This window comes from Chanos chanos, chromosome 8 (genome assembly GCF_902362185.1).
Source record: "Chanos chanos chromosome 8, fChaCha1.1, whole genome shotgun sequence".
In the NCBI taxonomy this organism is placed as follows: Eukaryota; Metazoa; Chordata; class Actinopteri; order Gonorynchiformes; family Chanidae; genus Chanos; species Chanos chanos.
Window position 1 is genome coordinate 12,608,132 of NC_044502.1, and position 72,089 is coordinate 12,680,220.

Consider the following 72,089-nt stretch of genomic DNA (forward strand, 5'->3'; position numbering starts at 1 on the left):
AATTTTTTTTTTCAGGAGAATAATAATGTTGTAATGTCCTTTGTTTCATTTAGTCTCCTTATTTGACCTCCTTTGATTATTGCCAAACCTGAGCAGTATGTGAAACTGCCAGATTACGTCTGAAGACAGAGACATATTCCATTTCAGGTCTCTTGTATCTGGATTTAAGAGGCTACTCAGTCTTTGTCAGGCCTGTCTAGACAAGTAATATGTGGATGTTCACAAACCCTCGTGGCAGTAGGTGAAGGTGAGGGTCTCCTTTCGAATACATTAACGATGTTTCGTCCCACAATGCCTTGCTGATAACCGCGTCCTTCTCAGCCTTGACTCAGCTTTGGAAGGAAAATCGGGCCACAAGTTCAGATACACACTACATGCGTATCAGAATAGGCTTAAAATAGGCTTATGGAATGGATTTGCATGGAAATTTATGATCCGTGGATGACTCTCTTGTCTGTGCTCCAGAAGAAGACACGGACAGATTACGAGGACTCGGCCCGGCTGCAAGTCTTGCGGCCTGGAAGGGGTTAACTGTCAAGGAAAATGTGAAATCTCTGATAATTACAGGTGATCAGTTGAGGGGAAGCAGCTATGGGCAGAATCCACCCTTGTAAGAAAGCAAAAGGTGGCTATATTTCAACCCCAGAGTAACCACAAGGACTGCCTCACAGCAGTAATCTTAATATGGAAATATTAAGCAAATTACCTGTGAAAGAAGGACAGTCATTTGAACGTCAGGGGTTGGGTCCTTTTTTCCCCCAGCAGACTGACTACCACCAGAGTCAGCCATGTGAATACACAATGCACTTAATTCCTTTCCAGTCGAACGCGTAGATTGAGGTTTTCTCAGGTCAGATAGTAAAGGGTTTTATTCAAACCTCCAAATTGTTGAAAGCAGGTTTATGTGCGTGGGGCTGACTTTTGTCATTCATAGGTTGTTTTTTTATATAAATATATATATATATATATATATATATATATATATATAAACTGCCTCTCTCTTTCTCTGTCTCTCTCTCTCTCTCTCTCATACAAAGTCAAAAATATTGTGCCCAGTAATGCACTCTGCTGCTAGTGTGTTAGGTGTCTGTACCATAACAGAATGCAATCATTACCATACAGACTTGTCCTGCACTGTGCTTGGTCCTGACAAATGATTTAATGGGAAGTGAGCTGGTCTTTCACCCACCCACTCATGCCTCTCGTTCACTGCCTGGCCGGCCTGTTTCATGACTGCAGCACATTACGTTTAGCGCACAGGAGGGAAACCGGCTCCTTTGGGAGGAGGGTGCCACCGCAAGCTGGACCCTCTTTTTATATATGCTCTGTATCTATAAAGCTCTTTTAGAATTATTCCCCTCCCAATTTCAGAAATACCTTGTTCAAAGTGTGCCACCTATAGGACAAAAAGTGTACTGCAATGCTCTTATCTGATTTTTTTTGTTTTGTTTTGTTTTTTTGTTTTTTTTAAGTTGATTTCCTGCATAGGATTACAATGTCACATTTAGCATTTTTTTTAAGAGCAAGACTGATTGGACTGTAGAGTGAGAGTATAGTGTAAATATCTAATATATAATATACCAAATTAATCTCCTACAACATCATATCAGAATTTATGTAGGGTTTTTTCTTTTTTTTAAGATTAAAAAAAAAAGATTCAAATTCATCTGGAACCGGGTTAGTTTCTGAATCTCTAAATGTTGAGTGTGACTGTGCTGGCAGTATTTTAAAACAAAACACCGTCCACAAACTGAATATAAACAGACTCCTTTTCCAGACTCATAAAAGCTGAATTAAAAAAAAAAAAATAACAGTCAGTCTGTCTCTACTTTGATATTAAAAAGAGTGAATAGACTGACATAAATATTGACACCCATTTTTCAAAACTTAGGCAATCTGTTCTTTCTTAGCCAATATATGGCGGTCTTATTCCACACTTTATAATTGCAGCACTGTTCAGCAGCAGTGCCAAACTCTTATGAGCCTAGACTCTACACTTTTGTGAAGTACTTGTGTGTGTGTGTGTGTGTGTGTGTGTGTGTGTGTGTGTGTGTGTGTGTGTGTGAGAAAAAATGCCACGAGAGTAAGTTCTCGGTAATCCCTGGAGTAATTGCTCCTACCTCGTCTTGATCCGACTGTCAGACTGTGCTGCATATTTACATCTCTACCTGATGCTGTCAGAAAAAATAAAAAAAATAAAGAAAAAAACAGTGCCATCCTTTAACATTTCAATACCACAGAGCAAAAGAAAAAAAAAAACTCTACACAATTTCACCCAGACTCTCTGCATATTTAAGAATGTGGTGCAGCTCGTTTTTGAACAGATATACCAATATATTGTCACTGTCAACAGTTCTGCTTGCCTTTCTTACTGTTGTGCCGGCAAAAATATTGTAGCATATTGAGATGTTTTCCATAGTTATCGTGTTGTTTATGACTTATTGTTTTGCCCAGTGCAGATGTATGTTGATGTTCTGAACGTTCTGAAAAGTTCGTGACCCCCAGAGCCTTGTGGGAAACCGTATGTTGACAGGTACGTGAGATTAAGTTTCACACTCTGACAGAGAGCAACATCGTCACTCTTTCCTGATTGATTCAAACTAGTGTACACATGTAAGCTTTCGCTCGATGGAAGTTAAACAGTGATTTCTCTGTCATGAGTTGATGTTTGATGTGAGTGTGTGAAACTCCCACATGGCCCTGGGAGATTGCACAGAAGGAGATCGGAACAATCCCATAATGCATCTTTGAAATACATTTTTTTTTTTTGGTTTTGTTTTTGTTTTTCACTCAACTGTCACTCACTTTTTTTTTGGTTTTCACATGGTTGTTTAAAGTTTCGGGAAACTGAAAATTTCTGTTTCAAATTTGTCTTGTTCAGATAAAGATATGAAGTTAGTAATATGGTCGTACGATACTTCTCATAACACTCAAATACACACACAGACACACACACACACACACAGATACACACATACACATACACACACACACACACACACACACACACACACACACAGACAGACGGTTCAGATAGATTTGCAGCTTCAACACACCCAACCAGTCTTACTGCAATCGAATTTATTCCGCAATCAAGCTAATTTGCACCAAAAACGCCTTGTTCTTGAGCAAACGTTTCGAAACAAAGAGTTCCAGAATGAAGGGAGTGGGTAGAAGCTAGTTAATCTTCTCTTCCCTTCAAATACCCCGGCTAACTCATTAAGATCAGAGCAGAGCCATTTGCACAATGACCAACCCCTAGATAAAGTCAAGACTTCATCACCGCCGGGTTCCTCAGAGAAGACAATGAGTCCGCCGAGCTGAGATATTTTCAGAAGAATAGAAACATACGGCACACGCAGTAATAACTGCACAGGCTTATTGAATGGGGAATACCCCAATTGCTATATCAAATGAAGTCCTTGAATGCCCTCTCCTATTGCCAAGTGCTTTAAACTACATTAACACCAACCTCCTGGTAGGCTCAAGCAAGCATTTTTTATTGAGAAATGGAGGACAATATGCTCGAGTGAGAGAGTGTGAGTGAGCTAGCAAATCGTTTTTTTTTTTTTTTGAAAGAAATTCACTCAGGACTTGACTGGCTTTCCTGTGTTGGAGAGTGAGAGAGAGAGAAAAAGATAGGTAGAGAGACGGGGAGAAAGAGAGAAAGAAAGAGAGAGAGAGAGAGTTAGTTCTTTCAGTGTGTTATCAGGATTCTTCCTAATTATTTCCAGTGGAGGAAAAAACCATGGTTAAAATTTTTGAACGTATAAACAATCGCGCCGACAGGCCTTTAGCTAATCCTGTTTCCAAACGTAAACCACCAGCCAAGGTCAAAAGGAAGAATAAAAAAAAAAAATCAGTTATGAATTTGTCCCATCACAATAACTTCCAAGGGTATTCCCGGACATAGCTCATCAAAAAGGAAACCAATCACCCGGCACAGTTATTTGCAGAAATAGACTGTTACAGTGCCCCGCCAACTACCAATTGAATTCCTTTAACCCCACTCCGTACTCCCCTGCATCCATTCGAAATGAACAGGCATTATCACCACTGAGACTCACATTAGATCAGGAAACATTCGACTTGGGTGCCATAACTATGGAAGATGCAGAGCCGACGTGATTTCATTGTGCTGGTACGCTCATTATGTTTGTGCGATCCATTATGGAATTCAATTTAATTCATAGCGATAAGGAAATTAACGTTAATGTCCCTCTGCTTAATAGGAATTTAAATGATAAATGCACTTTTTACATTTTTTTTTTTTTTCCTTTGCACATGAGCAGAACCCGCTCACAGTCGTGAAGCTCGGGCTCTGTCGCGGTTGAATTTTAATTGCTTCCATACCCGGGCCGCAGCTGCCGCGATCGGGCCGGTCGCAGGAGCGCGCGACCACACCGGCGCTGTGTTTCCGGTATGCACCTCTGCCCATAATCGTCCCACTTTGTCCGGGCTTTTGAGCGCCTGCTAGCAGCCACGGTTATCCGCCCCGTGGGCTGTCAGAACCGATACTGCCACCTCACACATTAAACGGGCCTGACAGGCTGGTGAACCGCACCATCAAAAAGCTGCAGTCCAGCCCGGGAATGCTGGACGCTGGCCAGAGGGCAAAAGAGAGGGAGTGAGAGAGAGAGAGAGAGAGAGAGAGAGAGAGAAACACACCCAGTCTGTCAGCTTTGCGCGTTTTTAATTCACCACAGCCTTTTAGATCCCAAGACCTTTTCGGGGAGAGAGAGAGAGAGAGAGAGAGAGAGAGGGAAAAAGAGACAGAGAGAGAAAGAGAGAGACAGACAGAGAGAGAGGGAGAGGGAGATAGAAAGAGAGGGAGGGGGGGGCAGAGGGAGAGGGAGAGAGAGAGAGGGAGAGGCAGAGGGAGAGAGAAAGGGAGAGAGAGAGGCAGAGGGGGAGAGAGAGACACACAGAGAGAGAGAGGGAATGAATGAGGAATGAGGTGGAGAGTCTATGAGACTCTGAGTGCAGATTCGAGCACTCTTAAAGGCAATGGGCGTCTGTCAACAGACAACACTCAAAAACCCTGACAGTGGTGGCAGCTCTGCTATGTATTTTAAACAGCGCTCAGATCCCAACATATGGGCAGTATGCATGTACAACAAAGCCTCTAAAACCAAAGGCACTGAACACACGGATATGTTTAATAACATGCATCTGTTCTATGCTATCCTGGCCTAATTTTGACAACGTGGTACGCCATGACCGAAGAAAATGGTTAGTGAAAAGTGACACAGTATTGAATGCTTAGCTTCATCCACCAAAACCAAGAAGAATAGAAACTGAGCTGTTTTTTGTTGTTGTTCTTCTTCTTATTGTTGTTTTTGCTAATAATCTTTCTATCTAAACCAGCAATGTTGATGAAAACACTGCCTGCTCTGACACTATGGCTTTGAGATGAAAATCAGTCGGGAGGAGAGAGAGAGAGAGAGAGAGAGAGAGGGAGAGATTCCAGCACTCCTTGCCTTTTGTGACACTCTCAGTGAAAATATCCAGAGTTGGACCTCAGTTATCCACCGAGCTCTCCCTTCTGCAGGGACATCTATACTGAGTCCTGACAAGGAACATGAACTGTTTTTTAATACATTTATGAAGCAGCTCTCAGCCTAGCGCAGGCTGCAGGCCACTGGCCACGGTTTTTACCTCTCTCCCATCATCTTTTACCTCTCCCAAGATCTTCATCTTCACAAAATGATGTTTTTAAAATTGCAAGGAAGGCATTAGGCAAGCCAGGGTGTTTTATCTAGACACGAGAAGCTCGTTTAAAAAGTGAAGAAAATAGGATTTGAAACACTCGAACAAACATGAGAGCTTAAATGGAGATACAGCCATCTATACCGAATTATATCTGCAGCTAAACAAATGCTGTTTAATGGAGTCTATATGACGAGAAACAATCCAAGGTCATTTTTGTATACTGATAGGACATACTTCAATACAACCATCATACATATGACATAAGTCTTCAAAGATTACACATGCTAGCTTTAAATAAAGTGGAACCAGATGGACTCAGTAGTTTAACATTAAAGGCACACATCATGTCACTTGAGGAAAAATTGTAACTGTTGATTGAGTTCATTGCTTCTCTACCTTGGTTTAATTCTGGAGAATTATAGCCGTAATGTTTCATCTCTTCTAAGACAAGGCAAGCCCCGACGGCAACTCATCTTTCTGTTTATGCCTGATCAAAACTCGTTAGTCATTCGCATACAAATTTGCTCGTCAACACACAGAAGCACATGCACGCGCACGTGCAGACACACACATACACACACACACACACACACACACACACTCTCTCTCACACGCACACACACACACATACACACAAACACACTAAATAATAAGCGCATATCAACACACACAATACATTTGTGCATTAAACGAAGACGTGCCTTCATTTTCTCCAGAATACTGAAGTCTACTTTGTCGTCAACAGGGTGAGGAGCAGGGACAGGGAACCCTCCTGCTGAGAATGTACCCTCCCGACACATTCGGTTTTAATCCTAATCCGACACACCTGACGCCTAATTATCTGCATCAGGCGTGTTAGATTACAGCTACACAGATGATCCATAGGATGGTAGGTCTCCAGAAACAGGGCTGGCTATCACTGTGCACCAACGCTAATACTGAGGACCGAACTAATCCGTCAAATGTGGTGGTAACCTGAAAGAAACCACAGACAACAGGGGTGTACGTGAACCCAGGCCCCTTCATTTCTCTTCTTTCTCCGAGGGGTGCTTTTGATTCTTTTCTCTTTTTTTATGATTGTTTTAGCATGGCTTGCTGCCAACAAATGGCTATACAAACACAAAGCCTTGTTAAACAAACAGTTGAACTTTGGAAATATCCACTACAGCTAATTATTGCAACCACTGCAATATAACACAATTACAGAAAACCTCTCTTAATTCTGAGAATCTGGAGGATGCACATGGTTTGAGCATGCAGGGTCATTCCAGAACTGTGGGGGAATCAACACACAGAGGCTACAGTGCAGTCCAGCCCCAACTCTGTGACACTGATAAAAAAGCAACAGGAGAGAGTACAAACACAAACCAGAAGAGCTTGTGACTTCAGTTCCAATATCAGACGACAATAATAATTCATTATATCTATACAAATATATAGGTATATCAAACGGGGAAACTTGCGGCCTACGACGGTAAAATGCTCAACCAGACGCAAAAAGATGCCCGAACAAACAAATGAAATTTTAGGAACACGTAGGGTAACAAGAAAAAAAAGGCGTAATTACACAAGGGTTAAAAATGTAATTGCGATGCATGACATCTCTCTCCACTCCAAATGAAATAACCCGCAGTGTTTTACACGGACTCTGATAATTAGATTTTTACCAGGTGGTGCTAGATTCCCGCAGAACACTCCCACAGTGAGACCCAATAATGTTTTACCCAATGCAAGGATAACCAAATAACAATTTGCCTAGAATGAATGTATATATACATATATAACCGAGTCAGTGTTTCACTGGTGCACTACTGAAGAAATAAGCAGATTGATCAGAGCTATTTGACTAGTATGTTTGTTCACTGATTTACTGCTCAACCGGCCAGCTCTTACCCATCTGATCCGAGGCTGTGGCTTTATTTATCTCTGCACCTGCTCCTCTCTTTTACTCATAAATAAAAAAAAAAAAAAAACAGGAGATGCAATTGCATCAAAGTCCAGAGAGAAAAAGAGTGAGAGAGGGAGGGAGGGAGAGAGAGAGAGAGAGAGAGAGAGAGAGAGAGAGAGAGAGGGAAAAGCAGAGAGGGAGAGGAACAGAGACAGAGACACGCAGACAGAGAGACGAGAGACAGACAGATGGAGATCGAGAAGAACTTCTGAAGCAGCGAACGCCGGAGCGAGGCTTGTGTCCTTATTCTGACAGGTGCTATGTCTCTTTGAGGTTGCGTGTCACCGGACGAAATCCCGGCGCCTCTGTGGCAACTTTGGGCATAAAACCTTTTATCACCGGATGCAAATTAGAACGCTTTGCTCTCAGGGACATTTTAATGGAAAAGACAATTAGCAATGAATCCAAACCTCCATTTAACAAACCGAGTTAAAAAAAAAAAAAAAAGCGAGTGAAAGAGTGAATAATTTGATCTAAGTGAATCAACTGATACATGAATTTTTTAAAATTGTGATATCAGTGACAAAAAAGAAAGTCTTAACCATAATCTGAGCATTCTTGGGAACTACCGGCAGTTCACAGTTATGTTGGTGAGGCTGCATAACCGATTGGTCGTGTTATAATAAGAATCCCTAGAAGCCTGTAATTAATCACATTAGACAAGATGGACAGTACGCAATAAATGTAATTTAGCTCAGAGCCAAGTAAACCACAGCTGATAGGAGCAATGAGCACATCCTTGCCTTCTTTAGACTGCGCGTCAGTCACACTGTCTGCGTTTAATGTTTCTGTGTAGGAGTGACCACCTCTTAACTGTCAGTCTACCAGTAAGCGTATAGTGGGTGCGTATCATTTTCCAACAGGTCACTGACTGCAGATGGTTGGACGATGAACTGTTTTAAACAGCTGTTAAACCTTTAGAGTACAGGACTGCGGCAGCTTTTGAACAAAATGATGTCTTTATGAAGTCCTTTCAAATGTCTTTTTTTGCTTTAATAATTTGGTAGCTGTTGTAACTTGTGGAGACTTAAACTGTGGAGATCAGTTCAGTAGGAAGCAGTGTATTTATATGTGTTTGCTTCCAGCAGTGAGAACGAGGGGCCATGTACACCCAAATTAAACTTAATCATATATAGAGAGATTAAGATCCCTGGGGCAGGTAAGAGACAACTATACGCTCTCTTTGTAGCACAATATTACCGTATGTGTTAAAGAATCTCTGAGCTGACAAAGGGAAAATACAACAACTGACACCAACACACAGACACAGACACACACACGCACACACACACACACACACACACACACTAAACGTAGAGAAAGAGAGAGTGAATTCTCTCAGAGTCACTGAGGACTGTGTAATTGTTTCTTGGCTGTCAAGATGTGGGTTTGCACTTACAAGGAGTCAAACGACAAACCACAACCTTCCTGTCATAACAACTATCCCCAAGACTGTGTCCTCACGGCAGCTTACTCCCTCCTCACTAAATATTCATGATGAATATCAGATTACGTTTATTCACGCTAAATTATTCACTCACAATGAATTGTTTCCACGAAAGGGAGTCAACTCCTCTACTCTCAAACACACTCCATAACGCTCTTTTCCGCCGGTTCTTTTAATTCGAGGGTATCAGGCGCTTTTTTTGTCACGAGCTCCGTTTTAAAGCCCCATCCACGGTTGGACCCCCGCAGCTTTATAGAGCACATCAGAGCTTCATCTGTGTGTCAAATTTTGCCGCTAGTGAAATCTATCCCAGGAGAGTGGAGAAACCTACTAGTTAATGAGATAATTCTCTGCAAATGGCCTCTCCTTTATTCCAAGGTGATGGCTGAGGTGACATAGCTTAAGAAGCCGCGGAGTTTCGGGTCTTGACTGAGCATAAGAACTGGAGGCCACGTTTGCCCTTTAGCTGGCCGGTCCTAAGAGAACGAAAACAACAAAGAAGACAGTGAAGTCATAGAGGAAGCCCTCGAAACCCCTTATAAGGGAACCAAAAGAATGTTCAGGCTGATTGACATCAGTTTGAACTTTCACTTCTAGTGCAATGATTACTGCTTTGAGAATTTTAGTACCGTCTCTGTCATTTCTTATTCTTCTAGACAGTGTTCTTTTTCCAAACCTTTATGATGTTAGAACTTCTATAAATGAATCAGCGGGAGAGCCGGCTGTCTCCCGGAGAGCTGATCGTCTCAAGCTTAATTTTAGACAGCACTTTGGGTCCAGGTTTGATTTTAACACAGGAAAAGGATAAAACCAGATAAATCTCCGTGTGATGTAAATTGAAGCACTCAAGCATAATAAAGAATTCATGCAAAAGCCTAAGTGCCATTAATCTGTTGCCATGACACCCTTCACATATAAAACGGGGAAATGAACATCAGTTCAATAGACAGAGTGAATAGTTACATCGGCAAAAACAAATGTGATTAATTAGCATATCTCCTTAAGTGTTCAGAAAGTGCCGCTTAAGAGAGTCTGTTTAATTTCAGTATTGTTCCAGAACAGAACATTCCAGCGAAGGCTATTTTTTTTTTTTTTTTGCTGTTGTTTTTTTTTTTTGTGCTGTTGTTTTTGTTTTTTCCAGAGAGCCATCCGCAGCGCTCTGCCACTTTCTTTAAGACTTACTGCTGTTTTCTATGGTTCTCTGCTCTTGTGGGTACAATTTCATTTCAACCAGTTGGAAACTCTTGTTTACTGTGGTGGACTGATGTTTGTGTACCCTTTTTTTTTTTTTTTTTTTTTTTTTGCTGTCGTAACCTCTTTAACATAACCTCTCTTGCTTTACCCATCAGTTTAACAAACATCTACAACATGGCCATTCTGTTCTGGCCTGTTGCGCTGTCTAGTTAGTGACACGGAGGTTGCGGTGACTGCTACAGGAGTCATAGAACATTCTGCTGGGGTCTGGTGCAGCCCACAGTTTTGCTTATCCGCAGACTCATTCAGGTGGCAGGAGGCCGCAACAGCCAATGAACTTGCATAACTCACCCGGTGAAGCAGTAATGGTGAGTGTCCCTCGGGACCAGGCAGGTAAAAAGAGTAACTCTGTGAATTACAACAGCAGTGCTGATGGCCTAGCCTCACCTCTTCTTTTCCTCAAACTGCGAGATAGCTGAGAAAAGTATTCCATCCTCATTATTTTTTCAACCTGACAACGATTGTCAATTTAGCTCCATAGAGTCAAAAATAAAATACCTGGTTGTTTCTTTTCTTTTTTTTTTTTTTTTCTACTTCTGCCTTTTTCTGTCTCTGCAGTTTTCTGCCCAGACGTCTTCATTATTCACAGATGAATTTCTTTGCGGTTTCAGTGTGAAGTAACTGTTCGTGTCAGCCCATGAACTGATGCATATAAATACTTAAAAGCAACCAGGATGCAAAAAGGAGCAAAGTTAAATATCAAATCTTCAGGGGGCATCTTTAATGCTCAATATAAAGTGGATAAATAGCAGGAGGAAAAGTGCCGTAGCATTTACCAAGGTCAACGAGTCTTTCTACCGAAGCACTTATAAGAATGCAAACCAAAGTCTCACTTTTCGGCAAATTTGGTTAGAATATCGTTTAATTATCACGCTACTGGAGCAGCTTGGCTGGTTCTCAACTGTTTCTGTAGCGGAATCAATGCTGTCACAGGTGGAACAAGTCTCTTTAAGGGGACGTAGTGTACAGGAATGTGCCTGCCTCCCTTGGTAGAGCTGAAATTTTAATTAGCATTGGTTTCAGTTTGGGTCACTAACATAGACATTCATTAGAGAGTACTCAATATTTAATTAAATGGCTCTTGCTTTACATCGTCCTCCTCCCAACACACCATTCCCCAGCAACACCTTTTAACCACGCGGCATCTTCATTAATCAGAGCATAGCCCTTAATGAGAAACTGTGCCGTCAAAGCCACAGTCCACGGCACGGAATGGTGGTCAGACAGGTTTTTTATACTCTGTGGAATAAAGGGAAATGCACTTTGGAGCTTTCGCTTTTGAGCGGAATCGTGGCAAAGCGCCGCACAGAATATTAACTACGTGTTTAATAGTATTCGACGTTAAACTTACGACTTTCTCTTCATTGTGGGTTCGTATTCAAATTGCTTGGAGTGTGAGCAGTTATGAATTATTTGGCTACTCAGCATTCTAAGGCAAACCGACTCCAACCCCATCTTTTCCTCTGTTTTTCGTCAATTTTTTTTTTTTTCAAATAAATATGAAATCACTAGATCTGTAAAATACAGTTTTCGCAATCGAGACGTAGAAAAATGAAATAAATAACTTCAAATAACTGAATAAGGAAATCAGCCCCTGTAGACATCTTTCAGTGCAGGATGCAAACACCATGAACAACTGCCCCAGTTCTCAGTATGAATTTTGATGGTTTCATTTCACAGATGACAAAGTTTTGTGACTGCATTCCGTGCTCCACCGTTTTGTTTGCTTGTTGCACTTTTTAGCATTTAAATGACTTCTGTAATTACCAAAGTGAGACTCAAAATAACAAGGTGAATTGCCCTTTCCCCCATTTCTATTGTTACATTTTGTTGTCTTTCTTTGTTCCTTTCAGCGAAAAGGCCAAATAAAATGTTTCATAACACTATGTGGGGATTATGTTCTCTTCAAGTGTTTCAGGTCACACTTGACAACCCAGTTTTAATTCATTCATGTGTGCCATGGAGTCGTCATCTACTCCTGACACCTATAAAATATTGACCAGTTGTTCAGAGGACAGTTGGGAAAATAGCTGATGCAGGATTAATGCTTGAACTGTAGAATGTGAAATACTATATGGAGGAGGAGAGGGAGAAGACAGGAAAGATGCCACATACAGCCTAGCAGCTTTGCAAGGCTGTTTCCTGTGCTTTTCCAAAACGTGAGTATGAATTCTTGACGTCTTTCAAGCTGTTTCACTTTGCAGTTTTGTTTTTTTAAACTAAGGACATGTTGTGCAACAATATATAGTCATAATTTTAGAAACCAGAAACTACTTGGAACACTTTCTTTTGAAATTAGATTAGATTTGATTGTTATCAAATGTGTGGCAAATGTGAGTTCCCAAGTAAATTGAAATGTTTTTAATTCTTACGTTTTTCAAAGCGATAATGCATTTAAAGAAAATTGCAAAACATGCTCTAAAACTTAGCAAACTATATGACTCCAGGTATCTGAAATGTCATTAAAAGTCACGTAATAAACTCTCTGAGACAGTGATAACATTTTGAACTTCAAAAGTGGTAAGACCTATAAAATGAAAGATTGATTCACTCTTTTACAGTCTTTTCTGAATGTGGCATTAACTTGTATGAGTATCTGACAGTTTGACATATTACTTTTCACATTTAAACGTGTTGAATGCAGCAGATTCAATACATGAAGCAATGATTAAAAGTCTTTAAATAGACACGTGGGTGTACTTCACCTTTAATCATTGCTTTGAAGGCATCAGAAAATTCTTTTTTATATACAGATATGTTGAACTCCAAATTAGCTTATGAATACATATGGCAAAAAGCATTCATGATTTTTTTTTTCTGTGTTAATTTGATGAGGGTTGTATAAGGAAAGTTAGGGTATCTCAGTCTTTTGGCTAGATGCAGATGAGGGTAACTGGCTAAGGATGAGTAAATCACAAAGCACAGATTCACTCGTGTCTGCATGTGAAATGTGAATGTCACTCAAAATTGTGTTAGTGTGAGCACATTTAATTTTGTTCATATATGACTTGACTTTGTCTGATTAAGTTAGAAAGTAGGCACAAGAACTCAAAAAGTTCTATTTTTGTACATTTCCAAAAATTCCATGTAGCCTGTTTCTTACAGATTGAACAAAAACATCGAAAATACAAACAAGGCAGAGGTAGATTTAATCAAACCTAGCATTCTGTACACTGAACACTGAACTACAAATTATTGGGCCCACAGAAAAAAAGGATACACACGACACACAAGCAATCAGCTATTGAATAAAGTATATACTGGATTCCATGATTATGTTGATGGTCTTGAATCTTACCAGCATCAAAACTGCAAAAAAAAAAATTCTCAGCAGTTCAATCCATTCTATCTATTTCAATGCACAATTCCCCCAGTGTTATGAAATCTGGCAGAATGGTAATAGCAGGTATAGATGCGTATTTGATTTACTCCTTTATTTTTCGATAATAAAACAAGTGAGGGTTCCTAATTGAACCACCTGGGTGGGTTCTGGGTGGAAGCCTTAGAACATAGAGAGGTTCCTGATAGAACCCCACCTTTCCAAAGTGTAACCATTCATGCATGGATCCATTTATTCTTGGAAGAACCCCTTGAAAGGGTTCTAGATGTAACCTTTACAAAGGGTTCTACAAGGAACCATTCAGAAGAACTTTTGTTGGGTTCCAGACAGAAACCTTTTGTTCTAAAATGACAAATCTGATCTGCCATGACTAAGATATCAAAGTCTTATGAGGGGGACACATTATTCCTTAATACACTCAACATCAAGTGCAAGCAATGGAGCCATGAGTCTATCATCAGCTCAAAATGGGTCCTTATATTTCAGCACCTACTCCAGGACACAGGTGATAGGAGCTCTATATTCCACAGGTTACTCTACAACAAGCACCTTTGCTTCAAGTTCTCCCATTTCGTCCACTGGCCTTGTTTTGACTGGCTTGCAGCCATTGCTATCTTCTTTTCCTCCTCCAGTTCATGCATCTCCTAAACAAGTTGGTGCTATCCCATTGGGTTCTGCTTTAAATAGCCATTGCACCTTCTTTAGAGCCCAGTCCAGCATGTTGAACAGCTCCATCTATTTTCTTAATATGTAAATTGGTCTCCAGTCAGAACCCTTTTTTCTCAGAGCATAAATCTGATAATGACCTGCCATAACGAAGACATGAAGGTTTTGAGAGGGGGACGCATACACTGCTCAAGCTGCCTGTGCAAGACAGACATATGTGCGATGGGGGTAGTAACTCCTGAGAATAAGCAAAAGTGTTTTAGCAAAAGTGAAGTAGATGAGTCAGCCATAACTTATCACTGTCCTCTCATTTACCTCAGCACAGAAACCTTAACCATTTGTTTAATCTGTTATTATAATATGGAGTGGTTCGGTTAGAGAAGGGTGTGTATGCATATCTCATTTTAGGTATAATACATGAATTTGCTTTTCAGGACTTATGAAGAGGTTATAAGCCTTTACAAAACTAATTTACAGAGCCACAGATTACAACACCGAAGAGTTGCTAAACACACAACGTGTTGTTGTCACTTCATCCATTCCATGCTGCTATCTAATGTATGCCAGATATGACTGTCTATGCACAAAGAAGATCAGTGTTGGTCTGAGCAGAGGAGGCTCATGTTCCCATGGTTTCCAGGATGGGGGGGGGGGGTGGTTATGTAACAGGGATGGAAGGCTGAATAGAGTTGGGTGAGGCAATAAGGAGTGACAGCAGAGGCAGGAGAGGAGCTGTCGCCTTATCCTCAATTACTCTGAATTCTTCTGAAAGAGAGGGTAAAGCAAGGGAGAGAGAGAGAGAGAGAGAGAGAGAGAGAGAGGAAGTAACTCCCGCCGATTGCCTTCTATTCGCAGCTACAACATCTGCTCCAGCTAGCAGGGAAGCAAGACACTTTTTGTGCCTCTGCACTTGTTTCTCTAACACTCGAGGAAATAAAAAAAAAAGAAAACACACACTCCACCATCTTCCCTCTCCTCTGTCAAAACAGTATGTAATTATGCTGAAAAGAGCTTCATAAGACGGAAAAGGAACCGATGTTTGTTGCTATCTTTAAAGACCCAGCTGCACAGCTAATGTTTATGTAAAAATGTCTGAATTTCTCTCATTTCCAGTGACAAGTACACTGTAATGAAAAAGTCAAAGTGAGCAAAACTGACGGGGTCTTGATTGGTTTCAACAGCTCTCCTCATCTCTGAAGTAGTGCAAAAGATAGAGGTGTCTATTTTCAACCCTGTATCCACACTTAAAGGGAACATTAAAAGGTATATTTTTAATCAGTTTCCACTGTGCAAATGATGCTGAAGACAACGTCTGTTTGCCTTGGCTTTGAGGAGCAATCAGACTACAGGGAATGCTTTAGGAGCTATCAAAGCTGGGAAAGATAATTACAACGAAAACAAACAGCTGCTTTCTCAGAAACACGAATCTTAGTTGATTTATCCGAGTGTTACTCAAAAATTTTCTATTCAACACGGACGTTCTGTAACTTGATGGGAATTCTTCCTCCTAAGAGACAAGGCTACGATTCACTCTAGTTTGTGGTCTGCTTTCAATCTCAATCATGCAAAAATATATGCAACCAAAGTGAGATCTTTCATTTTAAAATAGAAATAGTACGTTACTGTTTTGATAGGGGAAAAAAAACTCAAATTTACCAAGGACAGTCTCCCTAAATGTACATTCATAAAGTACCACATTCATAAATATTTGCAGTTGAACCATGTGGACCCACATCGATATCCCATTTCACATTAAAGTTAACTTTTAGGTTAGTGTCTGTGTTTCTTCTCCTAATCTGAAGTGCCTCTATACTATTGGGGATTTGATGGATATAGGGAAGAACCTTGCTGTGTGTGGCTTTGAGAATTACCCTGGCCAGGCAAGTGGTTTTCTTCCAGAATACCAGGGCAATCATGTTGCTCGAGCCCTTGCCATTTTTCACAGAGATAGTGTTTTGATTGCCTGGGTAGAAAATAGGACTATTTACTCCCTGAATCCCCAGACTTGATCCCTATTGGGTGAGCTGGCGACCTCAGACTAAACATTGGCTGTCTCTCTGGCTCCTCACTTCCTCCCTTCCACTTCCAGGTGAGGCTCCATTTCCACTCCAAACTGCAGCCCCCTCTGGCCAAACTGCAGTCCTTACAGCTACAGAACTCCCAGACAGATGGTTATGTTTCACAGTGCTGTGTGAATGTTCTGAACCAGCAGGTGATTGAAGCACTTCAGTCCCAGAGAGAGAAAGGGGTTGAGAAAAACGTTCCCTGTAAAAATATGTTTCGCGTATCTAGATGAACTTAGAAGCTGTATCTCAACACTCTCGTGTCTGAACACCGCATGAAACTTAACACAGAGTTTCACCGGCGCTCGAGTTTCATGTCTGCAGTCTCTCATTGTTAAGTTGTTGGGGTTTTTTTGGTTGGAGGAGTTGATAATAACAGGCAGGAGAAGTGAAGGCTGTTGTGAATGGTGATTGTGCTGTGTCTCTGGGACTGGGGGGAGGTAAGCCTGCTTCCTCAGCACAGCGCTGCGAGTCAGCTGAGAGCGTCCGTAAAGTTGAAACACAAACTTTGAGATGCAGAATAAAAAAATACATTTCTTTTTCTCTAACCGAAGTTGGGAATGTAAAAACTTATATATATCTAACTCATGTATAAAACTCATATATAATAATGCACTATGTTTTTACGAGGTTTTTTTTTTTATGTATTCGGCATACATAGAATTGAATGCTTTAAAATCAGCATAGTAAAGTCAGCAGTCTTATAAACATGGTTTACCTCAAAATGCTAACTCTCTGACAGCATAGTTTACCTAATCAAACTGTCATGAACAACTGTAAACACACACCCTACCCTGAGGTTGGCCTCAGGAATGCAAGAGAAAAGGTCAGGCTATCTGCATGTGACAACACACAGCAGCCAGATGAGAGGCCACAAATTGTGAAATTGATAGGGCCATGTATTTCACAGGCATGCTCAACATTATCTGGTATGCAACCATATTCAATACAATACACAATGTCATGTAATTTACCTTAAACGTAGCAAAATTAAGCTTCTGTTCATTTTCATTAAAAACTAAACGCATGTCGCCAAGCCATGAAGTTACTAAGCAAGGTTTGCCAACATTTTGTTTCTCGGTCTAACGTTGATTACTCACAGGCAGATACATTGAGGTGACAGTGAATTTCACACTGCTTGAGTTGGAAAAGATATAATTTATGAAATTGTTTTTATAGCGGGGTCAGCTCTAATTGTGATGTTTTTTTAAGATGCCAGTGCTCCTTTTTGTTTCCGTCCTTGCCACTTGCTACCACAACAGTTTTCCTCATTGTCCTCTCATGACTGCGTCCTGAACGGACGTGAACGAGATTCACTTACCGTGTTCTTTTTCAAGGCGGTTCACGGACTTGTTTTGATCTCTAGCGGCTATACTGTCTTGTAGAGGTTGGAACTATCCCAGATTCGTGCCTAACAAGTTCCTGTACCATTCTCTCCATCAAGGCCAGTTTACGGTACCACAATTTGATGTAAAGGGGTTTTCAAAAAAACAAAAAAGAAAGAAATGTTAGCTCATTTCCAGGCTGTCAGAAATACACATTTGCGAAGCAATTTCGGCACAATTAGGAGCCATCCAGATTGCGCCATACTTCAAATGGGAGTTACATCACAATGTGAGTACATAGAAAAGATAACTGTAATTTTTAGGTGAGAACAGAACAGAACAGAAGTGGTGAAGCCAATTGAAAAGCGGTTTCTGTTTTTCCCCTCGGGCACATTCTGTTCTCAGAGAAGAAAGAATCCTGGAGTTGAATCAGTAACATCCTGCAATAGAAAACAGAATGAAGAATGAACACTTTTTTTGTATCGTCATCTAGAGGTATTTGAGACATATTTCATCCCACAACGAGACACACACACAGTAAATGCGCACGTTTTAACAATTACAGCCCGATCAACCACTTTAATAATCAATATCAGCAAAGACGGAATAACATCCGACCTCAAACCTCTTCCCGTCACTGCAACTCCTTGTCTTCTGCTTAGAATTTACACCCGTGGAAATCAAATGATAATTAATTCCTAATAAGTGTTAGAAATTGGCTAATTGCTTCTCGTAGCGGGTAACACCCAGTCGCCAGTCACTTGTAACGGGGGGATGAGTTTGGTGTTAATGATGTTCTCTGCAGTAGCATAGCATAGGCTCTGCCTATCCTGTGTCCTTTAATTAATTCTCGCGTACAGTACGCCGTCTTCACGGCCGCTTCTCATCTGCTCCCAGTGAGTTTCAGGCCCCCCTGACAGCATGTGCAATTCCCCTCAGAGCCAAATTAATTAAAAAGATGTGGCCTACTTCAGTGTAGATAATGTTTCCTCTGAAGAAGACGACGTCAACAATGCAGAAGTCCTACTTTCTGGACCATGACCGTTTTTTTTTTACTAAGCTGCGAATTTGTAAACGATTTTTTCGTATCTCTCGACAGATCTGATAAAACGTATTCCACTCTTTGAAAACCTATTATGCCGTTTATTAATCCTCATCTGATCTGTCTTTTTGTGTGCTGAATTCTGTTAGTATGTCAAAAGTTAAACTTAAGACACGTATCTTTTCCTTTTGGTCTCTCCTGGCGTGTCATCTGGTGTACACAATACCAGTGCCATGTAAAATGATAAGATGACAAAGCAGAGCTGCCCTGTAAATTCCAGCATTTATCTGAAAAAAAAATCTCCATTTGATGACACACTCCAGTACACATCAGATATCCCCCGATAGCATTGTCTGTGTGTGTGTGTGTGTGTGTGTGTGTGTGTGTGTGTGTGTGCGTGCATGCGTAAATGGGCCTGCATAATGCTGGATATGATACATTGTACATATATTGCCCTTACTGTCTGTTGATGTTGTTCTTTTGCTCTTATCAAACATGGAGTCAGATTGTGCTTGAGTGTCTCTAGTGAGAGTATGTGGGCAGCCTCTTACAATTCTTCCAGTCTGCATCTGTTATTGTGTTCCTTTCATGTCCCAAGACCAAAGCTAGACTCAGACCTGCTGGCCTTTCTCTCTCTCTCTCTCTCCCTCTCTCTCTCTCTCTCTCTCTCTTGCTCTCGCTCTCTTCCTGCCATTTCCTTTGTGGAGGCATAATGAGAAGAGTCTCTGTGATGTGAAATTTGAGATATAACACACAAAGTGACCGTCTCTCCTTTTTACCACAATCTGCATCAGCTGACAGAGGAGACAAAGGCAGGATTAAGAATTTAGAAAGATTTAAAGTGCTGTCTTCTCAGCCATGTTTGATCTAATCCCTGCTAGAGTTTCTTCATCTGTAAATTGAGTCCTTACTCCACATACAAACAAAACAGAGAACTTTGTCTTCTCTTCTCTTATTTGTGTTTTTAAAATATGGAGCTTTTTTTCTGTATAAAAACAGGGCTGAAATGAAAATTTAACACACAACAAATAGTGCATTAATATCTACAACGACATTGTCCTGTCAAGTGTTTGCTTATGTCAGGTATCTTAATAGAGAACAACAATGCTCCAAACCAAGTGTTTTCATTTGGCAATGCTGCAGATCCAAATGTCAGTGTAACTCCAAAAAGTGCAAAAAAATTGCATATTTTGCAGGAATATAATGGACTTCATCACTGAGGCTCTCCGAGAGCCATGCTGCAGGCCATTACACCCAATCCATCTGAAATTCCTACAGGAATAAGATCCCACATGCAGAATACCATTTCTTGCTGGAACTGGCAAAAGTGTCATTGATCTTTTTTATTGGAAGTTTCCAGAGAAAAGATTACTGATTAGCAATGAAGTAGCAATACTGGTTCGATGGTTTGACGGCTGTATGCAGACGTGAAAAAAAATCGACTCTAAGCAGATGACATTATTAAAGGAGCGAATCATTTGAAATATGTAAGTATACATAGTCCAGAGTGTGTTATTCCATTGAAGAACTTGAGCTGTAGCTCTCATGTAGCATATGAGATACAGACTATTCAATGTGAAAGACATAACATGTGGCAATACAACTTCTTATCAGGCTGCTCTTATAATCTGTGGTGTTCAGGGTATTGTAACCCATTTATTTGCACAATCTCCCACACGGCCGAAGCTTTGGAATAATTAGAGAAGATGTTTCCAGTGTTTAGTCATGTCCATCAGCTTAGCGGCAGAATTCTCTGGTAAGGATATATTAGAGACAGCCCAGTGGCTCCAGGGTAAATTATTTGGATGGGCCAGTGATGAAAAGTGCTTCTCGCAATTCCGACCACACGAAGTAAACTGTGATTGATTAGAGTTCCGTTGCCCTGTATTTGATTTCGCGTTGATTGACATGCTTGCATATTGGACCTTGCGGACAAATGTTTGGTGGATCCGGTACAACGTTCTTTGAAAACCATGACCGTGGCAACCATGCTGTTTACATCAAAGCAATTTGTTTACCTCATCATTGAACTGTGGACACTATGGCCAGCCACGGGAAAAAGTAATGACTTTTTTTTTTTTATAGCATCAGCATCTGCTTCACACAACCTCAAGACGTCATCGGATATTGCACCATCAGCAAACATCTGCACATGACCAGCGGTCATTTCCACAAATGCTAATTCAACTGCTTTGAAATATAGATGACTGTTGCTTACCTCAGTCACCTGTCACTTAAAGGCGTCTTGTTGGTTTTCTCGAAACAATGCTTCCTAGTCCTTCCCAAAGAGAAAGACGATACAGACTTTTGTCTGCGATAAGTGATGCTTATTAAATCAGAGCTGTAGGGCGCGTGAACGTATGTCATATTGTACTGATGGTACGGTGACATGTTATCTGTCTGTTCTGTTTATGTGTCAATGTCACCACGTAAAGGACTCAGGGGAACCAAGCTCTGCAATTTCTCTGGGTTTAAATTAGATTCATTGGCCTAATCTAATACAAAAAACAGCTTTTGGACCAAATTACTCTGTCCTTATTCTCCAGACAATCTTGGGTATCTAGTAGAGCATCGGCAGTGAGCTCACTGCAGTCTCTAAATCAATTAGTCGCCTACTGGGTCCACTGATGGGACTGAACCTGTGTGTAATGACAAATTCAGACTAATTGAATTTGCAGTGAAGAAACAGGGGTGAACAAAAGAGGTTTTAAGATTTTTGTTGTTGTTGTTGTTTATTGTTGCTTTAACTTAAACCTTTTGGATTCTTTCATTTTCAGAAATTACATTTCATGTGCTTTTAAAACTTTGAGATGAACTGCTGTGGCATGTGTATTTTATTTGTAAAAATGAAACTATTGATTTTATGCAAATATTCAACATTTCCTGTCTGGTTGAAATACATAGGGGGAGGGGAAAATTATGTGCTTTTGAAAGTCAGCTTTCCGAGCTTGGAAAAAAAAAACAACCAAGCTTTTGTACACAAGTGTAAAGTGAAAAAACAACTACAAGTTTGACAAACTTACCATCATAAAACATGATCAGATCATCAAATCCTTGGATCTCAGATATACAAATCCACCGTTTTTTGTTTTTTTTTGGCCCTGTCATATATTTGATTAAAACTCTAAGAACCAAGTGAGAGAAACAAGATTCAATTGATTTGCTCTTTGCTCTCCTGTCAAAGGCCTGTTTCTCCATGTTGGACAGGAAGGCGTAATTCTATCTGAGGGATATTGACTTCACCAACAAAATCTACACGAGGCAAACCTGACAGGTCTTCTTAAACAAGTTGATTTATGGCTTTTGCATGCATGGAAAGAGAAAGAGAAAAGGAGAGAAGGAGTTTACAGTAGACTGGCCTCACAAAGCACAATGCATCAAGGTTAGGTGAGAAAATAACCAATTTTTGAACTTGGCTCTAACCCTCTCTCCCGTTCGCTTTCCTTCTGTGACCTTTCCTTGACAGTTTTGCTGATGTGCTTGCTGATGCCGGCATGAATAAATGAGCTTCAACTTCCTTTATTAATTTCCCATGTCGCTACAAATTTGTTGCTAGGGAGACCTCTCAAAGCATTTATGCTGGACACACTAAATTTGTTATAGGATTTTACACAGGTAATTTTTTTTTTTTTTTTGTAAGACCTGTGTGAGTTGTATTTACTGTTTAATTGTTTTCTTTGGATACATGTCCTTGCCCATTCCTGTATCACTGAGCAGGAACAAGTGAGTTTTAACATTTCTTTAAACTGTTTCACAAACGAGAGACGAAGATTCTCCGGCAACTTCAGCCTCAAGGTCGCTTCTAGCACCTTCATCACCATCACATTGTCACATGTGACATAAACCAAATCACATTACAATTATTAAGTAGTTCTCATATTTCCATATTTTTCACTTACTGTTGTGAGTTGCACGTTTGTGTTTCCAGATACATTTGATGCCGTCCAGCACCCCTGTTATTTTATATCTTAGTTTTCAGCTGGCATCAAAAACACCAGACTACAACACAACATCTCACAGTCTCTCGCTTCAGCTCTACGCATTTGTGTTAATTTCACTCATGTCTGTTTCAAAACACAAACAAACAAACAAACAAACATATCTTTCAGATGGGGCGTCCCGCGTGTCAGCCGCCGGCGTTTTCGGGAGCAGGCTGCCAGAACTGGTCTGCTGAGGGGGAAAGAGGGAGAATAACTTTATTTGAGATATGATGACATCTGTCTCTCACACTGCAGACTACCTCATTACTGGCAGTTTCTTTGACTGGCTGCTCGGTCCTTGGCTGTCACTGCTCATCAGCCATGCTCAGGTGAGGGCAAAATAAACAGCTGCCATTTTCCCCCTTGGCGGTTGCAGCAACAACACAGGCGAGCATTGACAAACACTGAACGGTGGAGTTTTTCTTCTTTTTTTTTTCAGAATGAAATTCCAAAGTTTTTTAACCTATTTAAGAATTTTTCTAAGTTCCAAAAGCTCTGTATTGTTTTTTCTAAGAAAGTATACCTGTTTAAGTCTGGAAAAATGGTAATCGCACAATCTTTTATGCCTTCCTCTTCTTCTTCTTCTTCTTCTTCTTCTTCTTCTTCTTCTTCTCATTCCTCCACAGGCAAGCCAGAGATGTACAGATGGTGGCTTTCCGGCCTGAAGATAAGGAAGATAACCTGTGAAGAAGCCGTGGGTATGGATTTGGTGGCAAAAGATGTTCTGTTTTCTGTTCACAAAGCTTGAGGAGGGACACACACAATTTCAGCTGGAGAAGGGTCTAGCTCACTGTGTGTGCAGTCTTCACTTTTAACCTAGCTGTGCTGTTAAAGGCCTGGTCTCATCCAAAGAACTATAGATTCCCCCTTTCTCACACACACACAAAGAGCATTTCTGACCTGTCCGAGCACAACAAACTGACATGTTAACTGAGGAACGTAAAAATCTAGCGTTCTACATAATATTAAAATCATTTCAATAAACGTGGGTATTCTATGGGTTTCCACATAAAGTTCAGTTCTATCTTCTATGACATCTATGTCCACTCCAATCATTTCACATGCTTGGGACAAGGCTGCTCCTGCTCTGGACTCCTTTTGCCACGCATTCCAGGGGCACGGTGTGGAAAAGCCAGGGTTTTATCCCGGATGCTGGCATTACATTCGGCGGTGAGACAGGGAGCTGTTGTTAATACTGAAGGGGGGAGGTCATAATCTCGCCCAAATCCTCCACAGCTTATGTATCTGACCTAGTGGCACCTAAAAGAAATGAGTTCCCAAGTCCGTTTAAAGATCTCCGCCGCTGAATCCGACTCGGCGGAAAACCTCCCAAAGACTTTTACCGGTCAGGCTTTTTTTTTTTTTTTTTTTTTTCATCACCCCAGAGGCAAGAGTACTTCTGATAGCGTGGAGAATAATCACAAACAACAAGAATGTCCTTGATCTCTTCCTGACTCGCCTGTGAGGGTAGCTCTTTTCTTCCCTTACTTTACTCCCTTCTCCTCTGTTCTCTCAGCGGTGTGTCTGTGGAAGGATGCCGACATTACCGGCAGCTGTACCACTCTCTTATCCTTCTCCGCCAGACCCCGAAAATGCTTCATTTTTCGAAAGTCTTTTCTTCACAGAGTGCTTCAGCTTTCAGATTGAAAGGCTCTTGGCCCTTTAGTCTGGAAGAACTGCCAGTGACCTCACAATGAGAGGGTGGGCTCTGAGAGAATCGGTTTCAGGGCACCTCGAGTTAGAGGCATCTGGCCTGATAGACAGGGTAATAAGATAGGAAGAATGTGTCGGCCAGTCTCAGAAAAGACACGGTAACGCAAAGGGAATTTAAGCCCCTCTTTCACTGAACATAAATGTACTTTTATATAATGTGCACATCTTTTCCAAATATAATAATCAGAGACGTTTCAATACACATACTGACACCACTGCTTTTTTTGTGGTCACAGCAATCCAAGTAATACTTGATGAATTTCTGTTTTGTCTGTTATTCTAGAGCTTCGGAACTTTTAAAATTAACAGTTCCTTTCTGTTATGCAGTCAGAATGTAGAGGGTTTAAAATAGCCTCACGTGTTCTCGCCTTTTCAACTCAAACTAGAGCAGATCTCGTACACACTAAGTCATTTATCTCGGGAATGTCGTAAAAACCTCTTTAAAGGAAATAGTTGACCCTGGGCTCCAGATGCGGTACGTGTTTACAGGAATTAATCACACAGGAGAACTTTGAAGCCTTAATCGGCAAAGCTGGACACTATCCACAAGGCATAAATCATTTTTATAAATGACTGATTCTTCTCGAAATGAGATGTAAGCACAATGCAACGAATGTGAAACAAAGACAGAAAGCAAACAATATTTCCCAAAAAGGCCAGTTCAGTGTACGAATGTTCAGAGACAGTGAACAGACCTCATTTCGTAAATCACTTAGCAGTTCAATTACTCCGTTCGTAAATGTTGTTCAGAATCTCGTTACTAGATGATTACGTTTTTAAAGATATTGTTATTGTTCATTATGTTTTTTTCATTGACACATCATATGTATATTTAATACAACTCTTATGACAAACCATTGCCTTTCGAAGTTCGTTAGTAAAACCTTGCGGTTAAAGCTTCCAAAGAAAAATTGAGAGGCTTTTTGCTGTAACTCATCTGTTGGCAGTTGATGAAAGAATGTTGATGTGTTTGTGCTGAAATGCTCTGTGCAGAGGAAATAAATAATGCTTTTGCCGGCTTGTGATTAAGAAAGTTACAGACGGGTACACGCAGGGGCATTTGAGGATAACAGCACTCATCATTTGATATACATCATTCACGAGCTAAACAATTAGTTCGCGCCTCTCAGGTTTGCCGGGGGTTTTTTGGCCCTTGTGGGGGGGCTGGATGAAAGCTCACCTCCACAAAGGTGCATTGTCATGAAAAGGATAAAGGTCACTTTCTCCGTTCTGCTCTCTTTCAGTTTGTGCTGGCAAATTATCGCAGGAGAGAGACAATGGAAGTTTTATCTCAGGGATCTGTGTGGTCCGTGTGAAGTGGCGGACCGTCGCCTCGGCGACCGCCCCTCGACTCCACTCGCTCAGCACCACTTATCAAGCTTGATGTCTCCGATTCTAGGCAGAACAATTCGGAAAGGTCACTCTCAGCTGGTCCCCATGCACAGCGGGCACTCTGTGTACCGGCAAAACCAGCTGCCCGCTGCGCCAGGCAAGTGTAACTCAGACACTCCTCAGCCAGAAGGGCCAATTAGACTCACATCTGATCCGACTGAAACTTCGGATAAATATTATTTACCAAGTCATGAAGGAATGGCTTTGTCACTTACCTGAACTACTGCAAACTTCCGGTCATATATTTCTTAATATTGGCATAAAATTAGCTTTGAAGCTGGCAGAAATCTGCGTCTCGTAACCCCTTAATGACATCTTAAACCACTTATTTCACTCTCCCTAATAGTGTAATACGCTGTTTCAGTGCTATGTCTTCGTGGGTAATAAGGACAGATAGTACTCTCTGGGTGGGTCTGGTTGTTTCTCTTTTTTATATGGGTGGGAGCTATTTATATGGATGTTCAGCTACTGCAAGAAGAATTTTGCAGACTAATACTAATTAGCTTGTTTGGGGGGTTATTTTTCATTTGATTTATATTGTCTGTCAAATAAATTCTGCGTAAACGGATGGAGCGTTTAGATAAAGTTAAGATGATTTAAGGAAATGACTGTGCAGAAATCCCGTATGGCCACTACGTTTGCTTGTCCGTGTGTAGCCATGGGAATTGCTCTACTTATACAAAAATGATCTGTATGAACGTGAACATTTGCAAAGAACAGCTCTCTCTCTCTCTCTCTTTTCTCCCACCCTCTCCTCCTCTTCCTCCAATTAAACAGCATTAGTCATGTTTGAGACGCAGAGATTCATAATGCTGGCTTTAAGCGCCTGTGGCAGCTAAAAGCCATACACGAAAGACAAATGTTTGTCAGCTGCAGGAATGCTATGCAATCAATCTGATAACTTATTAGGAGCAGAAGATTATTTCCACCACGAAAGTGTGCTGATCCAGGCATAAAGATATTAATGAATTTATTCTGTTCATATGCGAGCTATGCATAGTCGCCAGGAACGTATCTTACTTGCACCATGTACACGATACTTGATCCCTCTGAATTTAATGCCACACTCTCTACTGGAGAACCAGGACAGAGATAATGGTTAGTAGTGCACTAGCACCCCCCAGTGGTAATCTGGCAAACAACATGAATCCAATAAATAGGCTGTTAGTAATTTACTAAGGTGCACAATACCGTAGAACCGCTTAGTTGCATGTACAAAATTTGTGATAGCGCATTGGGATTATTAAAATCCTTGTTAAATCGTTAATCCATTTCATTTACAAATGGTACAAGGCTCAAATTAAACTTGATCTCAACTGCCTAATAAACTAGCGTGGTAATAAAAATGACTAAATATGAACCGATTGTTTCAGTTCAAGAATGAGATATTCTGAATGATGTCTCTATCAAACGTCTCCTGAAGAAATTAAATGTGTAAACCTCCGTGATAAAGGTAACTGGCAGCAGACGGTGAACAAATTCTCCCAGCCCAGAAACTTAGGGCTCTCGCCATATGGCAACACTGCTGCTCCTTACAAATGATCATGGAAGAGCATTTTAATGAACACTTCAGCTCAGCAATTAAAATCCTAATGGCAGAGGGATTTAAATGGTACCAGCACGCCCGCAGTCCAATATATTATAACCAACAATTATAATTTATCTGGTCTGATTTATTATTGCTTTGTGGTCTAAACACTGACAAAAATCTGATTAATGTACTTAATTACAAATATTCTCACCAAAATTTCATTTAGATGTGCAAACATGGGGAGAAGTGTAGCAAATAGGCTAACTGACTATGTGCCAGTCCATCACAGAATGGACATGATACAAATTTATATGAATACATCACTTTAGAAACATCCACATGGTATTCTGAAACTAGACCTGCCAGTCGGTCAGTTTACTGGATAATTAACGAGCTACAGACGTTTACTGTTCATATATTGATTTAGAGGTAGAACTATATGAGACACTTGACCATAAGTTCCTGTGTAATACTACAGCTTTAAGATGGGAATGCATGTTTAAAAGTTTAGATTCAGCTACCTTCTGCACATTTATTTCACCCTCTGTTGTCAGAAGTAGGCTAAGCCTTTTTACAGAACTGGTTACAGACGAATGCCAGGGACACAGATGGTAGAAATTTGACAATTTTGGGTTGGACCCAGCATAAATCTGCCCTTTTAATACACCACAATGTGAAGAATGACTCACTCCTCTATCTCTTTACGAGAAATTCCCTGTGGGAAAGAAATAATGACATCCATTCCCAAAGAGTTTCCATTGTGAGCACCAAGGGTCCCAGCCACCTTGTTTGAATGCGAACAACTGCCGTTTGTATTTTTTCCAGTGGCAGTGATTAATAGAGCTCATATTCAGCTGTCATCAAATGATGCATGAAATTCTGTGTTTATATTTAGAACAGTGAGGCAATGGATCCAGGTTACTCAGCAAACGTCATTTGTTGATTTTTTTCCCCCCTCACCGTGTGTTCGCCAGAAAGGAATTTAGGGGCAAATTTTAATAAATGTCTGTAATAAATAACTGAAAAGGGAAAATAGAACATATGGCAATGATCATGCCATTTTTAGCACATTACTTCTAAAGATCCATTAAAAAAAATAATACTGACTGCCAAAATATTTCCAAAAGTTTCCTTTAAAAAGTACATTATTTAAATTTTAAATGTACTCTTCAAATTAAAAGGACTTCCCCCAAATGAATACAAATGGGGGGTAGGTCGGACAATTTCAACTTCATGACATTTTTTGCTGTATCTGTGCGCAGTTCAACGAAGTCAACGATAATAAGCTCGCCTAAATTATATCAACCGGAAGTGTCCTGATTTTGTGCAAAATAAAAGCATAGAAGCTCCTTAATGAAGTTGCAAAATAATGCTCTAGTTCCGACAGGTCGACTGCTGTAACTGCATAAATTAAAATTAGGCTAATTTCTGTCCACAGCGATTAAACGTTATAATTATTCATTAAAGTTGCGACCTATCCATTTCCGTATTGAACCTAAACTCATCTAATCCAGAAACGGTCACTTGTAGTGTTGTATCGACAGCAGGTTCATCACGGTTCACTTCCAACCGGCGCAATTTTTCTAAAGCAACAGTGTTTTAGAGCATTGTAATACTTGGAGCAGTGCAGAGCACATCAGTAATAGTTCTCCATATGCTGTTAACTCAAAGCTTGCTGTAGACCTATATTATAAACTAAATTACTTTTATTCGAGAACATTTATGAGCAACATTCAGTTTGTTCAGCAAAATACCTCATCGAATCATCAAAAAGTCATCACGAACCGACAACTGATATCGTCACCACTTAAGAATCGCTACCACTATTTTGAAAAAGCAGCCTCCTTTGACTTGCTATGGATAATTCATATTGTTTCCCTCTTCAAACGGATGCTGTTACCATTGCTCAAGTAATGTAGCACAGCTTGCCTTGCACAAAGCTGGAGGGGCATATTTCAGGGGAACACTCACTTCCTGGAGCTACAGCAGAGACTGCGGGGGAAAAAAACAAAGTAGCCTATGGAAGGAAGAGTTTTAAAGTTTTAACAGTGTGTCTTATGGGTCGGAAACAGTGTCTTTGTGAAACGGACACTGAACTTTGGCTTTTGATGCATTCATTTCCAAGACATTGAACCCAATGTGAGAATCTATTACGCCGTGGTGGAGTGAGCTGTCTGCGGAGAGAAGCTTGCTTCATCCGTGCGACAAGGTTTTAACCAGGCCAGCCAAGTGGGCCTAGCTATCTAGTTAGCTAACGCTGTTACTGTAGTTATTAATTATAGCTTATGAATTGGGCAGATAAATTTTTGAGAGCTACTATTTGTCAAAAGTTGCCGAAGTCTCCTCTTAGTTTGGCAAAGATTTCTGCCAAACCACCCGGCTAAGTTTGGATTGACTACAGCTAGCTAGTTAGCCAGTTAATGCTGGCCAAGTTTTCGAAGTAATATTTTTCCTAGAAATGACAGTGTACTGCAAAGCTTGTCAAGAAGATTTATCCGGTACCGTCCATGTACTTAAAATGTATTAAGCTGTGCCGCTAAATGTTTCTTGACTCAGCTTCGAACTAATTGTTTTTAATGAGTAAGTGGCTAGCTAGCTAGCAATGTCAACCCCCTCTTCCGATATGCTTGAAACACCACCTGGATATCCTTTTGAAGAAATAGACTATGCAGACATTGAGGTTGAGGAGGTAAGTACATGGCAGCTTTGAAAAATGTACAATTAAAGTGTTATATTAAAGATAGCCGCTTTCAGTATTATTATATAAGTTTTATGGCAGGCATATTTTTTGTCTTCTGTTTCAAATGCTTTGTGCGCCTTTGCTGGGTTGACGCCAGATAAAACATGTTTTTATTGTGAAGCTATAGCAAGTCTATAAGTTATCGGTTTCGTTTATAGTTATGGTATAGCTTTGTTTGGTTAGCTGCCGGTAATGCTGTCATATAATTGTTGTTTCATTAATTTGTAGCTTCTAATATCGGACAAGTTGAGCTCAGTATTGCTATTGTGCAACAGCCTTGTCATGTCCGCTCTTTAATTAAAAGTAATTATGATTCCATTCACATGAATGATCCCTAAATATAATGGTGTCCTCTCCATTACTTTGCAGCGAGAACACTAAACTGAGGTCAAGATGTGATGTTTATTTCATGTTTATTAGGCAGAGAGGCCCAATATACTCTGTCATGCTAAAGATTTATGATATAATATTGACGTGTGAGACGTGTCGGGAGGACAGAGAATCCGTATCCATAACAAACGAATGGGCAAGCTCACGAAATGTTCAAGCTACAGCATGACTGTTAAGGATGATTTAAAACATAAGACATGTCTAACAGGAAAATTGAGGGTGAATCTCAGTTGCTGAAAACCTACTAAACAAATTGATTTATAAAAGCTGCCTAAACTTTCAAATATTTAGTGCACACTGTGAATCATATCTCTGTAGCTATATGGGCCTTACCATCTGTTTAATTGGATTCGATAAAAGAGATCCCTGTACTTGAGCCATGAAATGTTTTGTGCTAATTTTAGCAAAGCTTTCTCGTGTTTAAAGAGTCCTCTACCTTACACCCTCTGTGTTTTTTTTTTGTTTGTTTGTTTGGGTTTTTTTTAATCATAGATTTGAAAATGACCATTACAGTGATTTCTGTTTGGACCGATGGTATGTTAATACTAGTATTTTCTATCTGCAGGTGGTGGGAAGAGGAGCTTTTGGTGTTGTGTGCAAAGCCAAGTGGAAAGGAAAAGATGTGGCAATCAAAACAATAGAGAGTGAATCTGAGAGAAATGCCTTCAGTGTGGAGGTACTCTTAATCCTGTTTATTCCAGTTTTAACGTCAAATCCATTATTTCCCCCCCCCCCCCAAATCCAAAAGCAAAGCTGCTGTCCCAATGGACTATCCAACAAGAGCTAATGAGTTGGGGTTTTTTTTTCTCTTTAAAGTATGTGTATAATAGCATTTTCCTCCATTACAAGCAGTTGGAGGGAAAAGGGAGTTAATTTGAGCCATATTGTGGCTATGCAGTCACTTGGCTGAATGTAGTATTGATCAGTTCCAACTCCAGGGAATCCATTCAACTCTTGCTATTTTTGTTCCCCTGCAGCTTCGACAGCTGTCACGTGTGAATCATCCCAACATTGTGAAGTTGTACGGTTCTTGCAACAATCCTGTAAGTTCCTTCACAATGTTTAAAGGACATTGTCATTGCATCGATCCTATTGAGATCTTAAATTAAGATGCTGCTATCTTAACGTATCATGGACTTAACCGTTTACATATAAAAATTTGAACGTTGATATTTTTCAAAAAATCAGGCTGGTGCTTAGATCCTTTATAATGGAACTATAGTAGGATTGAATCCTCTGCTTTGTTTTTTTTGTTTGTTTTTTTTTCGAGTTGCAGCTGATATTTTGAGATGAGCTTTACGTTTGCTTTGGTGTCTAGGCAGCTGTTCAAAGGAATGATTCATCCACTGAAAGAGCAGTATTTTTCTCCCTGTTTTCACTCTCTCAATGTCCATCATCTCTTCCCAGGTGTGTCTGGTGATGGAATATGCAGAGGGAGGGTCTTTGTACAATGGTGAGTTTGGACTTTGAGCTGTTTCTCACTCTGACTGACAGACAGACAGACAGACTTGACAGGTTTGGACAGCCACCTCAGTGTTGTCCTACTGCACCTTAAATATTCACATTTAAAAGACTTTCAAAAAGAAGACAAAAATAATTAAGGGAGCTGAGACAAGATGACATATTTGAGACCTCTTGTCACCAAAGGTGTTTATCTAGAGGGATTTTCAAGCTTAGTGTCAATTATTCCTAACATAAAGAAGAAAGTCGTGACTCCCTTCAGTTTATTTTCATCGGGTGTAACCCTGCAGTCTTACAGTGTCTAGTGTGGTCATGGCAGTTGCTGTAACTGCCCTCCCTCCATCTGACATTCGAAGCTGTTTGTAGGGTTGTATCTTAAGTATTTATGTATTTATTTGTTTGTTTGTTTGTGATTTTACAACCCACTGTGCTGCATCTGAAGGGAATCTTGCAGTAGCCACATCATAAGCTCATAAGAGCTGTATGAGGCTTCGTAAGCCTTCAGCAAAGCTACTACGCGTGGGCATGAAGAGGGAGATTTCACTGCACACTCGAGTGCTCGTGTTACAGAATGCGTACGACTCTTTCATCATGTAGGCTTACCGGTGCAATATATCGATCATTCAGTAACAGTTTGTAAGGAGAAATTTGTAGAGAGATTCAAAGTAAAACTCATTCTGTACTTTTGCCTCTTTCCCTTTCTTGCTTTATTAAACTGCTGACTATCACAATTACAGTGCGGTTCATTTTATTAACGTTGCATGGAAAGTTCTCTCTTTTTTTTTTTTTTGAGAATTGACTTTAAATTGACATAGTGACCACAACAGAGACCAACTGCAACTGTGGTAGAACTCAGTGGTTGTTGGAAAAGTAAGAATTGTGATCGGGTGTGTATATGAGAGTGCTTGCAGAGGTGTTTGTGTTTGTGTGTTTGTGTTTGTTTTACAGTGATTGTGACTCTGTGTGTATGTGTGTGTTCTCTGTTCACAGTGCTGCATGGTACCGAACCCCTCCCCCACTACACTGCCTCCCATGCCATGAGCTGGTGTTTACAGTGTGCCCAGGGGGTGTCCTATCTCCATGGCATGAAACCAAAGGCTCTCATTCACAGAGACCTCAAACCTCCCAAGTATGAACCTTCCGTCAACTTCACCTTCTCTCTCACTCTCTCTCTCTCTCTCTCACTCTCTCTGTCTCTCTCTCTCTCTCTCTCTCTCTCTGTCTGTCTGTCACTGTCTCTCTCTTTATTGTGATGTCACTTTCTCACCGTATTCCTGTCCTCCTCTCTATCCTGTACTGTCGCTCCCTGTCTCTCTTTTTATGTGATTTCAAATACAATGCAATGCTTCCACAGCCTTATCTGAGGTAGCCTTAGTTTGATAAAAAAAAAAAAAAAAACTTCTGCCCTACTTGATACCTTTAATCCTTTAATTGAAAAATATGTATTTATCACCATTTTTCTTTTTCGCTTTTTTTTTTTTTGCCTTCACTGAGTACCTGAGGGAAGTCCCTCACACTTTGTGTGTGTGTGTGTGTGTGTGTGTGTGTGTGTCTATGTATGTATGTGTGCACACACAGTAATGCTGCTGTTCCATGCAGAGTTGGAAAGTGGAGTGCATTTTATGAAGTGCCATTGACGACATGGCGTGTTGTATCTTTCCACTCTCCTCTGCTTATTTATTAGGCTCTGACGCTTTAAGTCGAGCCAGGCCCGCAGTGAATGACCAGCTGGGCCGATTCCTAGAGATCTGACCTGGAGCTGTGGGCACAGAACTGGGTCACGCCCAACTCAACTGTCAAATCACAGCTCATCAAATGTAGTCTGGAACTAACAGTCACAATCTGGCTTCTCTTGGCTTCTCAATGCACAGCATTGTGCAGTCAGAATGTTCCTCACTGAAACACTCAGGTTTGGGCTTGAGTCAGACCCGTGTTGAACCTTTGGTGTGTCAGTATAACATTGACAATTACGTCATGGCGTGTAACATGCGTACAAGGAACTGTGTCGTGTCACACAGCATTCTGACTATGAGAACCTGCCCTGACTCGTTTTGTCTCAAGTTTCAGCTTTGGGTTTTGGCAGTATACATCAGTTATCTTTCGTTTGTTTGATAAGCCTTGCACTACAGTACCTGATTTTCAACCTGTCAAGGGGGGGTGAGGGGGGGGGGGTGGCACAAGATTAGGAGATTTTTGGGCACAAACTGGCAAGTACAGTGAAAAGTGGAGGGGGGGGGGGGTTGCTAGTTTAAACCTAGACAAAGTGGGGGGGCGCATGTCGAAAAAGGTTGAAAACCCCAGCTTAAGTGAGTTGTTTGTATCTCGGATTGATGTTGCGGTTATAAGTTGTTCCGCTTCATTTTTCAAAAGCGATTCCTGTTTTCCATTACTGTGTGTGAAATTAGGGCAAATTAGGACCTACCCCGAAGTCAGCATTATCTAAATCATAGCCAGTTAGCTGTGATGACGATGGTGACATTAAACTTGCGTTTCGGTTTGTCTTTGTTTTCAGCCTGCTCCTGGTGGCTGGGGGGACTGTGCTGAAGATCTGTGACTTTGGGACAGCGTGTGACATACAGACACACATGACCAATAACAAAGGCAGCGCGGCCTGGATGGCTCCCGAGGTGTTTGAAGGTAAGACTGAGGAGCGGAGATAAGGCCACAGACTTAACGAACCCCTCGCATTATCACTCAACTCAAACAGATCTCTACCAAAGTGCTCCGAGTCAAAGCCACCGTAACCTACGGCAAGAGCCTCATTAGAATGACTGAGTGAATTCTCTCCTTGTTGAAATGAAAACAGAGGGTAATCAAACTGTGTTTGTCTTTATACTCAAAGCTGCTTATGGCTTTTTCCAGACCAGTTTTTGGACTGCGGTTGTTTGGTTTTTGGGGGGAGGGTTAATTTGTTTTTTTGTTTTTTTGTTTTGTTTTTTCCTCCTCTCCAGTCTTACACTGGTTCTCCCAGCGTTTGCACATCCAACATAGCTATGGATGGTCCGTTGAGTAGCTTGTCTTAAAATTACTTTCTCTTGGCCACGCCTCACTGGTAATAGAAATCTCTCTCACAACGACAAACCTCCTTTAGAATTTATAGAACGTTCCCTGTCAAGGTGAACCAGTCTCTTTTAATTCAGCACAGATGTTGCATAGATGAATCCAAACATTAAATTACGATTACGTTGAATCATAATGTAAAACGTTAAATTATCGGCTTCCAGGTTTTGAAAACTTTCATTGCTGATTTGGCAGATATTATAAGCTAATCCTTTTGATTGCAGTCAGTCAGTAATATCCTTCAGTGTATTGAATATGTCCAGTACCTTTCCTGAGTAAAGAGATCAGTGCAGACCACTAATGAGGTATCTGTTCTGCTAATATGAGGAAATATGTAATTGCAAGGAGTTGTGCTACTCCCCTAACAAACAATTTAATGACAATCACCTCTGCACTCATTTGCATGGCTTGCAGAAAGACTTGCTAAAAGGCTTCAGCACCATGGCATGTGCGTGTGTGTGTGTGTGTGTGGGAGGCTTTCATTGGAACACAGGTAATGTGGTTATTAAACGTGTTGGGAGATGCTACTGAACATTTACCTGCTGGCTTGTGCCAGAGCAGCAGGGTAGATAAAGACATCCCCGTTTTATTGCATCAACACATCATAAAGGAATTACAGAGACTCTTTGGTAAAATTCCTCCTTAATAACTATGTTTTCTCTCTAACTGCATAAGCAATAAGCAGTGCAGTGACTTGTGTTTGAGTGTTAATGCCGTCTGTATATTACATATAATAACAGCCCAGTAATGGCACATTATACAGGTGTGATGTGGCAATTATGGTCCCACCCAGAGTTTGGCGTGTGCAACATTTCCTTGTTTTACACCCTAAATTATGGATCATGGTACCAATATATATATCTCACAATGAAACCCAGCCAAAAACTCAGACGCGTTACGGCAGGCATCAGATGAGCATGTCGCAACAACGTGGTTGTAACCTCTGGTCTCCGGCTCAGTCCGTTAGACTGCATAATGCAGCCCTCCGTGTCTTTATCCTCTCTGCTTCTGGGCTGTGTGTCTGCAGGCAGCAACTACAGTGAGAAGTGTGATGTCTTTAGCTGGGGGATTATCCTGTGGGAGGTGATCACACGTCGAAAGCCCTTCGACGAGATCGGCGGCCCTGCTTTCCGCATCATGTGGGCCGTCCACCGCGGTGAGATACAGAACGGCAGCTAGTTGTTCGTCCCCCACCCCACACCACCCCCCCCCCCCCCCCCCCCTTTATTTTCATAACTTTATTCCCTCATTGACAATTCACATAAGTCTCTTATAGTAAATGGAACATGAGATTTTCCAAACGAAAGGCAATATCCGTATGTATTTGAGAGTGTGTGTTCAGCTGGAATGTAAGATTACATCGCAGGACTATGTGTCAACAGTAGCAGATGATTTTGCATTATCTCGTGTCAATGCTTGGATCAGGCACCCGTCCTCCCCTGATCAAGAACCTGCCCAAGCCCATAGAGAGCCTCATGACCCGGTGCTGGTCCAAAGACCCGTCTCTGCGACCTTCCATGGAGGAGATCGTAAAGATCATGACCCACCTGATGAGGGTAAAGTCCACTGGCACACGCCCCAGACGGCATGGCGCCTACACTTGGCACAGGCCACCGTTTTCACACCAACCGATAGCCTCAGTCGTCAACAGGGGTATTAAGAGTATCTGTCTCCCTCTTGTTAATCTTTTTCCAGTACTTTCCGGGCTCGGATGTGCCGCTGCAGTACCCTTACCAGTATTCAGATGAAGGACAGAGTAATTCTGCCACTAGCACAGGTAATAGGCTAATGCACTTAATTACTGCTTTGATTCTGTGAACTCATCATACCCCAGAGTTGCCTACTGTACATTTGAAATAAAACAAATTGTGTTTGTTGTTGCTGTTTTTATTTTTAATGGGTTTTGCATATTTTAAGCCATCATAAGTATGTGTAGTTATAGCCAGACCTCCTCTTGGAGAACTGCATTCTTGGGAAGATTTGGTTCCAAACTCAGTCTGACTCACCCAAGTCAGCTAATCAAAGTCATTTCTGCATATGGTGAGATTAGGGTGGGACCAAAAATGTCACAGTACAGTAGCTCCCACCCCCCACCTCCTAGAGAGTTTAACTACCACTAGCTCCCCCTACAGGAAACCTGACTGTCAGAGTATTGCTCCATAAACCATTCATCAAACATGACCACACATATACAGACATAGATATGCATGTAGATCACAGTGCAGCTGCAGGCGAAAACTGCGGAGCAGATATAGCACAGGTTCCTGTGCTGATTTCCTCCTGCGCTGTGTGTTGACTAGGCTCCATTGTGGACTACACCTGTACCACCAGCAGCAGCAGGAATGACACCAATATGGAGCACAGCAACTCCCCAGGGAGCAACGACACCATTAAAATCATAGAGAACAAGTTTCCCCCATTTAAATCAAAGGTGGGTGAACTGTTTTAAGCACATCACTGCTGTTTTACTCGCGTATTCACACAGAGATTACTCTTGTAGTTGACATACGCTTTTACTTGTAGACTAGAAGTAATAACATTAACAGCTACTTTCTGTCTTAGTCATATTTCTAGAGACAGGATACAGGGTTGAGAGAGACGTGAATCCTAACGCCTTTAAATTTACGTGTGTGTGTGTGTGTGTATTTGTGTGTGCACGTGCGCGCGTGGTTTTCAGGATCCATTGAGGTCTGGTCTGCCACTCTCCAGAGGAGGGAGTGTGGAGAGTTTATCAGGCAGAACCCACTGTCTGGTCTCCGACAGCAAACGAATGAGTGCTGACTTCTCAGAACTAGAGCCTAAGATGCCCTTCATGCCTACAGGTATGACACACACCCTCACACACACACACACACACACACACACACATATATATGTATGTATGTATGTGTGTATATATATATATACATATATATATGTGTGTATGTATGTATGCATATACACAGTTTATTTTGGAGTGGATGTCCCTGTGACACCAAACCTCATTATTTGAATGGGAAGAGAGAATACGTGTGCGCCTCTTTAAAGATGTTTGTCGCGTAAGGTTCATCACATTGAACTACATTTAAAGATGAAGTTGGTAGCGTAAGTTTAATTACATAGAAGTATCTCGAGTAGAAATGCAAGGCTGTCGGAAGTTATGACGAATATGTTTTCGTGCTACAAGGCTAATTCAAACGATGCATTCAAGTACCATTCTTCATGACACACATTTCATATGACATTTAACTTCATTTAATCAGTTACATCTTAGTGAACCTTATTTTAACCTTTTTGTGGTTTTACTTTGACATTTTCTAACCAACTGTATCCATATGGGTAAACTTCTATTACTGTTGCAGTAGCATTTCCCCAGCATCTGTACACTTATTTGATTGGTCCAGATTGGTGTGTACAGAGAGCCAATCAGCCTGTCTGCCGTGGGCACGTCTGTGTGAGCTACACCATACTGCAGCATCTCTCCCTCTGCGTTTCCGTGGACGGGCTGCCGACAAGCCCAGCATGTGTTTCTACAAACATGTGTGTGTGTTTGTCTCTTGCATGCCCGCGCAAGTGCAGCAAGTTGGGGGGGGGGGGGGGGGGTCTCCGGAAAACCCGTCACGCGTAGCCTGATAGCAGGCTGCGAGCGCGTGAACGTGCGTATGTGTGCGTGTGTGTACGTCTGCATGCCCTGTGTTCGCAGCTCTGTGTGTGTATATATGTGTTTTTGCAGCACGCCCCCCGTTTAAACGAGGTCACCGTAAAACGGCATCGCACGGCACCATTCTGGATATCCCCAAGATCGTCGTGACAGGTACCAGAGCGGAACGGCCGGGATGCCTGGTGCCTGGCCAGCTGGCTTAACCCAATCAGACTCTCTTTTCTGTGACACACGTCCTGCTCTGTCTCTCTCTTTACTCCAGGATGTAGGGTAGAGATCCCCAACCACTCAGGAATTCCCCACAGCGTGTGAGCTCGTGACGCAGGGGGGTCGGAAGTCTGAGCTTCAAATCCTGGTTTATGTTTACCCGGCAAGGTGTATACTGCCGTTACTGGTCTAAAACAGCAGCTGACTAACGTAAGAACAAATCAGTTAATCAGTCAATAAATGAGTGTTACTTGGCTGTCCTCCAATCAGGGGAGCTGTTTGGCCATTCAAATTATGATTCTGCAATTATTAAGTTGGGGAATGTAAAAAAAAAAAAAAAAAAAAGAATATGTATAGAGGCTGTTTTGTAAGCCTCATTTTTGATTGGACAACATTCCCAGAACATTCTAGAAGACTTCCCACCCCTGTTCCCTGATGATTTCACACAGGCCTGGCTTTAGAGTGGACATTCAACCTGGAGTGCCATCCATCCCTTTTCTCTCTCTCTCTCTTGACTCTCTTTTGTGTGGTTAAGCTTGTTGCTCTGTTTTACACCCGGTCATGTGCATTTCACCTTCTGGCCACAAGGTGCTGATCAAGACGCTTCCACTGTGCTCACTTTGGCCTCTCATAACCACGTAGACGCTTCATGTTTTCAGCGGTAAAAATTCATTTGAAGAGATCGATCAGTTGAAATAAATGAGCTGTAAAACCTCTACAAATCTGTTAAAAAAAAAAAAAAGAAAGAAAAAGACCACAAACCCAGAGGACCAGGTCTAGAGGGAAACCTGGATCTGTGCGGTGGTTCAGGGCTCCAGCGGAGGCAGTGAGACAGGTCAGCATCCTGAGGCCGGAGAGGTGAAGTGGCTGTGGTTATGGAGCATGACTCGCTGCTTTGCTTCTGACACCTCATTGCCATTTACTGCTGGCGAGAGAGGAGGAACGTGACGCAGTCTGTGGTTATGCTTTGTCTAGATATAGCTGTCCCTTGTCTTTCAGGCAGAGAGGGTGTCGCCGAAGCCCCCCCCCCACCACCCCCTTACACATTCATTAATTTCACAAAAGTTGATGTGATTCATTTTTCTAACATTGAAGGTCATAGCTGTTAATGCAGTGACTGATAAAGATGAGAGAAATGGGGACGGTGAAAGATAGCACAGAGGGGGGGAAAAAAGAAAAGAAGACCCATATACCGTCTCTGAAGAATGAGTTGCTAATTCGAGGCCCGGTATAAAAAGAAAACCAATAACGGCGACTAATTTGCCTCAGCAGAACAAAAAAATAAAATGCTTACGCAAATCGCTCCCTAATTGCCGGAGAGATTTTAATAGGCATTACCTGAGTCGTGATAACCCCCCGACCAGTAATCGTATTTCCCTAGCTGACATGCCGTTTAAATTACGGGTTTGGCTATTACATGACATGTTCGTGGGAATAGAGCTCCCCGTTGAATCCGCGCTGCAGTGAATAATGACAATAATATGATGTTATTAGTATTATTGTTATTATTTTATTGTTTGTTATTTAATATTTTAATAATCAAACACATAATGCAACCTGCACTCTCTGATTTTTTTTTTTTTTTTTTGTCTTTTCGACGTGGTGCGTCCTTGGTCACCTCTCGAATTTTGGCACTTTTAAGAAAGCCATAACTGTAACCGCCCCAGCACGCGCCAACCAGACACACGTATTACCCCATTTTTGGCCGGTCCCAAAGCTTCAACCCGGGCATTCACGGTGACGCCCAAAATCGCCTATCAATTCATCTCCTCCCTCGAAAATCCACAACTCACTCTTCGCCCACTTTAATCCAAGCAAACGTACGTCCGTCACCTCATTCGATCAGTTCTTAACCTTTTTTCAATGTGCTCACAGCTTCACACATGCTTAAAATGCCAGCAAAGCTTGACTCAGTGGAATAAGGGAGGGGCAGCACTTGGAGGGTAATGGGGTGAAATGAGCTGTACTTACCAATGCATGCACTGATCTGTCATTCATTCATTCACTCAAACTGAATTATTGTGGAAAGTTCCGTGGTAATGGGTGTATCTCTGAGATGATCAAAACCATCGTACAGTGTTGCTGACGTCAGAGTAATTTACGTACAGTTTAATCTAGAGTGTTCTGTTGTGTGATTCCTGTTTTGACTTCTGACAATGGTGGTGTTGTTTCCATGTCTCTTGAATTTGCATGTTTTTGTTTTGATATCTGAAAAAGAGGAACTCGGCACCAAGACAACAACAGCTTTGCATCTTAATTTAGACCCGCATCACAAATCATTTTGACAACATTTTTGAATGATAAACAAAAGTCTTTGTAATGCATACAGACCTGATAACGGACTCCGTTGATTTTTATGCTGATGAATTTATGATAACTAATGAAAAGGTCTAGAGAATATCCATTCATTTAGCGTCCTGTCCAGTCAGTACCAGGGGAGTGTGTTGAGAAAGAGCCCATGTGTACTCTTAATTCACATTACATTCACTTTGTCCCAATGCCAAAAAGGAAAATCCCATTTTACAGTATTAGGGATTCAGACAGGGAAACCTACCCTTAACATCCATCTGTCTTCACAGTGATGTAGAACACAAGTAGGATTTGTAGAGGATGCCTTGTGTGTGTGTGTGCATTTCTGCTCCTTTCACAGACACACACACACACACCCTCAGCCAAATGTCTGTAGAAAGTTTTCAGTTTGGCACACATGTGACAGAAGTTGACCAATCCACACAATGGCATCTGTCCATGCGGTATATGATGCCCGTGTGAGTGTGTAGTGTTTGCTGTGTAGTTTTTTTTGTGTGTGTGTGTTAGGATGTGTGGGGTGGAGTTACAGTCACGTTCTGAGCACGTTCACTCACACGTTGTTGACGTGCCTCAGAATTTAGAGTTGATTCTGGTCAGCTGTCTGTGTGTGTGTGTGTGTGTGTGTGTGTGTGTGTGTGTGCACGAGAGAGAGAGACGGACACAGCCACAGTTGCCCAACCCCACTTACATCACGTTGTACCACATTGATTTTTCTCCTTCTCTTTCTCCTTCTCTTTCTCGCTCTCTCTCTCTCCCTCCTTTTCTTCCCTCTTTCTTTGCCTACATTTTTCTCCCTCTCTCTCAGCTACCTGTGAGCCCCACAGACGCAGGTCAGTCCACGACGTCTCCGCGGTGGGCACAGAGCCCAGTCAGGTAAGACGCGTTCACCTGGAACAGCTCACTGTCTACTTACAGCATTTCATTAACCCGCGCACAGACATCACAGGATCTACTGCACCAATTACAGAAAAATGACATGACAAGAGATACTGGTACAGTCATCCCCAGTCAGTAGAATTCTGCTTTTCTACTTGATTTGCACACTTTTTTTTATTTTGCTTAGAGAAGCACTCTTTCATTCTCTCATCCTGCGGGTTTAGTTTTTTTGTTGTTGTCGTTATGGTGTTGGTGTTTCTGTGCGGCTCATTCTGGGATGTCAGACTTTGCTGTGTTCTGTCAGGATTGATGTCTACAGGGAGGACATCACAGTGTTTAGAGAGGAGAAACAGAGTTTCGTCTGACTGCTTTCTGGGTGTACTGAATCCCCCTTTCCTTTTTTTTTTTTTTTTTTTTTTGTAATTCCCTGTGAGCACCCTTCAAACACTCTGTGGTTCTGTGTTCAAGCACACCTCAGTTCTCAAGGCACTGAGGATGAAGCTGATACCTGCTGCTTGACAGAGAACTGTTAAGTTCATGCAGAGTTCACTTAACGCTTATGTTAATGTTCATGGATGTTAACTTGAGCAGGGTTTTTAAAGATTGATTGAGTCTGATTGAATGGAGTGTGTTTGCTGTGTTTTACTTTCAGCGGACCTTCTCTTCGTTTGTAGCTTTGGTTATAGTTGTGATGAAAAAGGTGTGTGTGTGTGTGTGTATATATATATATCAAAAAAAAAATCTCATCCCTTGGGGGGGGGGGGGGGTAAATAAAAGATTTATATTCTGATTTGGGAGCTGAAGTCCGATTCAAGTCACCAGGCATTTGTTAAAGTCTCTCACTTGCATCTTAGTCTCTCTCCCTCTCCCTCTCCCTCTCTCGCTCTCGCTCTCTCTCGCCCCCCCCCCCCTCCCCTTTTTAAGTAAAGGTAGATTAAATTTTCATCTTTTGATTTTTGGAACAGACTGACTACAAAAAGTCACATTCAGTTCTCCATTAATTTTAAAGACACACTTTGGCTGCAGCGACTCTTCGCTTTCTTCCAAATCACTGAGAATTCCTGGCCCAGCCGCGCGGAGACGCTCCGCTGCTGCCTTTGATGGAATTTCTCTCAGGACACCCCCCCCCCACCCCCCGACACCACGCCTCACCCCAGACAGCCTTTCTGACTGTTTTTGAAATGTTTTATTTATTTATTTCTTTCTGCCTTTTTCCAGGAGAGCAGGAACAGCAGCCGCTCTTCCAGCCCCAGCGTGCGAATGATCACGTCAGACAAGACGGGACGAAGCTACGGCTACTCTCCCGACGATCCCTCAGGTAAAAACAGAGCCGCTCAAAAAAAACAGCCTCCTCCACAGACTGACACTTCTCTTCGTACCGCTGAGATACGTCCACTGGCTGCCGGGGGTTTATGCTTGGTTATAAGGGGCTCCGAATTTAGCTGAGTAAAGTCCATGTGAGGGTTAGACTCCAGTCCCACCGTTCAATCAGATCTAACTGCACTGTTTGTCTTTATGCGCTGCAACCCGTTTCTCCTAACTTAATTCTCCACGTTCATGTGTCTTTTTGCCCTGTTTGGATAATATGTCAAACATTCAGTGAACGGTGTTTCCATAAGCACTGGCATTTAGAACATGGCCAGGGCTCTGAACTCCTTTTCACACCGTCAGCTTTGTGTATTAGTGTCTTCAGCCCATGAACAGAGAGACACAAGCTGCCTCAGCAGAGCTTCACTTAGAACATGAGACTCATCAATGATTTAAGGCTGTGGTTTTCTCTTAGCTGGAGTCTGAGACGAGACAGAAAGAGACAAGGTTATTTTAGTTGAAGAACCTGTGCTTATTAATAATAAATCCAACTGGGAGGTTGTTGTTTTTTTAGTTTTTTTTGACTATGGTGTGTGTGTGTGTGTGTGTGTGCGCACGCGTGTGCGCTGAATAAACTGAATATCTTGTCACGTCCACAGACACCAACGGCTCAGACAACTCCATTCCCATGGCGTATCTGACCCTGGACCATCAGCTCCAGGTAAAATCTCACCTCCCGGTTCATATGACGTGTTTCACGCCAAAGCACCAGGCATGTCTGTAAACACTGGGTCTGAGTCTCCTTCCAGAGCCATTCTCTCTCAGTGTCGCTGTCTCCAGCCAACGCTGATGTCATATTACGGGCAGCTCACTCAGCCGAAGTCCCTCACCTCAGCTGTCCTCTTTCAGTTTGTTCGACATGACAGACTAGTGTCTTAAAACAAGTCTCTGTTACAGCTTTATATAAAAGAAAGAAAGTCACCTTATGTCAATTGTGCTGTATATGAGGGGCTGGGTTTCTCTTTCTATTGTTGGCGGGGGGGTTTTTTGTGAACTGTATAGCTCAGACTTTCCATTCGTAGTCATGTTAAATCCAGGGACACAGAAACACTGTCCTAATTCAATCAAGCCAGGATTACAGCACAGCACTAGCCGAAGCTACGACGCCACGTCCACAGTGGAACATTCGCATATAAATACACTCAGGCACGTGGAAGCAAAAAACACACTCCCTACTTTACAAAATAAATAAAAACATGGGTTCTCGCCGGTGTAATTACATCTCACCTTTCAGACTAACTCTTAGCTGTCATTCAAATGAATGTATGTATATATGTGTTTCTGTGGTTTCATTCCTAGCCTCTTGCCCCGTGTCCAAACTCCAAAGAGTCCATGGCTGTGTTTGAGCAGCATTGCAAAATGGCACAGGAGTACTTGAAAGTTCAGACCGAAATCGCCTTGCTGATACAAAGGAAGTAAGTGAGACATTTATTCTTCTTATTAACGTAGCTTTCAAACCTGGCACAGAAGCTTCATTACATTCAAGTATGCCAGTGTTTGTTCCCGTCCTAGACTTAAGTCGACGTTTAAGTTAATAATAAGATGGATTTTACCAAGTGAGGTTTACATGGACTAAGAGTGTGTCGCGACATATCCCTTGGCTTGGCCAGTGTGACACTCTTCTGTGTTTAAATTGACTTAATTTGACGTTTAAGTTAATAATTAGATGTATATTACTAAGTGAGGTTTATGTGGAATAAGAGTGTGTTGTAATATAGTCCTTGGCTTGGCCAGTGCAGCACTCTTCTGTGTTTAAATGGCTGATGTACAAGTGTTTCAGCCATGTGGTTACTAAAACAACTGAGTGTGAAGTATGGCTTTTGAATGTGCTTTTTGACAGGCCATGACTACAACTGCGATAACTGCAGCATTTACTGTAATTCCTCTTGATTTTCATTGATTTGCCCTCTTAACTGTAAGATGGTTTTGTTTTGTCTTGTTTTGTTGTTTGTGTGATTTTTACATTTGCTAGGTATGAATGTTCTCAGTTCCTCAAAATACCAACTTCCGCAGAAAATGCTATTTTTTTTTTTTTCCTCTCTCTCTTTTTGAAATGATCTCAAAACCCTGTCTTTAAAAAAAGCCTTTAAAAGGGGGGCGTGAACGCGGTTAAACGGACTGTGTGTAGCGGTACGCGCTGAAAAGGACTGAAATGCCATGACTAAACTTAGAGGACAAACTCCAAGACAAACAGCTTTTCTTGAGCAGTAGACAGAGAAGCGTAGTGGAACAACTGTCCATGTCTGAGTCAAGCGCTCATTCTGTATTTATAGTCAGTGACTTAATGAAGGAATCCAGCATGTGTTAGCACACGGTCAGCTCAGCTCCCATGAGCTCACTGCTACCATCCACTTCTCACGTTCTCTACAGTGTTACTCATGTCAAGAATCACTGAAGACACCACACTGTTCATCTGGTCTTGTCCAGATTTTAACCGTTTAAGTGGGTTAATCTCTAAGGCCAATCTTGGCGGGGATCGTGTCAGTGTGTTACTGTGGTTGTTGCCTTTAGAAGCCGTCAAAATATGGTACCTCAGTGTACGTTTGTATGGCTGTCTCTCTGAAATGGAGATAAGTCTCTAAATGATTTTCCCCATCTCTTTCTTCCTTTGTCTTTCTCTCTTTCCACCTCTTGTCACGGTGCGTCTCAGGAAAGAGTTGATTGCAGAGCTGGACCAGGACGAGAAGGATCAGCAGAACACATCTCGGCTTGTTCAGGAACACAAGAAGCTTCTGGAAGAGAACAAGAGCCTGTCCACCTATTACCAGCAGTGTAAGAAACAGTTGGACCTGATCCGTGCCCAGCAGCAGAAAAGACAGGGCACGTCATGAGTGTCCACGCAGCCTAAAGAGACAGACACATGGACGCACTCGAAAGACACCTCCACACACACAAACACACACACACACTCTCTCTCTCTCTCTCTCTCTCTCCCTCTCTCTCTCTCTGCCCCCCCCCTCCGTCTCCCTGCCGTACCCGGGTTTAGCTGTAGTGTCAATGAGCCATGTCCTGCGATCAGCCTGCCTATAAGTGTATAATCTTCCATATCCCGGTCTGACCCAGCATCAGTGGTTTGGTTGCTGTGGACTTTGTCTGTCTGCCTCTAGGCTGTAAAGAGACCTGTACTCTACTGTGTACACGCATGCTGGATCCACACACATCTCTGGGCCAGTTAACCCACCCGAGCCCCCAAACCCCCACCCCCCGCCCCCTCAACCGTGAATCTCACCAACTCTCCGCTAACGCGTACGTCACCATGTCTGCGTCGCGTAACCAAGACGAGTCAGTCGATACACGGCGGCCGTTTGTGCAAACAGGCGAGCGTTCCGGAGCGTTCCGGAGCAAGGAAGGGGCTCGTGACGTGAATTCAACAGGAGGGCGCCGAGGTTTTTTTTTTTTTTTTTTGGGAACTCTTTAGTCTGTCTGAATAAAGCGCTCTCAAATGGATGTCAGGGAGGGAACTTCATGAAACGTTTGTCCTCAGCTCATTAGTCCACTGAGCTGCCAGTTATGTTCGCCCCTCCCTCTCTCCACTCCCTCTTCCTTTCAGAATGCCCTCCTAAGGTTTACCTTGATGCCCTTTAGAGGTTGTTTGCCCTTAAGAATGTGAAAGCAAAGCTAGTTTTAAGTTACACGGATTATAAAATCGATTTTATGTTTTTAATTCCGGATTCATGTTCGATGACATTTTTCTTCCGAGTGTATTCTTTTCTCATCACGCAGAAAAAAAAAAATATATTATCACGCATCTCCATTTCTGAAACATTTATATATATATATATATACATATTTTCCTTGATTTTATATGGACTTGGTCACCATCATGACCTGTCGACTCATGGAAAGTATTTACTATGTTTGGTTTGATTGGAAAGGGTGGATGTATTTTAAAAGGAGAATTTTGCCTTGTGCATCGGAGCTGAACTACTGCTTAACAAAGGACCGATGAGCTTGTTACACACCTTACTATTATACCCTTGCGATGACATCCTATATTTATAACCATGTCTGTCATGTTCTTTTCTCTTTTTTCTTTTTTTTTTCTTTTTTTTTTTTTTTTGAATCTATCAGCACTCTATCTATTCAGAAAGATTGTCACGTAAGCCAACAGGCTGCTTAAGAGGAGTCTGAGCTTGCCTAAGGAATGAAAACCAAACATACAGTATACGCTATAGCAGGTTTATCATGCTCCTTTTTGATTTCAGTATTTCACTTTCGGTTTTTTTGTTGTTGTTCTTGTTGTTTTTTTTTTCTTCATCTCACTAATTTTGATTTGCCTCTTTGTTTTTTCCTTTTTTTTTTTTTGAACTCCAGTAGTTAAACTTTGTGTAATAATTTATACATAGTTTCTGCAGTAGGACTTGTAGTTTTATGTGGTCTGGGCATACATATGTTTAAAGAGACGCCCTTTCCTCCTTTGTGTTTCGTGTAAATTTTTTTTTTTTTTTTTTTTTAGTTCACGTGTTGCCTTAGAATTTAATTGCTTGCATTTACTTGACTTGTTTTCGCTTTGTTGGGAAAAAAAGGATATTCACTTATGCCTCATTTAATGTAATTAACAGTATAACAATGGTGTGAGTGGTTGGTTTTTTTTTTTTTGTTTGTTTGTTTGTTTGTTTTTAAATCTGGTTTATGTAAGCGAACCAATCAGGAGGCTTGCACCGTCCAGGCTGTGTGGTTGGATTAATATTGACAGTATGCTGCAGAAATCAGAAAGAGACAAACAGGAACTGTCACGCCTCGTTCACTCGTTCACCCAATCAAAGAGCACTCTCCATAACCATGTCCTTGTATGTAGTATTGTGTCTTTCGTTCTGTGTTTGTTTGTTTGTTTTTGTTTTGTTTTCTTTTTTCTCCATCAAGTCATTGCTCTTAAAATGAGAATGAATTGAATGTTCTTACTTTAAGCGAATTGGTTGTGTACATGTTATTTGACCTGAGAGTCAGTTTTCACCCGTGTTTTGCACAATCAGCTGGTTTAACAGAACACAAGTAACAAGCAGTTCACTAACAGTGAAACTCTTGAGTGAATGTGGATGTTAAGCAATTCTACAATACATTCTCAGTCCTCTTGGTTTTGGTTTAACATATAGAGCTTTACGATGGGTTTTCCACTGTTCTGTTGTTGCTTTTTGTTTTTTGTTTTTTTTCCCCCTATAGAGTTCCATTCACATTATCAGTCTATGTACTATGTACTGTATATAAGATATCTGATTTCTTAAGCTATTGGGAACGGAACTACGCAAGTGAAGAACGCATCATGAAATAAAAACGAACTGGTGGATATTGGCCTGATTTTGAGTTTTTCTGCGTGTGCATGTAAGTGTACGTCAGCCATGCGTTTATCTGATTGCGTCGGCTTTGTGGGATCGTCAAACAAAGGTATAGAGCACAACCTCAACATACAGTGGGTTTCCTGCTACATTACAGGTTTCAATGAAGAGCTAGATGTTGAAAACCAAACCATGCTTTGACTGGAAATCCAGCTGTGAGGATGTAATACCATGTATGGCCAGATGGGGGCAGGGCACATCTAAATATTCTTGAGCCTTTTTCCCCAGAACCAACAAGAACTTCTCTGAGACAAAGAAATGCCTTGTAGTCTCTTGTATTCAGTGTAGTACAAGTCACACTAACCAAATTACTCCGCCAATCACAAGATTATCATCAACATTTCTGCGCTGCGCAAGGAAAAAAAAATGATCAAAGTTGGTTTGGCTCATGCTTTGAAAAAGTCAAGCTTAAAAGGTCTTAGAACGGGATTCTTTTTAAAGATGGTGTGTGTTTCAGGCTAAAATGACTACTATTCTACTGATAACAGATTTGTTTTCACCTATACAATAGAAGTCAGAGTAAAACTGTTTGTTTGAAGTTGACAGCTTAATGGAGAGTTGTGAATCATAATCTATTGAGGACATATGATGTCATTTTTTTTTCTTTTACCAAGCAGGTATTGTGTGTTTGGGCTTGCCCTTGTTAAACTGAGGGGAGAGAGAAAGAGAGAGAGAGAGAAAAAAGGAACTGGTTGTATTGTTTGTCAGCCATCATACGAGATGCGGTCATCCTGTTTGGTTGTGTTGTGCTCAGAGGATGCGTTCATCTGGTGTTTGGCGGTGCTGTTACTGTGAAAGGGAAACGGATGATTTGGGTCTTTGTGTGTCCAGAAAGTCAAAAGTATTGGATTAGATCACCGTCCTCGAGCAAAGAGGCCGGGAACACGATGGCCCTGAGCAGAATAAAGTATGAAGTATCACAAAACTGCCCCATACAACATTCAGTCCAGTGCATTAAAAAAAAAAAAAGAAAAGAAAAATATTATTTGAATCCTCATTCTTTCTTTTTACTTGTTTTGTACTTGACCTTGTTTGTGCGGTGTATCTCCAGAATCTGTAACCACGCAAACACAGTCAAATTCTTAACTTTCACTGACCGGTCGGTTATGCCGGACATATTTACCCCTCTGCCACACCAGTTCTAGACTACTGTACTTGTGGAGGCAGCATCATTCATCTTTTGCTCCAAAGTTCACTTGGAATTTGCATTTGATCTTATCTTTCTCGTGGTAACCATGGCAACTGAGTGGAAATAGGCTACCGACGGTTGAGATGTTGCAGTTTTTAGTAATGGTTTGAATTTGGGTCATAATATCTGAGTGTGTGTGTGTATATATATATATATATATATATATATATATATATATACACACACACACACACACACACGAGTCTATAAATTGCTCTGTGTTCCAGATACATTATTACATTATTGAGAGTGATTCCCTGGTCAGCTTTGTGAACGTGGCTATGGGCTATTAGTCAGGAGCCTGGAATGCTTTGAGATTCCACAGCTTCAGAGTAGACAAAGAAACTGCGACGGCTGGTGGGGTCTGGTCGTTTGGATTGAACCGTTTATTTGATTGTTTCCTCTCATTTGAATTGCAGAAGAGCTACTCTGTTTCAGCAGAACAACGAGATTAAGAATAGCTTTATTTAAAAGAATGAGCGTCAGTTCCAGCCAGGTCTTAAAATACGTCCCACGCGTTTAGGTTGACAATGACATGTGCAATGTTTATTGATCATATTAATATCAAAGACAGTTCAAAGTAATTAAGAGTCATTGTGGTTTTTTTGTTTAAAGTTCAAGTGTTTTTTTGGTGTGTGTGTGTGTGTTTCTAAAGGGCATTTATTTTTCTATTTTCTGGCTTGCCACCGATGAGTCATTCACCGGAAAGAAAGAAAGAAAGAAAGAAAGAAAAAAAAAAACAGTGACTGTTATTTTTACGGTGTCATTTTCACACATTGCAGCTTTGTGGCGGAAACCGTGAGTGATGGTGGTGTTCTCTCTGGTGATTGCATTTCTCAACCCCAGTGTCTGTGAGCTTTATATCGAAAACACGTTTTACACTCGCTTTTGGCATTCCCGCAGATTAAATTCTTCATAAGACACTGGAAATGAGACAGAATGAGGCAGATTGAAAAAAAAAAAAAAAAACACCTATGAAACTGAGTTGAATTAATAAAGAAATTTCCTTTTCGCTTCTCCTGAGTCATATCAGTTAATACTCAGCACCTCATAGAAAGACTGTATGTTGCCACAGCCTGTGTCTTCTTAAATCTCACCTACTGTCTGAGCTGACAGTTGGATATGTTGCTCTATTGGGCAGTGGGAATTTGTATTCTGTTCAAAAACATCCCACTCTCCACCAGAATGGCCTTGTCCATAATACATTTCTTCAAATTCCAGAGGGTAATTGCGTTAGATGTCCAGTCTTAACAAATTCCTTTTGCTCAATTAAAGCTGCATGTGATATGGTTTTTATTATGAACGCAACGTGAGGTTCGGGTGAACCGGAGTTTTATGGTTGTATTCGTTCAGAGGAAGAGAATAGTAAGTCATATGCTCTCCTACCCAAAAAAATCACCGAAAACCTCATCCTCTTAATCTGCCCCCCACCCCCCCCCCCCCCCACCCCCACTACGTTATTTGACCGTGCCACGGCACGTGTGTACAGCTTCTGAGAGACATCCAAATAACAGTTTAGTGATAATCAAATGAAGTAATCAAATACGTTTAAATCATTTAGAGCACTATTTAAAGAAACGAGGGGGCGGACATGGAAGCGCAGTGTGATAAAGGGAGGGAAAGAATGAGTAAGAGAGTGACAGAAGGAGATAAAGAGAATGAGACACATAGAAAGGAGGATAGTGAATAAGTGAGAAGGAGAGAGAGGGAAAGACAGAAAGAAAGAGTCAGAAAGGGAAAAACGTGAGAGATATGGAGAAAGTCAGAGCTGGAGTTTCGTGATTGTAAAGGAGAAGAGAGAGAGAGAGAGAGAGAGAGAGAGAGAGAGAGAGAGAGAAAGAGAGCTCGCAGGGTTGTGAGTGGGATCGTCGTACAGCAGGCTGTAATTACGGGCGAGAGTGATTGACGAAGCGTGGGCGAGAGGTGATTGCTGAAGTGCGACCATGTGGTGGTGAAGACCTAGGTTCCAACGGATGTGTGACAGACTCTGAAAGTTGATGAATCATCCGTCACACCCAGCTCACTTTTAGCCACTTCACTGTTTTTAACAGCGAGAAGAATAAAAAACTGTGTCACAGTAAACAGCGTTATCGCAGCCTCTGCATAACTCTCGGAATGAAGCCTCAGCAGCCCAGATAGTCTCAATTTCCAGTCGCCGTCTACGGTTCTCACGTTTAATACACTCCTCCCCGACCACAAAATAAAAACGTTACATAGCTTTTTTTTTTTTTTTTTTTGAAAATGCTCACTCACAAAGCTAGCACACGACGGTACAGAAACCAAAATGGTTTGCTCCACTTCATCCAGTCACATTTGTTTGTCTGGCTCAGAGCGGCAGTAGACGGGGATTTCGTCTTAACGTTGTTTGTCCTGCCATGTTTGACACATTAGTGGTTGACACTGGCACCGCAGAAAAGCACTGTTATTGTTGTGCCAGTACTAATACAAGCTGTGGGTACTAGAGGAACAGACTCGTGTGCCAAAACAAAACTATCAGTTTGGAGTTGGTTTGAACTCAGACACCTTGTTTAACCACCCACACACACACACACACACACACACACACGCACATACACAAACACACACAAACACACACTCACTCACTTACACAAACATCTACACTTGTCCTCACTTGACAAGCAGAGAATAACAAGCGCTAAGGTACGGAAGTTCTTCGTCTAATCTGTCCATGTCACAAGACATTCCTGAGGTCAGAAGGAAACGCAAACCAGTTACAAGAAACAGACATGTCAGGTATATGGCGCAGTAGTCTGTCAAGAGTGGTTTTAAAAGCATCCTGCATTGCATTTGAAGTCATGAAGTTCTGTCAGCGAGAGGCTGCGAAGAACATCAGACCACTTTAAAAACTCATCTGTTTCTGTCTGTTGTTATTCTGGTATTGTTATTTTTGTGTGCCCACGTAGGAATTTGTATATGTTTACCTTTGCATGTGTGTTTATGGTTATTTTTCTGCAATAAAACGCATTTTTGCGAACGACTTTGTGTATATCCATCTGTGATTGCTTGTTTAATGTAAGCATACTCTGTCTGTGTGTGTATGTGTGTATGAGTGTGCGTGTGTGTGTGTGTGTGTGTGTGTGTGTGTGTGTGTGTGTGTGTGTGTGTGCGCGTGTGCATGTGCATGTGCGTGCGTGTGTATTTGTGTGTATGAATGTGGGTAACAAACACACAGGAGCGCGCTGTGTTCTCTGGGGGAAGCGTTACCTGTCCGATAGGTAACCTGAGCCGGGGGAAGTTAGTCTGTGGCAGGCTGTGTTATGAATGGCGGTTAGACTTGTCCCTGGGGCACAGTTTGAGCTGCAGTAATTGACGTAATCAAGGTATTTGGCTTTGAATCCCATGCTGGCAGGCAGAGGACTAGAAGGCTGCATTTACGTCTTTGAGTCTATGCCTGGGCTTGCCACTCGCCTTAGCTAGCAAAAAATTCATGGATGTTCACCGGCTCTGTGTCTTCTCGCTTCGACCGCAAAGTCAATTAATCATTCCAAAATGAGTCATCCCCTCGACTATGACTCCTTGACCGACTGCAGTGCATTCATCTCAGGCAGGGCTTGTTTTGATTTCACACCAAACGCTATTGTTATGAGTCATGCTCTTCGGCAAGTGCAGGATTTTACATGTGTAGTCTACGTCTTCGCTGTGATTCAGCTGCAGTCCTTCTATGCAGAAAAGCAAAGGGCATATGTAATCACATTTATAATTGTATCATTAAATAGCTGTACTTTTTAATGATGTGTTTTATATACCAAGTATATTTGAAATTATTTGTATTTCTTTTCCTTTCCTAGTTGTTACAGAACAGTTGTTAGCAGTCGTATGAGAAAAGAGTGACTATGTAGACACTAGCGTTGAGAGTGTAGTCTGTAATTTCCTTTTTCTTTAGCAACTGTTTGCCATTTACATATATAGCAGACCCTATAGTTGCATTAGGAGGGGAGAATCCATATGTGTTCGGTGTAATTTGACCCAGCCGTAATGATAAGGATGAGGTTTCACCATATATGTCTGCATGTTTCAGCATGCCAGCAATCTCTGCCTGGGAAATGCGTGTCACACACAGTCATTCTCTCAAACTTCACGTTTAGTTCAAAGGATTGATTGGATTGTCTCGGGTCGTGTATAGTTAAAAGTCTTCTCATCCTACACAGTCAAAATAACATACAGAAATTTCCTCTTCTCCTGTCCTCTCCTCCCCTTTTCTTTCCTCTACTCTCCTCTCCTCTCCTCTCCTCTGTCTGACTGTCAGACACAGCACATATTGTTTGCATTAGTGTTAATTAAACTTCCTGACATAAAAAAAAATGCATGTTTGTCCACCATGTGAGCGGGAAAACCAAGACACTGCTCTCCAGCCCAGTCAGGGTAGATTCACTTAACACCCCCCCCCCCCCCCCCCCCTCCCAAAAGAGGGCCTCAGGGAAGGGTCACAGAGTACAGGAATCCCACTTGAACTGCTTGACTGCTTCTGCTGTTTGTGTGTATGTCTGTCTCTGCGTGCGTGTGTGTGTGTGTGTGTGTGTGTGTGTGTGTGTGAGAGAGAGAGAGAGAGAGAGAATGTAAGACTGGAGAGTTTCACAGGAACATCCCATGGTTTCTTACAACTACAACAAAAGACAAGTCATGTAGGAAATCAACTGTTCCAAATACTCAAAGTACAAAACCCATCTGACGTGCAGGGGGAAATTCTCAACAGGTCGGGTGGTGCTTAATCGTAGATAATGATCAGAAGGGCAAAGTTTGTTTGGAAAGGAAAAAAAAGTCTCTCTAGATTTTAAAGGTTCAAGGAGACTGTATTGCAGTGGACAACTTTGCACGAACAGATAATAATACATCTAAAGGCGGGGTTTGAGTAAAGCTCTCTGAATATTGTCTTTGAGAGATCTGGTCTCAACCACACACTTTGACCATCTCAGCAGAACAACGCAAACTTTTTTGTGTCTCTCCGAAAATTCCACTGCATGCTCATCACCTGTTCTGTGGAAATCCTCGAGCAGCAGAGTTTCCTCAACAGTCTCTTATCTCCATAAGCAATCTTCACGCGCTTTGAAATTGTGTAATTTGCACAGAGAATTTATGCTATTTGCGCTGAAAATTTCTAAAAATCTATGTGAAAAGTCCAGATGGCCCAGGTGTCTCTCAGAATACATCCCATTACCATATGGGTTCGAATGTTGCATGGATTCAGCCCTAAACAAATCTGAAACAAAGCATAAAAAGAATCAGATAGGACCAGGTCCCTGCTTAAAAAAGAAGAGAGAGAGAGAAAGAAAAACGTACTCATGGTACTCTTTCTTTTCTTTTTGCTTTTTAGAGAAGCCCATGGCTCCAAAGGCTTGACTGGTGACTGCTAGACATTTTTCCTTAGACGCTAGAGGTTGTTACCACAATCTTCTTGTCACTGTAGGATATTTCTCTTGCTTTGAATCTTTCCCTCAGAATGTGGAGTGTACTGAATATTGGAATGAAAACAGATATGTCTGCAGCTGCATGATAATTTATAATTACATGCAAACTCCCTTGGGGGAAGAAATGCGACATTAGAGATTAAAACATATCCAGCTAAAACACTCTTGCACAAACAGTATGTGGGCTGATTCAGAACAAATCACGCCTGCGTTCTGTGCCTCTTGTATGCAACCTCTAGCTTTTGTCCTGTATATCCTATCTACCCTATAACATGGATTTACTCAAAACGTCTCAACCAGCAATCTCATTTATACAGTTGCTTTGATGTGTGAGGCATAATAACTCTAACAATCTTATGTCCATATTTATGTTTGTAACAATATTGATCAATGTTATTACCATTGTTATTGCGTGTTGAACATTTGTTGTAGTATTATTAAATTAATGGTATGCGTTGAAGATTGGCCGGAGATTCATGGGTTAAAAACACTTTCTAAAAAGTCTCAAACAGCCTGTCCTGACTGAACTTGGACGTGGACATTCATTTGTAACGGGGGGAAGGGTGACGGGATTTCATTTGGCTCGCCAGGCGGATGGACCTTTGTGAATACTACGTGTTCTCCATGAAACGACTCGTGCAGTAGTACGTTTCATTAGTCATGGTCGATGAATTCAACTTAATTCGTACACCAAAACTGCTTTGACCGACTTGTGAGGCTGCTGAGTGTATGGAACTGTTACGCGCAGCGCGTGCTCGCACGTCGCGATTCACCAACCGCAGCTGCGGACATTTTTTTGAGTAGTTGCCTGACCGCCGGAGGCACCAACGCAATGTGCACCGCGCAATGTTGTGAATGAGGGGATGGGATGACGTCAGTGCGCGAATGTCAACAATGTAGCGATTGAGAGTAGGCGTTCCATTCGAGTGTAACAAACAGGAGAGACGGAACGCACGCCGCACTGGACCAGCACATTCATGCACACACTGACATTTTGCTGAAGAACAACAATTTTATAACCACAAACTTCCTTTTTTGTGCCGCAAACAAGAAAAGAAATATCTGCAGAGTATATCGTAAACGTGGTCTCCCTGCAGCCCGGGGGCTATAGGACACTGCAAGGAAGTCAACATGTGAAAAAAAATTATTTAGTAAACGGACAAAAGGGCTGGATTACAAGGAAAAAAACGAAAGTTTTGAGGTGAGCTGCATGAATATTTCCACCTATTTATCGAATTTTCCTTTATGTCTCATTCAATCTTAGTTTTCGCACCAAGCTCAGATTCATAAAATTTGTTCATTAAAAGCAAATTCAGTTACAAACTTGCGCCTTGAGTGAGCTATTCCGATGCTAATGCTACTGAATAGTTTGAGGTTGTTGAAGAAAGCATTTAAAACGGTCCGAATGTAAGTGCCCCGTATGAGTAGTCCGCGTGCTCGAATGTGTTATCTCTACCTGTTTTTATTTGTTGTCGGTGTGAATGCAGCTGGTTTACTAGTGTCACATCGGGGGATACCACATCCTGTTATGATCTTAGTGGCAATCGCGAGCTCTCCGTTCGAGTGTTTTGCAAGTAGTTGGATGCACTGCGATCCCGGAGGAGGAGGCGCGTCGCAGTGTCGGGGTCAGGCATGGCTCTTGTTTTCGCTGAGAGAAAAGAAGCTGTCACTTGCAAAGGCCTTGACCGATTAGTGAGACAGAGCAAAGGCACAGACTCCCTCTGCTTCGTTTCCCGCCTTCATTCTCCACGTTATTTTCATGAATGAACACAATATGTGTTCATTATGCATTCTCTGAAATGCTGCTATATTATTATTATTATTATTATCATTGTTATTATTATTATTATTATTATCCTGCTGCACGGACGGCGAACGTGTGATTCTTATCCACGGTGTTTCTAAAGCAAGAACAAAGACGTGAAATGACAGCACGTCAGAAAAATAAATGTGCTTTTGTGTAGTATCTAAAAGGGAAGTAGTATGCTTTGTTCCATGCTACACATCTCTGAGCTCGACTGATGCAACCCCAACACATTACATTACAATCCCCTATTAATCCACATAAAATCAGCAAAATATTTTGCTGTGTAAGGGACTGTGATCCTTATTTGGTTCAGCAGCCAATGCAAACGGCACGATTGCCCGAGGGTGCCATTTAAAGAACCAGGGACCTTATTTCATTCAAAGCGTTGGAATGTTGCTGTGTTTGTCTCCGTGTTTTCTCACTCATTTTTGTCTACACATGTGCACGACGATATCCATACACCGAGCAGCCGAGTCGCAAAATAACGATTTGGGGAGAACAGATTAAGAATTTACGCCATCTGAACGAACATTAACTATAAACAAGTGTATTAGTCCCAACAATTAAACGTTCCAGATTGTCGCGCCACTTTTTAGCGACTTGGGAAACACTACATTTGCTCTTCCTCTAGGTAGCGAATGTATATGTTTTAACCGGAGAGTGTTTCATAATCAGATAATATGAAACTGAGAGAATAAAAGAGTGTGGTTATATTCGACACGCAACGTATTAGCAACGAATCGCTCAATGGCTTTGTCTTCTCGAAATAAGTAGCATAAGCTACATTTGCTCTGTCACAGTTCCGTATGTCTGATTGCATTGTTTGTAAAGATTCTCGACTTGTTCTTATTGCAGTGAACCAAGCTTGACAGACTGCTCTGATTCCTTTACTCTCGTATCTTATCGAGTCTGCATGCGTTTCAGAACTGAAAAGGGTTAAGTGTGCGTTCTGTCAAAGCAATACCCTGGATACATTGTTCACAGATGCATCCAAAAATTGCTGCGCTCCCAACGCTGACAATTTGAAATGCGGTGATGCAGCAGTTTGTAATCGGATGTCATCTGCACCTTGTGCAGCGGCAGTGGCCTGCATTCCTTTGTCTGTCGATGGTGTGGAAATGAACTGTCGATGTCGTACATCAAAGCGATGGCGGATATTTTTTTCCTTACCAATTACCAGGATAACTGTTAGACATTGTCAGAGGTTGAATGATTCTTCTTTTTTCGCCCACCTCTTTTTCTTTCTCTCTTTCTCTCTCTCTCTCTCTCTCTTTCTTTCATTTTTTCTGAGTGGGCCGTTCTTTGATTCTATGTGTATCATAAACGTCATTTCTTTTACGTCTCCACAGTCTCATTTAAATGATTTATTTATTTTGGACGATGACACAATGACACAGAAATAGTTCATTTAGCTGTAACAACTGTCTATGTCTAAACAGCGTCGAAGGCACTCTTTGATCGGTGTGGATGTGTAGGACACGTGCATAATCCCGTGCTGCAGAAGTGACGCCATTGTTCTGTATGTTCTGGGTTACTGTACAGTCCACCATGGTATTACGATCTACATCACTGTAAGAAATCGTTTTAGCTGAGATAGATAACAATTTGAGCGTATCTTTCACCATAACGAAACTGACAGTGTATCACTTAAAAGGAAGAGCGGCGTCACTCGAAATGTTTCACATAGACTGACTTGTTTCTAAATGTAGTCTGTATATACAGTATATATGTATACGTAACACGTATCCTTTTCTACTGTATGTATCTTTATGAATACTGAACTGGATATCTCGCTTTCAATTTGAGATGCTCATAGTACACTTTCTCCACTTAAAGGTAGCAGAATGTGTACTTACAAAACCAAATTCAGGCAAATTACGCAAACGAGGAAAGACCACTCAGTTTACATTAGATTCCCATAGACAGTAATGTGGCGATCTACACGCCCCAAAAAGGAATTAAAAAATTACGCTATTACACTATTAAAACAATTTAACCCGGTGTCTAGCTGGCACAGGTGAACTGAACGGCTGGAGGAAGATAAACCGTCTCTACTGTGCCCTCTCCTAAAGATCCTTATTCTACGATATTAAACTGACTTGACCACTTTATATGCTACCACACTGCTCGGTTTTCTCAACCCATAAAACCTCGACATGTGAATGATTAGCTCACTTCACCTTATGAAAACACAACTGGCCCGGGTTACTTTATGTGAGAAAATACCTCTTTGAGGATGTAAAAATGATCAGAATTAGACAAAATAAAAAAAACAAGCACTTTTCTATAGTAACCAATAAACGTTAATCACTTTTAGAGAAATGGTTAATCCACAGTTAAATATTTGCAACATGTAATCATCAATGTCTTATTACATGTAACAATGACGTACAGTTTAAACAGTGTAAACAAAGCAGTTACACTTCTTGAAATATGAGATTTATATTTCAAGTCTTTGTGTATACACAATTAATGGAGATATTTAATATATAATGGGACCAAATGTGTCGTAATGCTTTGCAGACCAAACAGAATGATATTCTACCTCTTAACGGTGTGAAATGGTTCGTAACAATGTTTGAGATATGTTTTCTCTTGTTTGGTGGGTGCGTCGTGGGTGTAACTAGTATTAGAAAGTGTAAGGGGATATAAGTACACTGTGTATAAATGCTGTGTTTTTTACTGTACCCTTCCCCTCTGGGGTATTGTTATTATTAAAAACATACAATATTTATCTGCAGAATCTCCATATAACAATCTTACACCCAGATTATAATTAGAGTACTATTGCAAAGGATTTCATGTCTGTGTGTGCGTGTGTGTGTGTGTGTGTGTGTGCGTGTGCATGTGCGTGCATGCGTGTGTGTGTGTGTGTGTGTGTGTAAACACAAAAGCTGTTCTCATGTGTATTCTCACTATTTTTGATCATCTTTGTTTTAGTCAAAAAAAACCTCTGCCACTGTAAACCTGTTAATGCAACATTTAGTATAGTGCTCATTCCTCCATTATTCTGATCAGGTCTTTTTTTTATTTTCATGTCGCTGTTTTGATATAATTGTTCACTGTACAGTCATGATGGTAGGAAAAATACAATTTATTGTTTTGTGGTGTGGAGAGCCCCCCTGTTAATGACTCATGCAATTGCACGTCTCAACTGCCATGCTTTTTTTCTTAGTGTTCTCTCACAGGATTCATAAAACCCTCCTAGTCATTCGTGTTCATTTTTTCTAAAAAAAACATTCATGTTGCGAAGCATATACGCAGCTGCTGTGTTACCATCATAATTTTTTCATTTTTTATCATAACATTTGAATGTAGCTCAAAATGATCCTTAAATGGCTTGATAATAAGAAGTAATCCATAAACATGTTTATTTTTTGTTTTTGTTTTAATGGAGGGGGGCGGGGGGGGGGGGTTGTTTATTTGCGCTTATCAATAAGTCTGGCTGAATGAATGTCTGGTTTCAAATCCTAGCGCCCATTCGTTTGGCCCTCCCAAGTAAAGCACAGTTCAGAGCTCTTCTCTCCTGAGCCCCGGGGATGAAAACACGTTCCCATAGTCGTCCCACGTCAGCACAAAGGCATGTTTGACTGGGCTCCAGCTTGTGTGAAGCATAGCAGGGACTGATCCGTGCATGGGGTGAGGGCGGACAGAGAGATCCTGAAGTTCAGAAGAGGCTTTTGTTTTTCTTTCTTTCTTTCTTTCTTTCTTTCTTTCTTTCTTTCTTTCTTTCTTTCTTTCTTTCTTTCTTTCTTTCTGTCTTTCTTTCTTTCTTTCTTTCTTTCTTTCTTTCTCTCTGTCCCTCTCTCTCTCTCTCTCTCTGACTCTGTTTCTGTCTGTCTTTCTCTCTGTGTTCAACTGGCACTTTTGCCCACTGGGCATCCTCAGATGCACTGTGTAATCACAGCCAGACGTATTCTGTCTATAGTGATACATGGACACACACAAAAAAAAAAAAGACTGTGAAAACGAAGGGGAGTCTGCATGTGAGTTCACCTCTGTCAAATCTATGCCAACATAAATCTCACTATGAGATGCCACAGGCAAGATACTGATTACATTGTTTTGCTTTTGAATTGTTGCCTTAATTCTGTTAATGCCCCAGCAAGATTGAAAAATGTCTCGTCTAGTGAAGGGAGATGACGTTTTAGTCTCAGCAGGATGACCTCAGGAACTGTTTGGTCTATTCAGGTCTGAGTGGAGAGCTGCCATAAATGTAGTTCTATAACTGCGTCTCATTGGCCGAAACTCTAATTCTAGAATTCTCACTAGGGTCTAATCCCTTCGCTGTCTATTCATTTTTTTTTTTTTGATCGTACAGAAAGTGTCAGCAGACTTTCTTACATCTGGTCTAAATTAAGCCAGAGTTTAAAACAACAAGGAGAGCAAGCGACCAGGACGTTTACGAGTGGAACCGTGGAAGCTCCAGCCTAGTGGAAAAGAGAGCCACTTTAGGAGTTCACAACAATCAACAGTCTTTTAATTCCTCTTTTAGCAAGAAGGGCATGCGTTGGAGTTTATTCTTTTTTGGTATGATGTTGCGGTTCAGGGTTCAGTGTTTGCTAAAGAGTCGTTGAGGGGGCTTGCACTGACGGTTTATGGTGTTTCCTGCAAGAGGTGTGAATGGAGAGGAGCACAGCAAACACAGCACAGCTGGCATTTGGACATGCCGATGCCCTCACACTTAGACACGCACACACAAACATACACACACACACACACACACACAGCCAAACCAGAGGAGCAGGAGAAATCACGGAGGCTTAGCCAAAGAGGACACAATGATACACTCAACCTCTAGTGTCATGCATTCAGTCTTAATAATTAGTGCTTATGTGCAGAGTATAAGAATCTCCAGTCTCTTTTTCCAATCAATCACTCACCATCATGTTTCTTTTGTTGTTGTTGTTGTTGTTGTTTTTGCCTTTGCCTTGATGTGGTTTTGATACATTCCATTGGCTTTGATTGCTGACTTACAAAATGCCACATTAGCTTTCTCACTACTGGAAACAGTTGAAAAATGTCAGGGCAAGATATTACTTTACGTTGGTCTCGTGTACTCCCACTGAAACCAGCCTAAGACGTTAACTGGTTGACCATTGGTGGAAAGTTCTTGAATCTTTCCTTTAAATTACATGAGACAATACTTTTTTTCCTTTCCCTTCAGAAAAAAAAAACAAGTGTCTGCAAAGATTTTTTTTATGATTGCCACAAAAAAAAAAAAAAAAATCGGAACAATTTATGCTTACCTTTGTCATGGTTTTGTCATGTTATCATATTACGCCTACACATTCGCAGTTCAGCCTCCAAGGGCATGTCTATCCGCTCTAAATGTGTCAGTGAGTGTGCGTGTGCGTGTGTGTGTGTGTGTGTATGTGCGTGTGTGTGTGGTCCTCCACCTCAGAGTATTTCAGGGATATTGCATTTATGTACATGTGTGACTGGAAAAATGATGGTGTTCTCAACCACATTAAAACCTGTGCCTCCGTCATTCAAACACATCGTGTAAGTCTGTGTGGCAGAGGAAGTCATGCTTGTTTTTACCTTTTATTTCTCCAAGCTCAGCTCAAGATTTTTAAATGACTAATATCGAAGTAATGACATTTTTGCCCTAAAATGAACTCACTTATCAGATGAGTTTCTAAAATGGTCCATCTGTTTTTATTGAATAATTGACTCGCATCAGAAAAGGATTCCCACCCACTCCTGCAGGAAATGTGGAGTATGAGTGTATGGAATATGGACCGGGAAGATGGTGACGGATGTCTCGGTGGAGTAAAGCCAGAGAAAAACTCTTGTAGAGGGCCATGGTGATGGTGCTGACATGCAAACTGGTTTTCCAAACTGGGTACAGGAGCAAAAGAATAGCCAGCGTGTCTAGTGCCTGGTTATGTAAATCTAAGAGTTCTTATGAAAATCACTGAAACATCAAAGCTCTTTAACGATGACTGAGCATTCCAGAAGTTTGCATTTTGTGTGCTCTGGGTGAGGACAGACACTGTGTGCCTGCCAGAGGGTATCTGCCCAGTCACCTTTTTTTTTTTTTTTAATCAAATTGTATCGTTATGTTCACAGTTAGAAGTCGGGCAAAGTGAGATGTTTGTTGTTTAGGAGAGCTCTGAAGATAAGAGGGCTGTGTGTATGTGTGTGTGTGTGCGTGCGTGTGTGCATGTGTGTGCATGTGTGTGTGTCAGTGTGTGTGTGTGTGTGTGTGTGTGTGTGTGTGTGCGCATGCGTGCGTGTGTGCATGTGTGTGTGTCAGTGTGTGTGTGTGTCAGTGTGTATGTGTGTGTGTGTGTGTGTGTGTGTGCATGTGTGTGTGTGTGTGTGTGTGTGTCAGTGTGTGTGTGTGTGTGTGTGTCGCAGTGTGCATGTGTCAGTGTGCGTGTGTGTGTATAAGTGTGTGAGAAAGATATATATAGAGCCCTGTCTCCAGTCAGCATACCACTCTGCAGCTGCTGAGTCACATAAGGAAAGGAACTGGAGATCTAACACTGACCACATATGCAATCTCTGTTCCACTCATCCATACACTCACACACACACACACACACACACACACTTTCATACACGCTTAGCTTTGGCAGATACATGTCATTCATTCATTCGGTCATAATAAATAGTTTCTTTTCATTCCATCAGTTATTCGTTGATAACTCACACACACAAGCGCATTCATCTCATTTATCTCTCTCAAAAGCAGTAACCTGTTGTTTTTGTGTCGTTCAACTATTTGGTTACTTCACTGACACTTTTCCCTGCAGCTTTCGGAGTGAGTACATTCCGCAGACCAGCTCAGCATAACACTAGTCTCTTACATCCACATTTTCACAAAAAAAGTCATAGAATTTACCAGAAGCAATCAAATAGAGGCACAGCGTCATGGCAAGTGTTGGATTGCGGCGTTGAGATTTCTTTCATTCTGATGTGCTTATGTATTGGATGTGGTTCTGAGTCTGCTTTGATATTACAGCTCTGTTCGCTCTAGATATCAGTTCCACAGACTTACCGCCGGCCAAAGAACTCTGCAGTTTAGCTTATTAATGCTTGACTGGGCCAGAACCATGAACCCCCCTCTTTCTTTCCAAGCCCGGCGCTCTCAGCCTGACCTGAACGGAACAGGCAGCGCTGTCTTCACTGTAGACACACTTTGAGCACCAGAACTGTATGTGGGACAGACATGACTGGAGGCTACCCCATGCATGCAAACCCACACATACACACACACACACACACACACACACACTCGTAAGGAGGGACCTAGGAAACCTGCAAAGGAGTGTGTGGGCGTCGGTGGTCTGTGTCGGAGCAGATGAGTCACATACAGTGTGGCTTGTCAGTAGTGTGTTTGTGTGCGCGTAAATATAGCATATCAGACTGCACACCTGCCTTACTAAGGCACGGATGATCAACAGCGAGACTGGAAAATATGTTTTGTTGCTTTCTCCCCCCCCCACACCTCCCCTCTTCTCTCTCTCTCTCTCTCTCTCTCTCGCAGTGAGTCAGACTCGCAATTAAAAAAACAAACACAAGGCACCAGAAAATGTGACGATGTTGCATGTTGAGGCGCACCCAGACGCAAGTGGGAACATGTTAAAGATACACGGTAACAAGATCGAATGTGTTAAAGGGTGTATATTAATGTTTGATGTGACAGTCGCCCATGTCGTTCCTCTTAATTACTGATTGTGGCTTGTGTATGAAGACTGCCTGCCTGTCCATCTTTGACAATGAAGAGTGAGACTGATCCAGAGACGTGCTATTGGTCACATTCCTTTGGGGCGGGTACTACAGTACGTATCCTCCTCAGTTCCCGTCGGCTGACGTTGATAATCAGGTATCTGAGTAGTGGCAGGTATTTTTGTGCTAACAGCCTATAACAGCCTTGTCTTATAATCACATCATGTTATCCTTTGTTTGAGAAGATGCAGTTGCTAGCTGAGTATATACACAAGTATGTTACTTCTAGCCTCACTGGCCCATGGTGAGGTGACAGCATTTTGAGACGTTAAGCGAACAAGTAATTGGGTATTAAGAATACCAGGGAAAATCCATGGGAACCATTAAAAAGGAATGAGGTTCTCAAGGGTGTCCCTTTCCCCCCTTTTAAAATGATATCTGTTTTCAAACTGCGTCTGTTTTGTTCAGGCTTATCCCAGGTGAACATACCACGGCCATGGAGTCAATGTCTCCACGCCGCATGCTTCAGCAGAGAAATGACTTTAAACGTTGAGGCATAGAATGTCAAATCTGCATATTCCCATAGCTTGGCAACCCATTTCATCATCGGATTCCACACGTTTCGTCCAACGAAAACTCCTACCAAATATGTCGATCTTTTTTTTTTTTTTTCCATTCCCTCAAAGCCGTATTGAATCACAAGGGGTTTGCGTCCCGAACTGCGGTAATTTAAAACAATATTGGTCGGGCGCCTGAATGAACACAGGCCCAGAAGCGTCTAAGAGTGTGACATTTTCCTGCCAAGGTCGTTTTCTTTTCCTCTTCCCTCCTCAACCCCCCCCCCCCCCCCCCCCCCCCCCCCATTTTCCAAATCAGTTGGGGGGGAAAAAGGTGAAGTGGTCACTCAGAGAGTACATGAGAGTGGAAGGCATTTAGAACAATCAACCCATTCCTGGCAAAAGGGTGAGGTCATTGTTTTACAGTGAGTGAGAGAGCAAGAGAGAGAGAGAGAGAGAGAGAGAGAGAAAGAGAGTGAGAGAGTGAGAGAGAGAGGCAGACAGACAGAGAGAGAGAGAGAAAGAAAGAGAGAGAGAGAGACTGACGTGATGACACACTAGTAGACTGCCTTGGTCTGTCCTGCAGGACCAGGTTGTGAGCAGGGTGAGAGAGAGAGAGAGAGAGAGAGAGAGAGAGATAGAAAGAGAGTGAGAGAGAGAGGCAGACAGACAGAGAGAGAGAGAGAAAAAAAAAAAGAAAGAGAAAGAAAGAAACAGAGAGAGAGAGACTGACGTGATGTCACACTAGTAGACTGCGGTGGTCTGTCCTGCAGGACCAGGTTGTGAGCAGGGTGAGAGTCTGAGGTAACTCTGGGGTAAAGGCTTGAATTCCTGAAAGACAAACTGATTTGCACTTCTCTGCACATCAGAGCCGGCTCCGAACATAACATTCCCATTGTCTATATGCAGAGAGATGTTAACACATGACTGAATGAAAACCATCTGCATGCATTGAATACACTGAACAGTAATGGACAAGTAACGAGCTCAGAGCAGGGTAAACAAATTGACAGTATTTAACACTTCAGAGGAGCAACCAACACATACGAGTTGGTTGTTTTGTCTTTGTGTCTCACTGCACCGTTTAATGTAATCTGTCCGTGGACATGTTTTTAGGGTTGAATTGAAATAGGTACCTTTTATGTTTGCTCCATGATTATTTTTCATCTGCTGTATTGCCACAGAGTTACTACAGATATTGCGTCCGAGGCAAATGTTTTGGAAATGTCTGTTAAAGTTAAAGTGTGTCATAGTATTTGGTAGATTATTAAATTCTTTAGTACTGGGGTGGAAAACAGCAAAACAAGTGCAGTGTGTGGTTTTTCACATTGTGCAGCTGGAGATGTTGTGTGTGTATGTTTGTGTGTGTGTGTGTGTGTGTGTGTGTGTGTGTGTATGTGTGTGTGTGTGTGTGTGTGCGTGTGGAGTGTGTGTGTGAAGAGTGTGTGTGTGTGTGTGTGTGTGCGCATGAAGAGGGTTCAGGGGGGTTGGTGGTGTTTGCATCCTGTCACTCTTGCACAGGTGGTTGAGAGGAGGGGGGACGGTGGGCGTGGAACAGCGCGGGGCGGAGAGCCCACTTCCTGTTCTTCTACACTGTGATATACTGTAACTTGTTGGCTCATAACCAAGATGAGAACAGAATTTGCCTGTAGTGGCTTCTTGCTGTTCTGCATTAGTCTGCTATTGGTCTGACTCGTGGTCTGCCACGCACTAAGAACGCGGTTCGACTCTGTGTTTTCTTCACAAAGATATGGTTGGAGTTTTCTTTGCACTTTGTAAGCTAGCAACACTCAAAATACCCTTGAGTATTGTCAACAGCTCCCAGAATCCTGTGCGAAATAATTTTTCAATTGTTCAAAGATTAAAAAAGCTGTACGTTTTTTTTTTTTCCCACTCAGTCATCAAAAAGATGTTTTTGTTACACTTGCAAATGAGTTGTACGTAATCATCTTTGCCAAATGTTTTGTTTGGAAAAAGAAAAGGGAAAAAAACCCCCCAAAAAAAAAAACCCTGAGGTAAAGGGAAACGATGTCTCAGTTTGTTTGCAGACTTGTGGAATGGAAAACATTAAATGTGGCATTGCTTGATCCTGAGTTCTAGTTGAGTTTGACACATGGAATGCTATTTCGCCTGCAGAGAGAGCTCCTAATGCGTCCATATGTAGCGCCGTATTATCCCGCCTTGAACTTGATATTATTATTGACACTCACACTGGATTTGGCAATTCATAACACGACTCAGCGAGTCATTTATGGGTTATGGTAGCTCTGGGTAATGATTGGACTTATGGTTCTTTGGCCCTCTGCCTGCTTGGTCAGTAATGTGGTTTTATTGTAAAGAATAGAGGACCTTGCTCACTCGCCGCTAAGTAAAGACAGCTTTATTTACCTGCAGGGAGCGAGGTTACCTTCAGTATGTCCTGACCCCAAGGTCGCAGTCAGCCGGTTCGAGTCGGGAGAGGTCACTGAGTCCAGGTCTTGGCATGTGTACGGTTTGTTTAAAGTGAGAACATTTTCTTCCACACCTGACCTGCCAGGGTGTACACAAATACTCTTGAGGCTGGTCTAATATTTCTTTGTGTTATAGTGACCCACAAGGTGTGGTTTATTTCCTTCTGTACTAGGACATGAAACAAGATGGTTTTGTGGTATTGTGTTATGCTGTGTGAGCTGAATCTGAACTGTTCTGAGTTTAAAAAAAAAAAAAGAAAAGAAAAGAAAGAACGAAATAAAGAAAGGAAGAACTTTCCATGGAGAAATGTGGAGGTGTGATGAGATGAAACTTTCACCCTACGGGGTTTTTTTATACATAAGAACAACAAGTCCTGACTTTGATGGTTTCAATATGTATATTCTCCCTCTCCTCTCCTCTCCTCTCCTTTCCTCTCCTTTCCTTACCTTTCCTTTCCCTAATCTCTCTGTTTCATTTAAACTTTTTTTTTCTAATTTAATTAGTAAAGTTCTCAAACGAATATTTTAGGACCAGGATTTAACAATAAAAAAATTACTGCTTTCTTTTTAATTATTTAAAAATTAAAATTTTACTGTTGTAAAGTTGCCATGGATAAAAAACTCAAATGCTCATTATCTTTTTAATATCAATTACATTGATAGGAAGGTAGATAGGCATTCAAAGATCTGTCTCCACAAGGTAAAAGAAAACCTTCTTAATTTAATTCTTTTCAAAATGGATTCTTTATTCTTTCATTCATTCTTCCATAATAAAGATTTGTTTATTTATTCCTTAATTCACAACAGGGAATTAAAACATATGAGTGAAGCCTCTGTAACATGAGAGCACAATTTTGTAGCCTATAAATGTGATAAAAATGTGCTGTAAATGTGGATAGACTGCAGGAGTGGTATAAATATTTAGGCATTTTTTTATCTAACATAATAAAACATATAATTAATCAGGTAACTAAAGTTTTAAATAGTTTCATTAACAGTTCTATCCTATATTAACCAGTTCTTGAGAAAGTATTTTTACCTCCTCAAAGCCACACTGAAATGAACAATGAAGATTACTTTTAAACAGCCCATTCGAAATATAGTCAGTTCTAAACACACTGAAGTTCATCACAAACTGATGTTTCACCTCACTTATTTATTTAAAACACATTTTTTTTGTGTGTGATATGTTAAACTGGATATAATGCACTCTTCAATATTACATATTCATGACATAAATACCTCCATGTGCACACTCAGAAATTCAGTACATTTTTCACGTCAGTCAGACTGAAATCCTGAAGGTTTGCTCTTTGACTAAAAATGAACCGTGCCAACCCTGTTAGTTTTAATTCATCTCATTATTCTTTCTATTCCAACTAATTTACTCTCATTGAATTTTTTTCCAGGTATTTCCAAATAAGCTCATACAATTATTTCATTAAGATTTTGTTTGATATGATCATATTGTGGACATGGGATCAATGTATTGTTTGAGGAACAGAGAAAGGAAATCTTGTCTTTGTGATGGTGCATAAAGCAGAGAGATCATTTGCACGGTTTATTTATCTGACAATATGGATGCAAACAAGGATAAGAGTATTGTAATAGATAGTCCCGGACCCAGACAGCCTTTACTTAAGATCCTCAAAGTCAGATATTGGCTTCAGTCATTGGGGGGAAGAAACAGATTGCTTGAATGTTACAGTGACATAGCGCTCTTTTAGACTAGACATCATAGTGCTTAACCGTTGACATGTTTGAATCAGATGAATTTGGTTATTTGTTTTTTGCTTTTTTGAAATAATGATTATCTCTCTGTGTCAAATTAAAAATCCAAATGTGGATCAGTGTACGCTCTCTGTCTATGGGCAGGATGGTTGACATGAGAGCTAACGGTTAATCTGTTCCATGTTTACGGTTTAATTACGATGTCTGTTATGATATAACTGAGTCAGACTCTTTTTCGATTATTCTGCTTATCTGAACCAATCTGTTCTGCAATTGTTTTGAAAATCAGTGAGAGGAAAATGACAGAGTCTGTGTGTGTTCCCATCTTTATGATGACAACTGGTGATACACAGAGAGATAACAATCAGTTTAGTGACACTGTCAGCTTTGATTATGTCTGTCTATATGGTTTACCGGCAGAACTAAGAAGTCATAAACGTCAGTCACTCACAGGACATGATTTAAATCTCTCTTGTACAAATTGTGATGCTACGAAGTTTATTGGCCCCCCCTTTTTTAGTGTTATACCGTTTTTTTTCCCAGGCTGAGCTGTCTTAAGTGAGACTTTAAGAGTCCTTCATCTAAACTCTCTGTAGGAATACGTGTGTAATCCGAGCTGATTTAAAATTCTATGTAGATACTGTAAATTATCACTCTTTTTCATTTCTCTTTATAATGAAGTAAACTAGACTTTCACCGGTTCAAGTTTCATGTACGTGAGAGTTATCTGCGTGAGTAGTTTATACAAAGCTTCTCTTAGAGTCAAGACATGGAGCTTAATCATAAGAGATAGAAGAAAATATAAACGCTACGCTCAGAGAGCGATGGTTGTAGTGAGTGGGGTTGGGGGAGGGGGATGAAGGGGGGGGTTTATTGGGGTGGGGTTCATTATGAGGTAGCAGAGCCTTCCTGTCTGTGTGTGCGGAGGCCTGCACTACCAGCCCCCCCCCCCAAAAAACCTGCCAATCATGTGGCAGGCATTGCACCTTCACTTGTTTCTCAGTCCTACACAGTGTGTAGAGTATCTCCACCATACATGGTATGCTTAGTAGAAGAAGCAAAAAAACCTGTCTACTCAATCACACAATGGAGCACAGATCTGTAAGTGTTGCGCTGTTTATTGAATTACATCTTCTTCGCGATGTGTTGAGTACTTTCAGGGAGGAGACTGAGGGGTCCTTCTCTGAGAAGAGGGAGAATAAAAAGCCATGTGTTTATCGCAATAGGAGCGTTGTTGTCTCTTTGAATTGTCACATGTGAACTTAAAGTGAAAGCAGTTTAGAGCCTTCTGATTTTGCCTGCTTTCATCAGAGTTAGTTGTTTATGCTGTAATTCTATGTTATATATATATATATATATATATATATATATATAGATAAATATACACTCAGGGGATATGAACAGAGGTCAAGCTAGGCTATCTGGTGACTATGTCTGTTGGCCCTGAGCCGCAAATCAAAGTTGAACCCCGAACTTGTGTCACAGAGAGATCTTTCTAGACCTTTCTGTAACATGACATGTATCTGCCATTTTTGTGACTTTGTTCTTGGGAGGAGTACTCTCAGCTAAAGAACAAACCTTGGAAGTGAATTTTATCCTTTATTTCTTTCTCTCGCTTTCTCTGTTTCTGTCTCTGTCTCTCCTCTCTCTCTCGTGCTCTCTCTCTCTCTCTTAATAAGTGGCTTTTCATATTTAAAAATATTTTACAGAGGAAATCAGGCTTCCTTTTACAACTTCCTCTCCAGGTGCTACAATATCAGCTCTTAAAAAATAAATATAAGCTTACAAAAAAATTGAAAATGAACTTAAAACAGAAAAGAATATCCGATCCAGTGATTTACTCAAATGGTTTCCATTCTCCCATCCCAAACATTCTAATACTCATCAAAGGGGTTTAATCTAATTATGTCAAGATTTTCTGTAAGATCGGTTCTCTCTCTCTCTCTCTCTCTCTCTCTCTCTCTCTCTCTCTCTTTCTCAACCTAAAGCCAGTAACTACCAGGCACGAAAGCCGAACTGAACCCTCGATATGGCAGCCCAGGGAAAATGGTTTCAAGATTTTAGGTGGTGAAATGTGACTCTTAAAACCCTCTGTAAAGACCCTCACGTGTACAGTGTGTGTACATAAAGTCAGAGCTCATATCCCCCCGTTTCATTAGTGGACTATTAGGAACACAAAGACAAGCTCTGTCCGACTACTTTTAGTCTCATGGTTGGAGATTGTGGCTTATGGTGTAAGCTGTAGTTAATACCTTAGTGGCTGCAGTAATACAAATGCCATCGCTTAACTCTGACAATGTGGCAGATTTGGGCTGTTGAGTAACGCAGGTCAGAAGCGCATGAAGTCACTAGGGTTACTACCCTGTTAATTCTGGGCCTCTGTAGTCTTAACTTGGGTTTATTCAGACAATAATCTTGGTATATTTGCCCTGGTGTACACTGTAGGCTGGT

The 72,089-nt window shown here is 41.4% G+C and overlaps 1 protein-coding gene across 5 annotated transcripts; it reads left to right on the forward strand.

Moving 5' to 3' along the window:
- The first annotated feature begins 29,394 nt into the window (after positions 1-29,394).
- On the forward strand, positions 29,395-46,370 carry map3k7 (mitogen-activated protein kinase kinase kinase 7). 5 transcript variants are annotated; one of them, XM_030782172.1, is made up of 17 exons: positions 29,395-30,102; positions 31,109-31,219; positions 31,521-31,586; positions 31,951-31,996; positions 32,995-33,133; positions 34,517-34,641; positions 36,092-36,220; positions 36,490-36,620; positions 36,760-36,841; positions 37,365-37,506; positions 37,753-37,886; positions 38,777-38,857; positions 42,027-42,094; positions 43,316-43,391; positions 44,065-44,126; positions 44,765-44,880; positions 46,116-46,370. In XM_030782172.1, exons 1-17 carry the CDS (start codon positions 30,016-30,018, stop codon positions 46,294-46,296), a joined length of 1,776 nt encoding a protein of 591 aa, XP_030638032.1. In that variant the 5' UTR covers positions 29,395-30,015; the 3' UTR covers positions 46,297-46,370. The 5 variants fall into 5 exon arrangements, with proteins under 5 accessions (XP_030638032.1, XP_030638031.1, XP_030638033.1 ...); XM_030782171.1 differs by having other exon boundaries at positions 37,365-37,495; positions 37,742-37,886; positions 43,316-43,415; XM_030782173.1 differs by having other exon boundaries at positions 34,517-34,631; positions 36,109-36,220.
- Positions 46,371-72,089: the final 25,719 nt, after the last annotated feature.

What these genes read in the sequence shown, in the direction of transcription:
- map3k7 (XM_030782171.1), top strand. Translation starts at nt 30,016, where the DNA reads ATGTCAACCCCCTCTTCCGATATGCTTGAAACACCACCTGGATATCCT. An exon ending in GAAATGCCTTCAGTGTGGAG is followed by an intron (nt 31,220 to 31,520) that starts GTACTCTTAATC and finishes GTTCCCCTGCAG; the next exon opens with CTTCGACAGCTGTCACGTGT. An exon ending in CCCTGGACCATCAGCTCCAG is followed by an intron (nt 44,127 to 44,764) that starts GTAAAATCTCAC and finishes TTTCATTCCTAG; the next exon opens with CCTCTTGCCCCGTGTCCAAA.